Source organism: Aspergillus thermomutatus (assembly GCF_002237265.1).
Source record: "Aspergillus thermomutatus strain HMR AF 39 chromosome Unknown NODE_169, whole genome shotgun sequence".
Classification (NCBI taxonomy): domain Eukaryota; kingdom Fungi; phylum Ascomycota; class Eurotiomycetes; order Eurotiales; family Aspergillaceae; genus Aspergillus; species Aspergillus thermomutatus.
Genome location: NW_020798218.1, coordinates 1 through 66,365, shown reverse-complemented (window position 1 = coordinate 66,365; position 66,365 = coordinate 1). Strand labels below are relative to the sequence as shown.

The 66,365-nt window shown below is 50.8% G+C and overlaps 25 protein-coding genes across 25 annotated transcripts; 12 read left to right on the top strand and 13 right to left on the bottom strand.

The window, feature by feature from the left end:
* Positions 1–3,175: 3,175 nt before the first annotated feature.
* Positions 3,176–4,538, bottom strand: CDV56_106541 (uncharacterized protein; the record flags this gene model as incomplete). Its single annotated transcript, XM_026760160.1, has 2 exons — positions 3,176–4,440; positions 4,502–4,538. 2 exons carry the CDS (start codon positions 4,536–4,538, stop codon positions 3,176–3,178), a joined length of 1,302 nt encoding a protein of 433 aa, XP_026612524.1.
* Positions 4,539–10,168: 5,630 nt separating this feature from the next.
* On the top strand, positions 10,169–14,738 carry CDV56_105868 (uncharacterized protein; the record flags this gene model as incomplete). Its single annotated transcript, XM_026759487.1, has 9 exons — positions 10,169–10,252; positions 10,317–10,791; positions 10,861–11,222; positions 11,274–12,120; positions 12,189–13,018; positions 13,072–13,182; positions 14,045–14,135; positions 14,226–14,515; positions 14,586–14,738. 9 exons carry the CDS (start codon positions 10,169–10,171, stop codon positions 14,736–14,738), a joined length of 3,243 nt encoding a protein of 1,080 aa, XP_026612523.1.
* Positions 14,739–16,612: 1,874 nt separating this feature from the next.
* Positions 16,613–17,746, top strand: CDV56_105655 (TBP-associated factor 8 family protein; the record flags this gene model as incomplete). The annotated part of the gene is made up of 2 exons (XM_026759274.1): positions 16,613–16,880; positions 16,965–17,746. 2 exons carry the CDS (start codon positions 16,613–16,615, stop codon positions 17,744–17,746), a joined length of 1,050 nt encoding a protein of 349 aa, XP_026612522.1.
* A 194-nt stretch (positions 17,747–17,940) lies between these two features.
* CDV56_105605 (uncharacterized protein) lies at positions 17,941–18,319 on the bottom strand (the record flags this gene model as incomplete). The annotated part of the gene is made up of 2 exons (XM_026759224.1): positions 17,941–18,046; positions 18,102–18,319. 2 exons carry the CDS (start codon positions 18,317–18,319, stop codon positions 17,941–17,943), a joined length of 324 nt encoding a protein of 107 aa, XP_026612521.1.
* Positions 18,320–18,773: 454 nt separating this feature from the next.
* Positions 18,774–20,096, top strand: CDV56_105473 (putative Rad51 family DNA repair protein; the record flags this gene model as incomplete). Its single annotated transcript, XM_026759092.1, has 1 exon — positions 18,774–20,096. The coding sequence occupies one exon, from the start codon at positions 18,774–18,776 to the stop codon at positions 20,094–20,096; it is 1,323 nt and encodes a 440-aa protein (XP_026612520.1).
* Positions 20,097–20,209: 113 nt separating this feature from the next.
* Positions 20,210–21,419, bottom strand: CDV56_105369 (threonine/serine dehydratase; the record flags this gene model as incomplete). Its single annotated transcript, XM_026758988.1, has 2 exons — positions 20,210–21,024; positions 21,083–21,419. 2 exons carry the CDS (start codon positions 21,417–21,419, stop codon positions 20,210–20,212), a joined length of 1,152 nt encoding a protein of 383 aa, XP_026612519.1.
* Positions 21,420–21,731: 312 nt separating this feature from the next.
* On the bottom strand, positions 21,732–22,977 carry ILV2_1 (Ketol-acid reductoisomerase; the record flags this gene model as incomplete). Its single annotated transcript, XM_026758861.1, has 2 exons — positions 21,732–21,759; positions 21,815–22,977. 2 exons carry the CDS (start codon positions 22,975–22,977, stop codon positions 21,732–21,734), a joined length of 1,191 nt encoding a protein of 396 aa, XP_026612518.1.
* An 818-nt stretch (positions 22,978–23,795) lies between these two features.
* Positions 23,796–26,282, top strand: CDV56_104988 (isochorismatase family protein family; the record flags this gene model as incomplete). The annotated part of the gene is made up of 1 exon (XM_026758607.1): positions 23,796–26,282. One exon carries the CDS (start codon positions 23,796–23,798, stop codon positions 26,280–26,282), a length of 2,487 nt encoding a protein of 828 aa, XP_026612517.1.
* Positions 26,283–26,576: 294 nt separating this feature from the next.
* Positions 26,577–27,398, bottom strand: CDV56_104896 (rhamnogalacturonan acetylesterase RgaE; the record flags this gene model as incomplete). Its single annotated transcript, XM_026758515.1, has 2 exons — positions 26,577–27,217; positions 27,275–27,398. 2 exons carry the CDS (start codon positions 27,396–27,398, stop codon positions 26,577–26,579), a joined length of 765 nt encoding a protein of 254 aa, XP_026612516.1.
* Positions 27,399–28,124: 726 nt separating this feature from the next.
* CDV56_104742 (enoyl-CoA hydratase/isomerase family protein) lies at positions 28,125–29,119 on the bottom strand (the record flags this gene model as incomplete). Its single annotated transcript, XM_026758361.1, has 3 exons — positions 28,125–28,234; positions 28,298–28,926; positions 29,001–29,119. 3 exons carry the CDS (start codon positions 29,117–29,119, stop codon positions 28,125–28,127), a joined length of 858 nt encoding a protein of 285 aa, XP_026612515.1.
* An 893-nt stretch (positions 29,120–30,012) lies between these two features.
* CDV56_104579 (putative lipase/esterase family protein) lies at positions 30,013–31,182 on the top strand (the record flags this gene model as incomplete). The annotated part of the gene is made up of 3 exons (XM_026758198.1): positions 30,013–30,597; positions 30,660–31,026; positions 31,079–31,182. The coding sequence occupies 3 exons, from the start codon at positions 30,013–30,015 to the stop codon at positions 31,180–31,182; spliced, it is 1,056 nt and encodes a 351-aa protein (XP_026612514.1).
* A 484-nt stretch (positions 31,183–31,666) lies between these two features.
* Positions 31,667–32,212, bottom strand: HSP30 (Hsp20/alpha crystallin family protein; the record flags this gene model as incomplete). The annotated part of the gene is made up of 1 exon (XM_026758099.1): positions 31,667–32,212. The coding sequence occupies one exon, from the start codon at positions 32,210–32,212 to the stop codon at positions 31,667–31,669; it is 546 nt and encodes a 181-aa protein (XP_026612513.1).
* An 862-nt stretch (positions 32,213–33,074) lies between these two features.
* On the bottom strand, positions 33,075–33,407 carry tfb5 (TFIIH complex subunit TFB5; the record flags this gene model as incomplete). Its single annotated transcript, XM_026757989.1, has 3 exons — positions 33,075–33,122; positions 33,176–33,327; positions 33,389–33,407. The coding sequence occupies 3 exons, from the start codon at positions 33,405–33,407 to the stop codon at positions 33,075–33,077; spliced, it is 219 nt and encodes a 72-aa protein (XP_026612512.1).
* A 2,561-nt stretch (positions 33,408–35,968) lies between these two features.
* Positions 35,969–37,919, bottom strand: CDV56_103920 (putative MFS multidrug transporter; the record flags this gene model as incomplete). The annotated part of the gene is made up of 6 exons (XM_026757539.1): positions 35,969–36,521; positions 36,620–36,942; positions 37,000–37,155; positions 37,215–37,538; positions 37,610–37,704; positions 37,766–37,919. The coding sequence occupies 6 exons, from the start codon at positions 37,917–37,919 to the stop codon at positions 35,969–35,971; spliced, it is 1,605 nt and encodes a 534-aa protein (XP_026612511.1).
* A 2,261-nt stretch (positions 37,920–40,180) lies between these two features.
* On the bottom strand, positions 40,181–41,671 carry CDV56_103532 (histidine phosphatase family protein; the record flags this gene model as incomplete). The annotated part of the gene is made up of 3 exons (XM_026757151.1): positions 40,181–40,334; positions 40,388–41,292; positions 41,408–41,671. 3 exons carry the CDS (start codon positions 41,669–41,671, stop codon positions 40,181–40,183), a joined length of 1,323 nt encoding a protein of 440 aa, XP_026612510.1.
* Positions 41,672–43,268: 1,597 nt separating this feature from the next.
* On the top strand, positions 43,269–45,461 carry CDV56_103117 (putative copper amine oxidase; the record flags this gene model as incomplete). Its single annotated transcript, XM_026756736.1, has 4 exons — positions 43,269–43,600; positions 43,657–44,233; positions 44,296–45,266; positions 45,326–45,461. 4 exons carry the CDS (start codon positions 43,269–43,271, stop codon positions 45,459–45,461), a joined length of 2,016 nt encoding a protein of 671 aa, XP_026612509.1.
* Positions 45,462–45,896: 435 nt separating this feature from the next.
* Positions 45,897–48,312, top strand: CDV56_102778 (transcription factor domain-containing protein; the record flags this gene model as incomplete). Its single annotated transcript, XM_026756397.1, has 4 exons — positions 45,897–45,982; positions 46,038–46,190; positions 46,240–46,936; positions 46,990–48,312. 4 exons carry the CDS (start codon positions 45,897–45,899, stop codon positions 48,310–48,312), a joined length of 2,259 nt encoding a protein of 752 aa, XP_026612508.1.
* Positions 48,313–48,473: 161 nt separating this feature from the next.
* Positions 48,474–50,010, bottom strand: CDV56_102565 (putative cytochrome P450 monooxygenase; the record flags this gene model as incomplete). Its single annotated transcript, XM_026756184.1, has 5 exons — positions 48,474–48,806; positions 48,896–49,163; positions 49,212–49,316; positions 49,368–49,536; positions 49,596–50,010. 5 exons carry the CDS (start codon positions 50,008–50,010, stop codon positions 48,474–48,476), a joined length of 1,290 nt encoding a protein of 429 aa, XP_026612507.1.
* Positions 50,011–52,639: 2,629 nt separating this feature from the next.
* CDV56_102150 (GNAT family N-acetyltransferase) lies at positions 52,640–53,165 on the top strand (the record flags this gene model as incomplete). The annotated part of the gene is made up of 2 exons (XM_026755769.1): positions 52,640–52,774; positions 52,842–53,165. The coding sequence occupies 2 exons, from the start codon at positions 52,640–52,642 to the stop codon at positions 53,163–53,165; spliced, it is 459 nt and encodes a 152-aa protein (XP_026612506.1).
* Positions 53,166–55,492: 2,327 nt separating this feature from the next.
* CDV56_101657 (arabinan endo-1,5-alpha-L-arabinosidase) lies at positions 55,493–56,753 on the top strand (the record flags this gene model as incomplete). The annotated part of the gene is made up of 4 exons (XM_026755276.1): positions 55,493–55,759; positions 55,940–56,416; positions 56,466–56,551; positions 56,618–56,753. The coding sequence occupies 4 exons, from the start codon at positions 55,493–55,495 to the stop codon at positions 56,751–56,753; spliced, it is 966 nt and encodes a 321-aa protein (XP_026612505.1).
* A 2,589-nt stretch (positions 56,754–59,342) lies between these two features.
* CDV56_101102 (intradiol ring-cleavage dioxygenase) lies at positions 59,343–60,437 on the top strand (the record flags this gene model as incomplete). The annotated part of the gene is made up of 1 exon (XM_026754721.1): positions 59,343–60,437. The coding sequence occupies one exon, from the start codon at positions 59,343–59,345 to the stop codon at positions 60,435–60,437; it is 1,095 nt and encodes a 364-aa protein (XP_026612504.1).
* Positions 60,438–60,812: 375 nt separating this feature from the next.
* On the top strand, positions 60,813–62,192 carry CDV56_100834 (TDT family transporter; the record flags this gene model as incomplete). Its single annotated transcript, XM_026754453.1, has 5 exons — positions 60,813–60,901; positions 60,950–61,318; positions 61,369–61,665; positions 61,710–61,995; positions 62,043–62,192. 5 exons carry the CDS (start codon positions 60,813–60,815, stop codon positions 62,190–62,192), a joined length of 1,191 nt encoding a protein of 396 aa, XP_026612503.1.
* A 293-nt stretch (positions 62,193–62,485) lies between these two features.
* CDV56_100409 (LipA and NB-ARC domain protein) lies at positions 62,486–64,955 on the top strand (the record flags this gene model as incomplete). The annotated part of the gene is made up of 6 exons (XM_026754028.1): positions 62,486–62,488; positions 62,539–62,603; positions 62,656–62,899; positions 62,946–63,008; positions 63,062–63,373; positions 63,420–64,955. 6 exons carry the CDS (start codon positions 62,486–62,488, stop codon positions 64,953–64,955), a joined length of 2,223 nt encoding a protein of 740 aa, XP_026612502.1.
* A 55-nt stretch (positions 64,956–65,010) lies between these two features.
* CDV56_100321 (uncharacterized protein) lies at positions 65,011–65,373 on the bottom strand (the record flags this gene model as incomplete). Its single annotated transcript, XM_026753940.1, has 3 exons — positions 65,011–65,041; positions 65,095–65,209; positions 65,265–65,373. The coding sequence occupies 3 exons, from the start codon at positions 65,371–65,373 to the stop codon at positions 65,011–65,013; spliced, it is 255 nt and encodes an 84-aa protein (XP_026612501.1).
* A 370-nt stretch (positions 65,374–65,743) lies between these two features.
* On the bottom strand, positions 65,744–66,330 carry CDV56_100014 (uncharacterized protein; the record flags this gene model as incomplete). The annotated part of the gene is made up of 2 exons (XM_026753633.1): positions 65,744–65,956; positions 66,003–66,330. Coding segments are annotated over 2 exons (541 nt in total), but the record flags the coding sequence as incomplete, so codon positions are not given.
* Between the last annotated feature and the right edge of the window lie 35 nt (positions 66,331–66,365).

Below are 66,365 nucleotides of genomic sequence, written 5' to 3'. Positions count from 1 at the left end.
GCTGTGAGAGGCTTGTGTTTTGGATTCCATTTTGCCGTCTGATATTTGTTTGGTAATAGTTGATGAATAATCGTAACCCTGGAACACAAGCAACAAAAAGGGCTATCATAGCAATGATGGCTTCTGGTGACAACGCCATCTAGAAAGGAAGAGACTATAACCTTCAATGCTGTATGAATGAGTGATAAAATTATTTGCATCTTCATAGCTTAGGTATTGTGCCTTTATAATTAAGGTCGGTTTCCTGCATCTGTACCTGTATCCTGAGTTCATGTGCTCACTGCCATGCAAGACAAGGAGGGCTGTGCAGTCGAAGTACAGCAGACTATTTGTACAAAAAGCGAAGCTATCAAACGTCCCTGGATCCAACCTATTATTCAAAGCTGATCCGCCAATCCCTGCCGCCAGTCTTCAGAAAGATTCGAGAGCGAAACTCAGCGCACAGCCAATCAGACAGCAGATTGGCAATTACTCAGCTAATGCTAGACACTGCTACCTACCTAGGTAGTCACTGTCCTTGCTCACCATGTGAGGTTGCATTGCCAAGACATTTCAGACCAACCCTACATGTGGATCTTAGACCATCTTAGACTTCATCCTACGGGGTATAGTTGGCACAATGCTCCAGCTCAACAGCCCCTCAACGATCAAGCTTAACTCACTACAGCCCAATAGCATCAGATGATAGGTCTGGACTCCGGGCTGTCGACCTTATCTATTTTCACCTTAAACGCTAGCATTGCACTGTACAGAATGGTTAAAAGCTTCCACTCACATCCGAAGACTGTTCGCGACCTTTTAGATGAAGTTCAGGTGTTGACTGAAGTTTTGGGGGCACTCAGTAATATGGTCAGTGCAGCTACTGATGTTGATCTATCTGCACTTGACTTTCCTTTATTACGATGCAGCACCGCCTGCAAAGAGTTTCAGCAGGAAATTGAAAAATGTCTGCTTCAGTCTAATCATGAGAGGGAATGCCTTCGAGGCTGGGCTAGGTTCAGATATATGGGTAGCGACATCAATCATTCAGAGAATTGCTGTCTGGGGATAAGTTAACTATTAGTATTATCCTTGCTGACGCACATCTGTAAGTGACGACGCGGTTCCAGGCCTGTGGTGCAAACCCTTAGCTCCAATGCATAAATCTGTTATATATTTTCTGACAAGAATCTGGTTAGTCACCGCTAATCCTCCGTTACGGTCGAAAGCCTCAAAGTCCACGAGGGCCTAATCAAGACTGCTAAAGCCCATCTTTGGACGTACCTTGAGAGTGTTGACGAAAAGATGGAGCTGATGCTTGGGAGAATGGTGGCGCGGCCTGACTTGGATGCATATGAGCTTCAACGGCTAAAGCAAGAGCGGCTAAACAAAGAAAAACTCCAAATCTGCACCGAGTTATCTGACCACATTGATGAAATTGAGGCCAAACAAAAAGAAGATGACCATACACCTGAATCACACGGCCCAACTACTTGCCCTGACAAGCACCTGAAGGAAAATGTTAGCACTATTACTAATTACTCCACATGTGATGCTGTACAGTTTATGGTTTCCACTGGTGGGAGTATCATTAATATGGGAGCAACCGGGGCTTAGGGTGGAGAACAAGACATTTGGGAGGCCATCTCAGTGATACCAGTGTTCAACAAATATCGAGAGTTTGCTTCTGTGAATATAAATATACTGCAAAGGAAGCATTATATACCCAGACTAATGCCTCATCCACAACTAATAACAAAAACTTGAGCAAGTCTGGGTCAGAATTCAACAAACGGTATGGGCGAGTTTATATCCTATCTCCTAAACCTACGCCAGTGGCATCCACAACCTCTCTACCTTAATGGACAGTAGGCATGCACACAACGTTGTTTTTCCGCAGGCATGATCAAGAGACAGAGATGTCTGTCTGGTAGCCAATATTGCCGTCATCACACCCAGAATGCATTAAGACTTGATCCTTCAAGTAGAGAAGCTCACTCCGAAGCACTTTGACCTCTTCCTCCAATTTCTTTTTCATGCTTGATACTTCCTGGTAGCGAATCCTTATTTTTTCTGTCTCCTTCCTTTTCTTCTGACGACTCTTCCTGGCAGCTGCTCGATTGCGCCCTAGATGTTTCGTCTGCTTTGAAATTTCCGCCTGCTGCAAACTAGCTCTGTGCTCTGGCAAGCAGCATTCCGTAATGCCTATATCAGGCGGTTGGCACTCCTGGCCTTTGATGACGGAAGACACATTATGCGTCCACTCGTGAGTGTGACTGATTTGAGGTCTCTGACTGATATCAAAGGGCTGCCCGTTCTTGCTGCCATCGGACCCGGGTTGCTGGGGATTCGGGGAGCGGTGTTGGTTGAATTTTACCTCCTCAAAGCGAGGATTCATGGCGATCGGATATCAACCTGATTGCCTAATGGGAGGGATATAGGAGGCAATGAGTCGATAGAACTACAGTAATCTGTTCTCCCAATTGGAAGTAGCCCGGGAGCGAAATTATTGCCTAGAGACAGCTCGGATGGGGCAACGCACGCCGCCTCCCAGGCCACTTCAGTCTGGGAAAAATGGCAATTTAGAGACATTTTGATTTCTCAGGGTGAGCGGCTCACCCTGTCTATTGCGCACTCACCCTGCTCACCCCAGGTTGTATGACCCTCAAGCAGTGCTCATCTGTCTTAGAGAGCTATATGAGTCTTTTCTGACGTGGCAAAAGTACATACGACCATAGGGTGTGGAAAACAGGGCTTCCCGTCCGCTCAGCCGTACTTAAGCCACACGCCGGCCGGTTAGTAGTTGGGTGGGTGACCACCAGCGAATCCCGGCTGTTGTATGTTTTTGTTTCTGTCATAATCAAAATCCTCATATTCAGTTGTTTTCATTCAGATTGAGCTGAAGTCTCACTTGGCTCCTCTGCTGGGCTGGTAACAGAATTCTTAGGTGCTATAATCTTCTAATTTGTAGTCTAGATCGGATTCCTATCAACACCACATGGAATGGTTGACATTGGTAATATCACACAACAAAATCTGACAGGGATCGGACTGCAATCCAGGTTGATATCAAGGAAGCATAACGGTTCATACATACAGAGAAGTAAATATAAGAAAAGTGACTCGGCCAGTGGGAAAACACCTTATAATTGGTTCAAAGCCGCCAGAGTCGCCAGATTCATCGTTAAAGAAATGCTCATTTCACCTCATTCGCGTCCGAGAACGGGCTCTCGACTCGTGGAGGTGGTACTCGGCTGCTTCTGTTGGACCTGGATCCGTCATTTGCATCCAGGAAGACCGACGATCGCGCCTCGTTCTGAGAGGTGCTTTGGTCCTTGAAAGGACTTTGATCGACTGCAGGTGAATCTTCAATGACCGTTGGGGTGTGAGAGGATCTGGCAGGTGGAGTCTGCCCAGCGCTGTCTTTCTGGTGGGATGTCTCGTCGTCGTTCTCATCGTCCGACGAGCTGGCGTCAAAAGTGGAGGTCGTAGCATCGAATTTTGGCTTTGCGGTGCTGGTGGAGCGTGCGTCGCTTGTGCTAGACGAGCTGGACTCTGTCTGCTCCTCGATGGCTTGAACAGTGGGTGTTTTTGTGTTCTTTTTCGCGCCCGTGGCGGCCTTCACCATGACAGGCTTGGCTGTGACGGTCCGCGCGACTATCGAACTCTTAGTGTTGGCTTCTGAAAACGCCGCCTTCGCAAGCTGTGCTTTGGTAATGGTGGGAACAGCCGGTGTTTCCGGTGCGGATGAAGGCTGGTTTCCGTTATGGATGCTAACAACAGCCGCCCGAGTGCGCATGACCTGCTGGGCGGGCATCGGGCTGACGATGGCGTTGTTGCGGTAGATCGTGGTGGCCACACTGCTGCGCAAGCTGGGAGAAAAGCTGCGATGGGCCTGCGAGACATCGGACCAGGAGGAGTCGCGCAAGTCGCCTGGCATAAAGAAGTGTTGGTCCGGGGAGGCGCCAGGAAGAGGCGGGACAGGCGGCACCAGTGAGCCCGGGGTTTCGGGTGGTGATCGGTTGGTGACACCGGGGATATAGGCTATCTGAATGACATTCGATGCGCGAGTCAAGACTGTGGAAGCAATGGAGTTGGTCGATTTTCTAGACTGTCGAGCGTCTCCGAATGCGCTTCTCTTTTCCGCAGCGTCTCCACCTTGTTGATCGGATTCACTCCGCTTCTTGCGAACGAAGAACCACCAGACCAGAAATGTAACAATGGCAATGAAAGCGATCCCACCAACGACTCCTCCTGCAATAGCCCCCACATTGCTACCGCCTCCGTCTGACGAGTTGCTGGAGCTGCTGCCGGAAGTGGACGTCTGAACACACTTTGTAGTGGCGCATTGGCTACACGATTGACTGATCATCGTACATGTGTAACCCTCATCACAGACGGGACATGACGGCGCTGTTGAATCGCATGAGACGCATGTTTGGAAGTCGCGAGAGTACATGCCTAACATCATCCAGGTTAGTAAACTATCACAGAGGACGTGTCGACGGCAAAAGTCTCATACCGCGAGGGAAGAAGGGATGATCGATGGAGTGAGACATGTTGGTGAAGAGGTCAAAGATGCCGGATGGAAAGATAACAATGCAGGTTTCTGTCGTGACAAGCGAAAGGAGCCGTCGACTGGCTATATAGCAAGATACGATGAATGGAGGAAAAGAGCGACAAGCCGGTCAACGGCGTAGAGAATGTGTATATATATTTCAAAAGAGTGTGAGATGCTCAGGGGGGACGTCAAGTCGAGAGCGTTATGGTTGGGTCATAAGTATTTAGCGACGGCAGCTATGGATTGATCCGGACAGTGTAGTGTTAACAACAGTCATAGCCTTTGGGGCATCATGAACCTTGAGTAAGTAGAGACTCAATGTCGATTTCGTCCAGATCCAGGATCGCCAGACGCTTTCCTTAAAATTCTCGACTGGTTAGCAGCGCTACGGTCTTCCGGTTGGTTGACGTCGGAAGACACGCGTTGCAATTTCAGGCACCGCTGCTGCGACCGGGGATGGAAGTAGGAAGCTTGTAATAACAAAACAGATGGATCGAACAATCGAAAAGACGAGGGTATATGGAGCAAAAGAGAATCAAAGGACAATAATATGTAAAGGAAGAATGAGGAGATCTGACCGGAATGAAAAAGCAATGGGATTATGGGAGTGGTAGTAAAGAGCGGCAAGAAGATAGAAGAGGAGGGAGAAGGTGGAGAGGAGGTTGTGGTGGTGGTGGTGAGGTAGTACTGCACTATTGCTACTAGGAGGGCTTCGGGAGGAGAATCTTATGCCCACCACAGCTGATTATTAACGCCACGGTATTTTTAACCTCTGTCAGTCTCAACAGTACCTTATCAGAAAGGAGTCAGAGGCACAACAAGATTTGAATCCTCTCATCGAGGACAACCCCTTCTCGATATATATAGGGAGTATGCTTCTGCATTGACATTCTAGGTTCTATGCAGGTAGTCTGGATGCTCATGTACGACAGTAAAGAGGCACGGTGGGCATGTAGATACTCAGATAGGGCAAAGATCCAAGCCAGCAACATTAACATCGCAGCCATTTCTGCAAGGACTTTCTTTGTCTCTTCTACGCTCCTAACATGACTCTCAAAAACTGCCACCTAGAGTCAACAACTACAGTACATACACCAACCTATCAACATCGCCCTTACTTTGCATGTCCTGTTTGTGGCCATCATGCCAGCCTCTTGAACAACCAGCCATAGGGCTCACTCTATTGAGATATTCCGTCGATACTCCGTACGGATACCTGTGCAGCCGGCTGTGCCCCCTACGCTGTTAGGGCGTGGCTCGACTGCCCCTGGTCTGGACCATCTCACGTTCTTTCGCCGGGAAATTACACTTGATGACCTGGTCCAATCACAATGCACTGTGGCGTCCAGGTTCGTCCTGAGGCACGGCACGAAGAGGAGTCAATTTCAGGTACACCGGCTCCATCGCTACCGGCCTTCAATTTGATTCATCTGCCATGGCCCAGCACACTGTTTCACCAGCCTTTCCTGGGTTGAAGAGGTCCAGAATCTGTCATATGTTCAAATATTGCCCTAGTAGGGCTGTGCAGCCTGTGCTTCTCTTGACTGCTGTGATATCAGAAATTCGAAAGGCATTTCCTGAGGTAAGGTAGTACTGCTGAGTTTTGCCAAGCCATGCGTCATTATCATCCAAAGTTGTGATACCCCCAATGACCTCTTTAGATATTGTCTCGATAGACTGGCCTGTCTCTATAGACTGCAAATATAGGTAAAATGCAATAAATAATGTATGTCACCGATCTTGTCAAGCAGTAATCCATACGATTGGTTCGTTATCTGATCAGTATGTATTGACAATCCTGGTGATGTTATTCAATGTCATGTCCTCCAGCTCGATCTGGTCGATGAACTAATAGACGCCCTTCCAACATATACATTTTTTCTCTTGCAATGGCTTGGATGGGTTGTCAAACTGACCAGGGTAGGGCAATTGAGTGTCCATCTCATTCTTCCTGTTACATAGTAGGTCAACTGTGAGTTGATCAATGTGATGTCTGGCTATATATATATATCCTCAAACTGGAAGTTGCTATTCGGCAGGAGTTTACAGCCAAACAGTGCTATACCACCCTGCCCGCAACAGTAATGAGAAGGTCCAGAGCAACTAATCGGACAGTCAGTAGAAACATAAATTGAAATGATAATGTTCCTGCTCGAGTGTCTCCCAAATCCGAGGAAGGAATGGCAAGGAACAGCTGCAATCAGAAGCCTTAGCCAGCACACAAGAATGACCAAGTCTAATTTAGAACTCGAGGCAGTATGTGCATACATAAGAGCATATTTGAATTCTCTAAGGTTTCTTCAGGTCACTCCTAGAGTCACCAATTGTGTGGTTTTGATGGAAATTGTTACTCCTCACTACAGATATCATAGCTACATCATCACCGCCAACAACAGCAGCAACAGCAGCAATAGTCTACCTACCAGTCTGGTTGACAATACACTCTCCGCCAATGGGTTGATAATATTCACATCTGGTACTTTGACTACTGTCAGAGAGATACTCTCTGGCGACAGCTAAACTTTCTCAAACATTGACCGGTTGACCCATTTGAAGAAACGGACGAGTTGCAGTAAGAACAGGTTGTACAGTTGATGGTAGGTATGAAATCCACACCAGATATCTTCTATTCCTGGCACTAGACTACCATGTAGATTAGGCCATAGTATACGGAGTACTCCATGGAGATGATCCGTGGCATGGAACTCGAAAAGACCCCCTCTTCCGACATGGCAGGTCAAAATAAGCTTCGAATGTAGAATTTGATAACAGAGCCACCAGCATGAGGTATGATGCTCAAGAGATCACATTAATACACGCTGACTTAATCAGTAATATGTGGATTTGTCTTTCAGCAATCCACAGTTAATCTGTAGACGAAAGCTAAGCCCGCTGAATTCATTCAATAAAAGGAGTGCCATGCATCAAGTCAAACTTGCATTGTAGGCGACAGTGGCCTCTGAAGCACCTGCAGGCTGCAGCCTTGAACCCCTAGAAGTGGCCCTGAGAGTGTGAGTCGGTAATTTCCGTCTCCAAGATGATCAACTGAGTTGATTGTCTACCCTGTTCCTGATGTCTTTCAAACTCCTCTGAATGGATATGGTCATTGAGGCTGTGGCTTTTGACTTCAATATGCTTTCTGAATTTAAATTTCTTTCAACACTCTCTATCAAAAAAATAATATAGTTTCAAGGACTGCAGCAAATGAAGTTAACAGATTTAAAGTCTTGCATGGTGAACAAAGGTGGCTGGAGTTTTGTTGTCTGGTTCTAAAGATAGTTATGAAAAGTGGCGATTCAAGAGACTAAGACCAATTAAGCTAGCCAAGTGTGGCAATGATGATCATCTAGCCATTTCAACTGGGGCTAAGCAGTCTTTTTTATGAAGTGGCGCTGTGGCAGAAGAATACAAAATCATAAAATGTCAAGGGCAAGGAGATCCCTGAAGCATGGACTCCTATATACTCCCTAATACTGTATTATCTTAAATGAGGACGAGTCAATATCTCTGATGGGCGTAAATTCTGATCTTGAAACCATGGCTGACTGCTAAACATGACACATGTAGTAAATGAACCAATCAGTAGTGTCCCTAGTCTACAAACAACCCTCCAATTAAAGTGAGAATTGGCAAGGATCTCGAGCTACTAGTTCTGCTGTGTTTGTTTGACCAACGGCTGATGAACACAAAGGAATGAGTCTTCTCCACAAGGTTATATTTGGCTGGGGCTGGGGCTGTAGCCACTAGCCTTTTCGAGAATCTGTGGATGACCCCCGCCCCCTGAAACCTCGTATATGCTGGACGTATTAAGACTGTATTGTATTTGTATGTTTACTGTAAGTACATCGCAGAACTGTTTGACCCCTTTGCATGATACAATTCCAAATGTCAGGTATATACTATGGAAGCAAGCCAGTTGCTAAGTAGATAGGTATGAGCTAGAAAGAAACTAGAATCCACTAAAAATCGCTTGGCATTTTAACTACAGTCTGAATATCCCATTGCTAAGTGAATCAACATTCTTCTGGGTGTAATCTCCGCCCCCCTCAGTCATGCTGTGTAGAATGCCAGGATACTAGATATTTTAGTCAGCCACACTCGGCCACAAGATGCCTATGTGAGTATCCTACTAATTCTTGAGGACCATGAAGTCACACTGCTCCAGCTAATCAGCGATATTGTTCGAAGCCGTATTGTTGGATCATGGGATGTGTGACCTCGACCTTCATATCAAGCACATGTTCCTTGTGTGTGAGTATCCGTACCGGTAATTGTAATACCGAAATCCGAGTGCCATGAAAGGTGGTACCCATGTACCGGCTTGGCTTCCATGGGTGTGTTTCAGCTGGGGCATGTTTTCATAGGCCTACAGTGACAGGACTCTCCAGAACTTCCTCAGACAAGAGACCCTGGAAACCAACCATGGATGATCTTCACGCTCTGGATACCAACTTGCGGTCAAGGCAACTCAACAACAGACTCGAGTGATCATAAGGTATATATGAAAGGAAAGAAGCCAGGTCAGCTGGTTGTTTGCGATGCAGTAAGGAACTTCAAACAGTGGTATTAAAAGACAAGAACATTACAGATCTCGGCCATGTAATCACTTTACCTTACCGAACATATCATCCCGTTGAAGTATTACCTCGCTGATACTTAAGATTGTAAGGTACTCGGTACGTCGTACTTGAGCCCCAACCTCCAAATATGAAGGGGGCAACGAAAGAACTGCTCAGCATCCTCAAAATATGTTCAAGGTCCTGGAATATCATGGTCTTCTTGTAGCGATGTCTCAGTCTATCTTCCAGCCTAGGAGAATCCTATAATGTGAAAATGATACGGGATGGTTGGATCAATCCATCAGCAGCAGGTAGATATCTAGTGGTTGGTTGATAGGTACATAGTCTGGCACCTGTACGGAGTGCTCCATACCTAGGTACCCGGGCTCCCAGCTCTTTGGTAGTTGGTGTAAGAAAACCAAATACCCACCACCCAAGGCTCGGTCGCTCAGCTGTTGCTGCAGACCAAAAAAAAAAAGGCGCCAAAGCGAACTCCTACTTCCTCTTAGTTCAACTTCTTAGGTCTAACGGCTCATAGAAGGGCTGATCATATTCCTAATTTTTTTTTCCCTCTTGGTGCCTGTTGTTCATATCTTTCTTTTACTCTTCACCTTCACCACCTCCCGCTCTCCCAGCTTTGTTTGGGAAATCCGACTGATATCCCAACTGCCTCATTTGTATACATAATTGTTTGTCCGCCCTGAGGCTTGTCACCTGTCCCCTCTCTCACCCTTTGTGGTTCGTGGGCTTCAAACATCAGCCCTGGCGGCTTCATCCACGTTTCTTCCTTACTGTGTCCGCCCCTCGACCAGCCTTTCAAATAATTTTTCTTGATTGACCTTTCGTCTTTAACTTCTTGTTCATCAGTTTCATTCGACTCATTGGAGTGTTGATCGATTACATTGTCCTGTCTGATCCTTCTGAACGGCGGACTCCTTACTCCTTCTCCTGATACCCCCTTCCTGTTTATCTCCTTACGTTTTGCTTCGACTCGCGTCTGTCGGTTTTTCAAAGTCGTTCTCGCGCATACTACAGCATCTTGACAACATTTTGACAACGCATCGACACCATGGCCTACCAAGGCTCTGGTTCTCATTCGCCGCCTCACTACGAGGAAAACGGCCACCGGCTTCAGGATCTGCCCCATGGCTCGGTAAGTCTTGGATTAAGCATAGTCTGCCCTACATTCACGCGAGGCTAATGCGAAGAGTTCGTAGTACGAAGAAGAAGCGTCGAGAGGATTGCTATCCAACCAGCAAGGTCCCTTCACAGGCCCGTTTGATGACCCTCATCAGCGTGGTCTGTCTCCTACCCGACCCGTTTCTGGATACAGTTTGACCGAGACATATGCCCCCGAAGCGGCCTACCATGACCCCTATACTCAAACCGGTCCAGGCTCAGTCTACTCGGCTCAGTCTGCGGAGAATCCGGCGGCGGCTTTCGGTGTCCCTGGACGTGTCGCTTCCCCCTATGCTCGAAGTGAAACTTCGTCCACAGAGGCATGGCGCCAGCGACAAGCTCCCGGAGGCGGCCCCGGTGGCCTGCGACGTTATGCTACCAGAAAGGTCAAATTGGTTCAGGGTTCCGTCTTGAGTGTCGATTATCCTGTTCCTAGCGCCATTCAGAACGCCATCCAGGCCAAGTACAGAAACGATCTCGAGGGGGGAAGTGAGGAATTTACGCACATGCGATGTGAGTGATTTCAGACGCTATACCCGAGCTTTCTATTTCGTCCACATCGCTGACAAGCACAACTCTCAGACACTGCGGCCACCTGTGATCCCAACGAATTCACACTGCACAATGGTTACAACCTTCGACCTGCGATGTACAACAGACATACCGAATTGCTCATTGCGATCACCTATTACAACGAAGACAAGACGCTCACTTCGCGTACACTGCACGGTGTCATGCAGAACATTCGCGACATTGTGAATCTGAAGAAGTCGGAGTTTTGGAACAAGGGTGGTCCCGCATGGCAGAAGATTGTGGTCTGCCTAGTTTTCGATGGTATCGACCCATGTGACAAGGACACTTTGGATGTTCTTGCGACAATTGGTATCTACCAAGACGGCGTCATGAAGCGTGACGTCGATGGCAAAGAAACTGTGGCTCACATCGTATGTGTACTCGGATAGATTGGTATCACTGGACGTACTAACCGGTTATAGTTCGAATATACGACTCAACTGTCTGTGACTCCGAACCAGCAGCTGATCCGCCCCACAGATGACGGTCCCAGCACACTTCCTCCGGTCCAGATGATGTTCTGTCTGAAGCAGAAGAACAGCAAGAAGATCAACTCCCACAGATGGCTCTTTAATGCATTCGGTCGCATTCTCAACCCTGAGATTTGTATTCTTCTTGACGCCGGTACGAAGCCCGGTCCTAAGTCACTTTTGTCGCTTTGGGAAGCCTTCTATAACGACAAAGACTTGGGTGGTGCTTGTGGTGAGATTCACGCCATGTTGGGTAAGGGCTGGAAGAACCTGATCAACCCGCTCGTTGCCGCGCAGAACTTCGAATATAAGATCAGTAACATCCTGGACAAGCCCTTGGAGAGTTCATTTGGTTATGTCAGTGTCTTGCCCGGTGCCTTCTCAGCTTACCGATTCCGCGCAATTATGGGCCGCCCACTTGAACAGTATTTCCATGGTGATCACACTCTTTCAAAGCAACTGGGCAAGAAGGGTATCGAGGGAATGAACATTTTCAAAAAGAACATGTTCTTGGCCGAAGATCGTATTCTTTGTTTCGAGTTGGTTGCCAAAGCTGGTTCGAAATGGCACCTGACATATGTCAAGGCCTCCAAGGCTGAAACCGACGTGCCAGAAGGTGCTCCGGAATTCATTTCGCAGCGTCGTCGTTGGCTGAACGGTTCGTTCGCTGCCGGTATCTATTCGCTCATGCACTTTGGTCGGATGTACAAGAGTGGACACAACATCATCCGCATGTTCTTCCTGCACATCCAAATGTTGTACAACATCTTCTCAACGATTCTGACATGGTTTTCTTTGGGTAAGTTCATCTTCATTCCAGAGCGCACTCTACCCGCTCGGTTCTTGTTCTGACAGATGATTCAATAGCTTCTTACTGGCTTACTACCACCGTCATCATGGACTTGGTCGGCACCCCGAGCACAAGCAACGGTGGAAGTGCTTTTCCGTTCGGCAAGACTGCAACTCCCATCATCAATACTATCGTGAAATATATCTACTTGGGATTTCTACTGTTGCAGTTCATCCTCGCACTGGGTAACCGTCCAAAGGGTTCGAAGTTCTCATACCTCGCGTCTTTCGTGGTTTTCGGCATCATTCAGGTCTACGTGGTTATTGATGCGCTGTACCTGGTGGTGCGTGCGTTCACCGGAAGTGCTCCGATGGATTTCACCACAGACCAAGGTGTTGGCGAGTTCCTGAAATCGTTTTTTTCGTCCAGCGGTGCCGGTATCATTATTATCGCCCTCGCCGCTACATTCGGTCTCTACTTTGTGGCATCCTTCATGTATCTGGACCCCTGGCACATGTTCACGTCCTTCCCTGCCTACATGTGTGTCCAGTCGTCATACATCAATATTCTGAACGTATACGCTTTCAGCAATTGGCACGACGTTTCGTGGGGTACCAAGGGGTCAGACAAGGCAGACGCCCTACCCTCTGCCAAAACCACCAAGGATGACGGCAAGGAGGTTGTCATCGAGGAAATCGACAAGCCCCAGGCTGATATCGACAGTCAGTTTGAGGCAACGGTCAAGCGTGCACTGACGCCCTATGTGCCACCAGTCGAGAAGGAGGAGAAGACTTTGGAAGATTCGTACAAGAGCTTCCGAACGAGACTGGTCACGTTCTGGATCTTTAGCAACGCATTCTTGGCCGTTTGCATTACCAGTGACGGTGTGGACAAATTCGGCTTCACGGTATGTAGATGTCGGCAATCTTTGTTAAAAGAGGCGAAGCTAACATGTTGCAGAATTCTGCTACCGACCGGACGACACGTTTCTTCCAGGCTTTGCTGTGGTCCAACGCCGTTGTTGCCCTGTTCCGTTTCATCGGAGCCTCCTGGTTCCTGGCCAAGACAGGTGTGATGTGCTGCTTTGCCCGGCGGTAGAAGGGCGTTCTGTTGTAATGAGAGCGGTTAGTGGTGCTTCGCCAACGGGTCTATCGAGGGCCAAGCACCTTTCGGCACATTTTTCGTCACAATATTGTATTCTACATACGACGCTTGCTTTGCTACTTTCTTTTTCTGTTAAAGTTGGCTCTGTCACGGTTGGATCTATGTGCTTCGACAGGGCCTTATGCACTGTGATGTCTCGTAAACTCTTAGCGATTAGAAAGGAATTCGATGCATCAATAGCTCAAACGGAGCTGCCAAAGAATGTCTCTCTTTTGTGTGATTGCCTCTGGCTTGATTGTATGAGCGCTGGACACTGTCCCTGTCTACGCATTTGGGTAGTGGCGATGGCGTCAGGCCGCGTGCACGTTGCCTTCTTCGAATATGCCCCAGCGTTAGATCTATCTTTCAGTTCTATTTTCTCTTACCGTTTCCTCACTGTGACCGATTCAACCTGTCCACTTCTGGCGTGTTATTTGACATTTGATCGTAATCTACGCTCTCACTCTTCATCTTGCGCTTCTGCGGAGTGGAGATTAGCCCGTTGGTTGATTCAGTCCATCGAAGATCCCCGCAGGCCCGAACTTCAGTGACCCTCCCCATACTGCTCCCTAGTTTTTCCTCACGATCACAGCAGATCCGGTGTTATTGCTGCCGAAATATACTTTGATCCTTTTGCTCTTGATATCCAAAACTCTTGTCGAAGACTTCTAGGGGACGTGTGGCGGTGCGTTGTCCAAGATGTTGAAGATCTGGTCTATGGTACAATCCCTCTCTTGCCCGCGCGGTCCTGCGTCCACTCCTGTATGACTGACGTTGGTATTCCTTGCAGAAACAACAGCAACAGCAGGCTGAAAATGCCGAAGGAGCAGCAGGGAAGAAAAAGAAGAAGGTTACGGCCGCGCAGTTGCGCGTGCAGAGAGGTAGGCACCGTCGCTCGCCTGACGCTGGAGAGTGGCGCAACGACGCACGACAGAGGAAGCGAGGCTCGGCTGACGGGTAGCATGGACTAGATCTGCAGGAGTTGACCCTCGGAAGCACGATGAAGATGAACTTCCCTAACCCTGACGATATCCTCAACTTTACGCTTACGATCGAGCCCGACGAGGGCATGTACAAGGGTGGCGCGTTCCATTTCAACTTCACCGTTAACCAGAACTTCCCGCATGACCCGCCCAAGGTGAAGTGCACGCAGAAGATCTACCATCCGAATATCGATCTGGAGGGGAATGTCTGTCTGAATATTCTGCGGGAGGACTGGAAGCCTGTTCTGAACTTGAATGCGGTTATTGTGGGCATGCAGGTGGGTTTGCGGCAGGCTCGGTTTTCCTTGTGTGCAGTTCGTCGAGCTGACCTTTGTATTTGCTGCATAGTTCCTCTTCCTGGAGCCGAATGCCTCCGATCCTCTGAACAAGGAAGCTGCGGAAGATCTGCGGACGAACCGGGATGGCTTCAAGCGCAACGTTCGTACCGCGATGGCCGGTGGATCGGTCAAAGGCGTGCAGTACGAGCGTGTGATGCGATGAGTTGGAGTAGGCGGTTAGGTTCTGATTGCAAGGTGTTCCGGTTCAGTGGCGTCCATAATAACGACACGAGCCCAGCTTCAACGAACATCATACACGCGGCGTATATGATATGGTCAAGACCGACGAGATGCCCTCATCGATGGATATGGATATGGAGATGGGCGGCCCGCGGTGCAGGCTCATACGGATTCACGTACATAACTTGACTACTTTAGCGACTGGATAGATTTCGTCATGAAAGCAATGAACCCTTATACGATTCACGGGAACAGGGATACGCATCTTTTTCACGGATGTCTTTAAAGCATTTTGTTACATTGAATCAATTCCTTGTCGTCATTTAGGAGCGCATGGTAGTGCTTGTCCAGTCGAACCTCAATCTTGCGTCTTCGATACTATGGACAAGATTGGCGGAAGTGTCTGGCAGCTCTACGGACTGAGAGGGGCTTTCAAAAGGATACAGAGGCAGGACAAAGGAAACGGCATGTCTGGAGCTACAACAACCGTATATATACAACCAACAGGTATGACTGAGCAATTGCGAAGTAATTGAACAAATTTCTTTGTTTTCCTTTCGAGAGCCCGGCACATCGACTCGTTCAACACATCAACCAGACAAAGTGACGTAGACACCACTACCACCAAACCCCGTCGAGCACCTAGCCACTGGATATGAACACTCCTGAGCTAATATGCCTCCATGCGAATGTTAGTCGTCACGAAGTGACAAACGGCCACGGGAAACTTAAAACGGAGCGGATGCGAATGATGTCGTTCTCTATGCTGACTTCATCTGAAAGATGCATCGAAATCACGGATTATCGAGTCTATGCCTGCTGAGCAGCACGCTCCTTCTCGAGACGGGTGTAGTAGGCGTCACGGGCGCGAACGCGGGGCAGGTGGTAGCCTGCTCAATTGTAAGAAAGATATGTCCACAAAAAGAGCCTGGAGGGGTTTCCCCCTGCTTGGGAAAGATGCGATGATACGTACCGTACCACCAGAGGTAACCGAAGGTGGTGCCGAAACCTGTACGCGAATGGGTATACGGTTAGTCTTTCGGCGCTAGATGTAGTGACTCAGAAATATTGTGAAAGAAAGGCATGTCTGCCACGTAAGATGGATATGGAGATTATCCTAGGAGTCTCGGAAGCCGGTGGGACAATTCATGCTCTTCCTTGTAATTCCGATTCATTGTGCTGCTGAGCGATATGAGATTGAGACTCACCGAAAGCGGTGCTCAGGTCGAGAACGAGACCACGGCGGAGCATCTATAATCTAGCGTGTTAGCCAATACATGTTTGACCAGGTCGCTACCGAGTGATCAAAGGTAGAGGCTCGGATGTAGCGTGGGTGGGATGTAGACGTACGCCGGTGATGGGAGGAATAGCGGTGGCCATTGCGACGGATTGATGAGAGTAGTCGATTCAGGAAGAGAGGTAGATGCGATTTCAGCAAACAGGGAACCTGTTATGAGGTGGTGGGGGACAGGCGGAGGGAAAAGGAAGGAGAAGCGATCGATGATGTGAACTTGAAAGTCGAGGTGAAGCTTTCCGATCCGGCACGTAAGCGACCGATGTGAGTGGCCTGACTGGGTGCTGAGAACGGGCAGAAGGATAGCACAGGGATTCCGGCCAGACGCTCACTATTGACTCAATTATGCTTCAGAGTAAGTAAGATAGACTACATGTATATTCTGGATGTAGAATATATATCCATCTCCTTTCTTATTTGCTCCATCTTCGTTGATCACTCTGTGATTAGTGTTAATGCTTCAGGCGCAAACACGTGACCTGACGCGAAGCTCTTGCGATGTCCGAATAATAGAGACTTTCGTCACTTCTCCGTTGTGCCTATCATCATCCACCAACACCGCCATGGTGTCCTCAGAAAACTCCCTCAAGCGTTCTTCATCTACACCTTCAGAGCAGCAGGGGTCTGATACGAAGCGATTGAAGCGTCCATATCACCACCATCACCGGTTACTAAAGCCCGTTGTCCCAGCTCTTCCGGAGCCCGCGATCACTGATGACACCCACGTTGATCACTTGATGAACCGCTCTATCGGGCTATGTCTCAGAGAGTCCGGATTTGATCTCGCCGACCCGGTCGCGTTGGAAAGTTTTCGCTATGCTGCAGAGGAGTGTATGTTACCTCTTACAGAATGACTTGAATAGAGATACACAGGGGAATGTGTCGGCGGTGTTATTGACTAGGCTGCTTTGCTAGACCTTTTAAAGCTCGCATCCTTTGTGCGCCAATCGATGCTCTCGAGCCGACGCAATCAACCTATTCCCCAAGATTTCGAACTCGCGTTCAAAAGACACCACTTGCGCGTGGACGATCTGCTTCCACACTTGAAACCTTTGCCAAATGTCGAACCGGTTCCTACACTCCTGCCTAGTCCTCCACCAGAAGAGGATACTTGGATGAGTTTACCATTCCTCGGCCCTGAACTGAGCGGCGAAAGTGACCGTGTTCGAAGCGCGTATATCCCAAAGCATTTCCCGCAATTTCCCAGTAAACATACATACCGGCACACACCTGTGTTCACACAGCGGGAGCAAGACCCACGAAAAATTCGTGAGCGCGCGACTGAAGACGGGAGACATGGCGAGGAGGCATTGCGCAAACTGGCACGGGCATCATTCAAGGATAATCAACTCGGCTCGGCGGGTCGCGAAAAGCGATTGTGGGGTCGGAGGATGGAGAGCTTGGACAGCATGTTTGAGAAAACAGTCAAAGGCATCGCAAAGAAAATGCACAAAGATGTAACTGTGCCGGGCACAGCTGCAACGATGGACATTGATTTTGGAGCGGTTGCGGATATGGAGCTCAAGGCGACTCGACCGAAGGTCTCAATGAGTCTGGAGCTTCCACCAGTCATCAATTGTGAAAGGGATCTCTGGCGCCGAATGACGACACCCAGCAATCGGAAAGTGGAAGAGAAACCTGCTGGAACGAAGGATCCCACAAGTGTTTCGCGAGTGGAAAGCTGGGTGAGCACATAGTTCATTTCGCATTGCGGCGGGCGGCGTCAGGGCGTTATGATTTAGTATTGAGCGAACCAAGAAGATACCCAATGAGTACAATGCAGACAAATTATGCGATTCAGTTGATAACAACGGCAATGATAGACTCCTGGTATCCGATGCCTGTAGACTTCCAAGCCCAACTCCGCCCAAATGCAAGTACTTCTTTCGTATCAGACCTTGATGACCTCTTCTGCTGCACGTTTTCGTTTCGCCTCTTCTTCGGCTAGTCTGATGGGCTCCCACGCAGTCGTTTCGACTGTTAATCCGCCAGCACACCTTTGGAAGGGGAAAGTCAACCAGTGAAGCCAGCAAGTATGCAGGAGGAGCTTACCGTCTGAATAACCGGACAATCGGCTTGCACGTCACGACGCCTGGCTTGGGGATGCCGTCCTGAGGTGGATTACACGAGTACTGCACCATCTCCAGTAACTTGCAACTCTCCAGGTTGACTAGTCCACCCTTGCGACGTCTTTCCTGGAAGTTTCGACTGACGGTATTGACATGCTCGGGGAGGGATTCGGCGGAGAAGACAGGAACGAGGGGTGCCATTGGAGATCTCGTAGTTTGTATGGCTTTCTGTTTCAGTCGAGTAGTTAAAATAGCTAAATTATGGTAGTGATAAATGGTTTGTTCTGCTTCAATCAGACGGTGTAGGAAGAAAAGTTGATGGAAGCGGAAACCTCCGTCTTATGGCGATGCGATTGATGAGTCGGGACCGATGCGGATGTCGACTGGATGCCGGGACAACAAATTCCCAGCCCATGATCAACACTATGGTCCTCTGTAGGAATTTAACAACAATCGATAACAAAATATGATGTCAAAATATCCATGACATTCATTCAGCTCGCCTCAGTAAGGAATGGCGGCCAGCTTCGGGGAGAAATTGCTGAGGGAAGTACACACGGAACGGCTGGATGAGGTACGTTTTCTAAAATTATAACTTGATTATATCGTCATGCTTGCTGCGTATCACGCTTCGACTTGACTTTGAGGGGAATCCATGCTGATTTCACAGCTTCTACATGACTTGAGATGTCTATTTCCCAGGAGCCTTGGGGAGAGCACCTCACAGTTGGGCGTCAAAGGGTTGGATGCCCTCTTGGAGGTCTTCATGCCTTCCCTCTTTGCTGCTCAGGCTCAGACTCAACATGTGGAACGAGATACGTATCGAGAGCAGCAGAGTGAACATGAGGTACAGCACATGCAGGCGGATGTCGAGGATAACCAGAATGCTTCACCCGGAGATCGCGGGCTTCCTACGGCATCTCACACAAAGCGAATCGATCCGGTTATAGAGATCTCCAGCGCATCTTCAGCAGCCGGCAAGTCTCACTTGCTGTATTATCTCACTGCAATTGCCATCCTGCCATCGACGATCAGCGGGATCCGAGTTGATGGTCGGGCCTCGGCCGTCGTCTTTATTGATGCAGATGGCCGCTTTGACGCTGAACGACTTCGAACTGTTGCCTGTGGGCTCATAGACAGAAAGCTCAAGGCGCATTCTGGTACAGGGTCCAGAGAGACACCGGAGGGACAGATACATCCGCCACTACTTACTACTGAAGAGTTGGAATCCATTATCGTGGCCTCCCTACAACACGTCCATGTGTTTCGTCCACAGTCATCGTCTTCTTTACTCTCAACGTTGAAAAGTCTGCAGGCATACCTGCTCGACATTTCGCGTCATTACTCCTCTCACAGGCCACTGCACGCTATTCTCATCGACAGTGCCACTGCCTTCTTGTGGCAAGATAAACTACGGGACGATGTCGCCCGCACAGAGAACATTGGACGCCCTGTCGCCGAGATCGAGCACGAGCGAAATCAGAAGCGGATATTCTTTCTGTCCGATATCTATGCGGAACTAGTACTGACGTTGAAGAACCTACAGCGACATTTCGGCTGTATAGTCGCCTACACTTGTAACACATTGAACAGCAGATCGGTAACTGGCTATCAGAGCCACAGCCAGTCAACGCAACAACCCTCTGGCCCTTTCGACCTGTACAACCCTTCAAATCTAACGGCGACCAGTATGCCCTCTTTTCGTTGCCCACTGCCTGCCCCATGGGGCACTTTCGCGACGCTACGGCTTGTGGTTCGGCGAGACGCGGTGCGTCCTTTTCCGCCGATGATGACTGTCCGGGATGCTCAGCGGGATGCAATCATGCGACAGAATGTGGTTTTGGAAGGTAGATTCTTGGGCTGGGTGAATGAATGGGAACGCGAGGAATGGCCTCGGAGAATTGTGGACGGATTGAAAGAGAGAAATGGGGGCGTGTTCTCGTTTCATGTAGGCAGGGGCGGCGTTGCATTCGCCTGATACATGGCTCCTTGTGTTTGATATGAGTCTTATGTAGATATGAGTCTTATGTACGATAATGATGTATGTACATTATGTGCAAACTATATACCCTTGAATGGACGACTCCAGCATCAGCCGAATAACTTCCCAATTGCCTCAACGGTAGTGTTGCCCCCGCTGAACACAATACCCATGTCCCATCCCTCCGGACCAGCCTCCTTCTCAACAAGTCGCCTAAACTCCTCATTGAACAAGCAAACTGCGAGCCCCACGACCGCACTAGGCTCAACGACCACCTTCATGCGTTCCAAGACAAGCCGCATCGCAGCCTTGATCTGGTCCTCCGTCACGGCAAACACACCGGCAACCTTACTCCGGTCCGAGATGACCTCCCAGTTCAAGATCCCCACCGGCGTGCGCAGCCCATCGGCAATAGTAAGCGTCTTGACGGACTCCACGCGCTGACCAGACTCCAGTCCCCGGCGACAATCGTCCGCGCCTTCGAAGCTAGGCTCCGCGCCAAAGACACGCGTAGGTTTACCGGAGAAGAACGTCGCAACACCGGCGTTTAGCCCCCCGCCCCCGACGGGGGTAATCACCGCATCGAGGTGTCTCGATCCGTCCTCGGCCCCGCTGGCATGGACACTCAGATGCGGCTTATCGGAGACAAGCGCGCGGTATTGGTCTTCCATCTCCAAGGCGGTCGTGCCCTGGCCGCAGATGATATCGAAGTGATCATACGGCGGGACGAGGATCGCATCTGTCTTGGCCTGGATCTCCGCGACGACGGCTTCGCGCTCGGTGCTCGTCGAGCCGCTGAATATGACCTCTGCGCCGTGCGAGCGTGTCCCTGCTATCTTCGACGGGGTGCTGATGCTGGGCATGACGATGTAGGCGGGGACGTGGAGGGTGGAGGCTGCCAGGGCGAGGGCTTGAGCATGGTTTCCTATTCCGTTGTCAGTATGATTCTTCACCTCCAGAGTGTGACTTGGAAAAGTGCGTACCCGAGCTGTGCGTAATCACACCGCGTCTCTTGACCTCCTCCTCACCCCGCTCTGCGATGAGTCGCAGCAAAGCGTGAAACGCACCGCGGGCCTTGAAGGCGCCGATCCGCTGGTAGTTCTCGCATTTGAAGAAGAATCGGAACTTGGGTTTCGCAGGTGTTTGCCCTTCGAAGGACGTTCCGACCAATGACTCGGCTGATTGAGGGGTCGAGGCGATGGTGTTGAGCGTTTGACAGGTGAGGAGAGGGGTGTGGTGGATGTACGGCTGGATCAAGGCGTAGGCGGAGCGCACGGCATCGGGAGTCAATGATCGCGCTGTAATGGAAGGTTCGGCCATGTTGAATTTGAGATTCTGGATGTCTCAATTTCGACAACGAAAGAAGAATAACTTGAATGCTCGAGAAGTAGGAAAGATAGATACGAAAGGTGGAGCTCTTCATCGGAAACAAGGCCGAGTCGAGCCATCGGCTACCGAAATGGCGAAATGTGCGCGTCTACAGTCATTGCGATACTTCATATGAAAAATAAATGAAATGTGGTATTCTCAGTTCCCAATTAATAACTCGATGAACACATGTAAGAAAAACGAAATCAAGTCATAGTACAGTCGTAACTTTTCCCAAGCCTTCCCATTGATGCAAAATTAAAATTACTTCTGGTTCTCAGGGCGGAGGGAACTGCAAGACGATTAGCATATGGTCATCGACAGATTGTGCGATTGAAGTGACTTACCGAACGGCCTTTCCAGCGCGCCAGATCTCGAGATCACGGATGTCCTGCATCTCCTTCTCGTACTTCTCGCGGTAGTCCTTCTGGGAGTTGTATTCGAGCGAGCGCTTGGTCTCAGTGCCGTCACGCACACTGTCATAGAGATCATTGAAGAGAGGCTTCAGGGTGTCCTTGAAGCGGCTGGACCAGTCGATAGCACCACGACGAGCAGTGGTGGAGCAAGCGGCGTACATCCAGTCCATACCGTTGGCACCGATCAAAGGGTAGAGAGACTGAGTGGCCTCTTCAACGGTCTCGTTGAAGGCCTCAGAGGGGCTGTGGCCGCGCTCACGCAGAACCTCGTACTGAGCGAGGAACATACCGTGGATACCACCCATCAGGCAACCACGCTCACCGTACAGATCGGAGTAGACCTCCTTCTCAAAGGTGGTCTCGTAGAGGTAACCGGAACCAACAGCAACACCCATGGCAATGGCCTTCTCCTTGGCCTTGCCAGTGACGTCCTGGTAGACGGCAATGGAGGAGTTGATACCACGGCCCTCACGGAAGAGAGTGCGGACGGTACGGCCGGAACCCTTGGGAGCGACAAGGATGACATCAACATCCTTGGGGACGTCGACCTTGGTGAGCTCCTTGAAGACGGGAGAGAAACCGTGGGAGAAGTAGAGGGTCTTGCCCTTGGTGATCAGGGGCTTGAGAGTGGGCCAGGTCTCGCTCTGGGCAGCGTCGGAAAGCAGGTTCATGACAATGGTACCCTTCTGCACGGCCTCGGTGACGTCGAACAGGTTCTTGCCGGGAACCCAGCCATCCTGGACGGCCTCCTTCCACGAGGCACCATCCTTACGGACACCAACAATGACATTGAGGCCCTGGTCACGGAGGTTGAGACCCTGGCCGTGACCCTGGGAACCGTAACCGATCAGAGCGAGAGTGTCATTCTTGAAGTACTCCTGGAGCTTCTCACGGGGCCAATCCGCACGCTCGTAGACGGTCTCCTTGGAATCAGCGAAGGTCATGGTCTTGACACCACGGACGGGGGCGGTCGAGGCAGCCACACGGGTAGCAGCCTTAGCGAGGGCAGGCCGGGGGAGGGCGGCCGAGATGACTGTGCGAGGGGCGGCGACACGGGCCAGACGGAGGGCACGGGGAAGTCCACGGGAAGCCATTGTGATGCGTAGGATGTGAGATTAGAGGAAAAGGCTGTAGAGGAAGGAAGAGGAGGGGAGATTGGTCAAAGATTTGATGTTTGAAAGAGAATAATAATGAGAGAAGGAAAGTTTCTTGGGGGGGGGAGGACGGACGTTGAGAGACTTATAAGCTCGTTGTTAAGGACGACTGGAGCAGGTGTGGGAGGCACGTGAACGGAGTTGATGCTGAGCTCCCCGGCCGATGTCGGATATTATGCTGTATGATTGGCGCGACGGGGACACCGCCAACCCCATACAGAGAGCATCAGTGTATGACCTGTCTAGTGCTCTCGACTCTCGTTAGTCCCCAGAGGGAAATCTGTGCTCCGTTCCACGGGAGCATCCACCGAGAATATGGAGAAAATTTCAAGGTTGAGTCACAGAGTCATAGGCCCGATTTAGAAAAAGTCGGGCCATTTTGAGATAATAGGAATCGTTATTGTGATTCATACTAACCTGTTGATTATCACTCATCCTCTCCATCAGGACAATCACGTTCTTTTATGTTAATCTAGTTACATAGTGGTAGTTGCTGGATGTATTTCGTACTTTGTAGGGACTTTGGTCTCGGAGATGCCTGGTTGCCTGAGGTATCATTCTCGCATCCCCGCCGGCATCAACAACAATCTGGCTCCAAGTGGACTATTGGTGATTGTCAACTCTCGACTCCTATTGACATCCCGCATTGAGGGGCCCCAAGCAACCATCGTGTCTTATCCTGTAGCAGGCGGCTCATGTTGTCCTATCGGGATATCTTCTAAGAACATCACTTACGCTCCTCTTACCATGTGCATACAATGAGCCTCATCTCCTCATTCGGCGCTCTGCCCACCATCCAGACCCGAAAAGCCCTTTTGCTCCTCGATTTCCAAAATGATTTCATTCGTCCATCCGGTGCACTGCATGTTCCTAATACAGTTGATATCTTGGAAAATATCGCGCAACTAGTCACTGCTTTCCGTCGCGCTGGCGATGTTATCTGGGTCCGCTCCCACTATGAATCGCGTCGACCCCTCATCGATTCGGACTTCCAGGACCGTATAGTACTAGGTCGCGCGACGGATGAGCGAAGGAAAAGGTCCGACCGATTGGATTCGGAAACACCGGTCGATGAGGAAGCGTTTCTATCGAGCGAGTCTTCGCAATGTTGCCGGCCGCAGACGAACGGCGTTCAGTTCCCCGCCCCCATTTTGGCTGCTATCGATGCGGAAAACGACACATTGATGGACAAGTCGGATTACTCCGCTCTACAAGATGACGGAATGATACTCTCTCTTCGCACAAGATTTATTACGGAGCTATACCTATGCGGTTCACTCTCTAATGTCTCGGTGTATGCCACCGCCCTCGACGCTGTTCGCCACGGCTTCTCTGTAACCCTCATCGAGGATTGCCTCGGGTTCCGCGATTTCATACGCCATGAGGAAGCGATGCGCCGCATGGCCGATATATTTGGCGCCAGTGGAATTACAACGCAGGAGCTTTTCGAGGAGCTTGATTGGCAGGAGACCGACGCTATTGCTCGTCAAAGTGCCCACAGACCCGTACGAGCTGTTACTCCAGCTGGCATCGAAGGCGTAATGGATGAACTCGACGTCAAATTAACCCGTGGGCCCACGGCCAACGAGGGAACACCGGAGTCGTTGCGCAGTCGGCGACGGAGACTCGACGCTGTTTTAGCCGAGCAAGCTGACGAGGAGGAGGACGACTTGTGGGATCTGGCGAGCCTGGCCGGCTCCCGCTCCCGCTACGGACCGTCCGGCTCACCAGGAAGCTCGTCTCAGGCTCATGGTGTGGGAGAAAAGAAGGCACGTGTGCGTGTGCGTCGCACAAAACGACAAGATCAAAAGGCAGAGGCGTCTGCTCGGACAGAAGAGCGAAGGAGCGGTAAGACCAAAAAGTCGCGAGATATACGCGGTCCGGGTGATCAGATCGGCGAGGGTGACTCCCGCATCATTTATGACTTGGATCTACCTGCGGATGCCTTTGAGAGTATCCGCAGCGAGGTCGCTTGGCAGAAGATGTACCATATGTCGGGGCAAGTTCCTCGTCTTGTCGCAGTCCAAGGACAAACACTGGATGACGGATCCGTCCCTATTTACCGCCATCCCGCGGACGAATCTCCACCGTTGCACCCTTTCACGCCGACTGTGAACCAGATCCGCGTCATTGTAGAACGCATCCTCGGTCACCCGCTCAACCACGTTCTCATTCAGCTCTACCGCGATGGACAGGACAACATATCTGAGCATTCAGACAAGACGCTTGATATTGTCCGAGGTTCATTTATCTGCAATGTGAGTCTTGGTGCTCAGCGAGTGATGACACTCCGAAACAAAGTCAAAGCTGCAGACGACGACCAAAGACCCACGCAACGTATACCAATGCCACATGAGTCGCTCTTTATCCTGGGGGAGAAGACGAACATGCGCTGGCTGCATGGCGTACGGGCCGACAAGCGACAGGACGCGGAGAAATCTGCAGAAGAGCTGGCTTATGGAGGCGAACGTATATCCCTCACCTTCCGACACATTGGCACTTTCTTGGACGCAACTGGTGATGCAATCTGGGGCCAAGGAGCTGTCTCCAAAAACCAGAGTCAGGCGAATAGCGTAATCCATGGGGATCCTGTAGAGACGGAGCGGCTCATTCGCGCGTTTGGCCAGGAGAATCAGGCTACTGAGTTCGATTGGGATGCTGTGTATGGCGGAGGGTTCGATGTGGTCAACTTTGTCACCACATCGACAGCTAAGTTGGTTGAGGGCTCCGATCCTGTGTCCAATCTCCGCGTTCGGCTCGCGCTCAGTGAGAATGGTATTCGATACGATGTGACAGCTTCTTCAGGGGACGCAAACAGCGCCGAGGACAAAGCGCGGCCGGTCTTTATCGCAGCGGACGGCACTGAAGTTGCTGGGGAGTTGGATATCATGAACTATCTCGCACAACATGCGCCAGAGCTAACACGAGCGGGTGTTGAAGTATTGGGTGGTGGCAGCCAGCTTCTCGAGATCAATGATTTTTTGCAGGGCTGGCGAACGTCTCACAGCGATGGCGAACAGATTAACCCGAAATCCCTGGATCCATGGGAGAAGGCCCTAGACGGGCGGTACTATCTAGGGGGAGCAGCTCTTGGGCTCGATGACTGCTTCCTCTGGCCAGTACTCCGAGATATTGTACAGACGTGCGGACCGTTTTCGAACGACAAATATCCCAATTTGGCGCAGTACTACCGACGTGTGGAGAAGCGCGGGATTGTCAAAGTGACCCTGGAGGAACTAAAATAATCATTTCGTCTTGATTTCAAGTTAGAGATACCACACAGCGCAGCGAGCAGTTCTGACGAGCTTATGACTAGCATCTAGCGACGGCCATACTGTGGCTTTCATTTCCGGTTATACTCTGAACTTTGTTCATTTACTTATTTTGTTGCAGTTTTGCTTTTTCTTTTTTTGGATCTGTACTGCAGCACTAATATACCTTTTGAATACTTGACTGATTTGGATTCCGCATCATTTCTCATAGACATAAGGACTATCAGTACGACCACGTCATGGTCTGCAAGGCAGCAGGGGCCTCAATCACAAGCACTCGCCAGCAAAACTCGTTGTTTTCAAGACGTCCTTCAGAGCAACGCCCCTGCACACTACAGCCTTGAGGAAAGCGTTGGCAACAACTTGAGCTCCTGCAGGGCTGGTATGGGTGTGGTCATTTGGGAAATATGAGTCGACAGTCGATAGGCCCAGAGACTCAAAGATGTCGGCCACATAGGCGCCATGGTCCACATAATCCACGCCAGCTACCTGTGCAGCCAACTCGGCGTAACCGACGAAGCGCGACGGAGAATAGGAAAAGGTGCCGGTCTCCCACGGATTGTTTGGCGTTTGACTGGAGATCAGCACCTTGGCGCCCTTGGCCAGAAACAACTGCGCAGCATTCTCCAAGTACTTGGGGAAGGTGAGCACGGTTTCGGTGACACCGTTATACGTGGTAGTGCAGGTCTCGTCGCCTGTTCCCGGACAGTCTGTCCGGCCATTATCGGTGGTGGAAAGGGAGCCGCCGTCGTTGTGCCCGAACTCGATGACTACATAGTCGCCTGCCTTCAGGACGTCTGCGATGGCTTGGAAACGGCCTTCTCGGGTATAAGAGCGGGCACTGCGGCCGCCAATTGCCTGGTTCGATACTGTGGCGGAAACGGAGGAGGAGATGTACTGACCCCACCCTGTTTTGATCAGAGCGTGAGAGATGTATGTTGCAAATGGACTTCTTAGAGACTTACCGTCAGTGTTTGTGCCACTTCCGGCTCCGTTCTTGGCCATGGTCGAATCACCTGCCAGGTAGATGGTCGCACTCAAGGTGCCTGGCAGGAGGGCAAGCGATGATAGGATAGCCAAGGACTTCATTTTGAATCGAGGTTTATATCTTTGAGGACTTATTCCAAAGTAACTAATCGTACATAAAGATCTAACCGTCATGGCAGAAGCAACCAACACCCTTATATAGAGTCTCCTCCGCTGCTACACCCATACAAGCATCTACAAGCAAAAGCATACGTGGAAAAAGTCCCTGAAACAATCGGCGTATCTCTCACCGAATACCAAGACTCCTTTCCAGCCTGCATATGTGATGAAGAGTCTGACACACGTTCGGCCCAACGGAGTTTCAGGACATTGGATCGAAAACAACGGTGTCACTGGGCGCCAGATGCCTCTCCGCAACTTGGCACGGATGTGCAGAATCTTACCCCGGATTTTGACGAGATGAGGGGTTGGCTCTAATCTCTTCCTGCAGGGATGCCGGTTTATTGTGGAGGGGGACTATGCGAAATGAGGAAATTCCCCGGGACAAGGCTGAGTATGGCCTACTGTGGATTTTCCACCTGTTATTTGTGATTTGTATAGATAGTTCCAGAGGCGGATATATCCAGAGGATCAGTGGCTGCGAAATTGGTCATCTATTGGAGGATCAATGGAGATAGTTCTATCAATGTGGAATTGGGCTACTCGGATCGTATGCGTGACCCGACTCGCACTTTAGCCACGGAGTACCGGTCCGAGAATGATACAGAGTAGAGCCAGAGAGACTGACGAGTCCAGGTGGGAACATCCTTGCGAGAAATATCTAGGTAATTATAGCTTTTCAAACGTGGGAGTGCGCTTCTTCAGCCCAGATAGCAACGCGGCAGAGACATCCTTGGTCTGCAGCATTGCACTATTCCAGACAGCAGTATACCGGAGACCTGCAGTGCGTAAGCCGATGTTGCTTACCACACGTAGATGAGAGTGAGGACGAGAGCACTTACCGTCCTGCACAGAGTGATCCCTCGAGTAATTCAGGATCTCCTTCGTCCCCTGCACCGCGACCGGACTCTTTGTCGCCATCAACGCAGCCATCTCCAGCGCCCCCTGAACAGCCGCCTGCTTGCTCTCAAACACCTGATTTACGAATCCAACGCGCAGCGCTTCCTCCGCCCCAAAGATCCTCGCCGTCAGCGCCACCTCCTTCACCCACCCGAAGCTCCCCACCACCTTGGGCAACCGGCTCAACGTCCCAATATCCGCCGCAAGCCCGATATCTACCTCCTTGACGGCGAACTTGGTGCCCCGCGCGCAGACACGCACATCCGCCGCCGTGGACAGATCAACCGCCAGACCGAGCGAGAAGCCGTGCATCGCGACGACAACCGGCTTCTCGCAGCGTTCAACGGCCGTGATGCAGTCCTGGAAGGAGAGGATGTGACGGCGGAGATGGGCCGCCTTGCGCGCCGGGTCGGGCGCCTTGTCGCCGTCCTCGGACAGGAGACCCTGCGATGCGGCGGTGACGTCTAGCCCTGCGGTGAAGGCTTTCTCGCCTGCGCCGCTCAGGACGATGGCGCGGACGGAGGGGTCCTGCGAGAGACGGTCGAAGATCTGGCCCAGCTCAATCCACATTCTGCTTTCTGTTAGTTCTGTTATTCTACTAAATGGAGAATAGGTTCGAAAAGCAGATGAGCAGTAGCGACTTACGCCTCGAAGAAGGCATTCATCTTGTCGGGGCGGTTGATCTCCACGTGGGCGACATATTGGTGTTCGGCTGGAAACCGGATGATGAAGTACTTGAATGACTGGTAGTCGTTTTCTGCCATGGCGATATGATCCTGCTTAGTTCGGTTCGCAATGTCGTGAGCTTCTCTGTCCTGATGTTATATGTTATGAGTCGAAATCTGGGGTAGAAGCTCGGTGGACCTCGGTAACTTTATGACCGTCCTCAGAGGGAGCCGAGCACAGGAATCACTGATCAACAATGATGAGTTTGAAGACTTAGTAGAGCATAGCAAGACCTTTGGCAAGAGCAAAACAAAATGTATTAAATTGTAATGTTAGAAGGTAGATCGGAGATGAGTTGAAGATGCTTCTCTGCCGGTAGCTTCACGTGCCTCGGTCCGATCAGATATCATGAAACTCAACTAACTGATCTTGACGAGGTCAGCATTTTACGATTATATCACAGTTAGCATAAAACATATCTGGATAAACAATATCGAAAGGAAAGTCGGATAATAAAGCAGACTTTGAAAATAGAGGAAGGAGTGAGATGGACGCTGAAGTTTGGATCTTGCGAATGTATATTCTGCGTTACGAACCTTCACAATCCATTTCCCTCAGACAACTGGACAAGTGCATACATACTTCATGATTGCTCATTACAACCACATCCATAAAGTGATTTCTTTCAGGATGACTGCAAAATTTTATACAAGATATGAAAGTGAGCTGATAACAAAGGACCACAGCTAGCAAGCCATACGAGGCCTGCTCAGCCTTCCCACAAAGAGTGCGGATTTCAATCTTCAGCATACTCTGAATGCTTTTCAAGACTCTGATTATCAGATGTCTCTCAAACTAGTTGCTTCATTAAAGAAGACAAATGAACAAGGGTTTTGTGATGATGACTCACGTCGCATGAGTAAACAGCAGGAATACGAGCACGACCACTTCTCCCAGTTCAGTGAAATCTCTCATCAACCAAGACAACAACATGTCTTTCCTAAACAGCTGGTTTAGCCCTCTCTACGACGCCATTCTATGTCCATCATTACCATCCACCTTCCGCTGGCGACTCCTGGCTTTCCAGCCGATTGTATTGCTCACCAACACAATACAATATCTCCCCACTCTGTTCACCAAAGGCCACCGCACTGTCATTTGGATTCCTCTCAAGCGAGCGCCAGGCCACTCACTCCGCGCCATTGTCTGTCACCCAAGGACACAAAATAAGCCTGGATCGAGAGCTCTTCATCTCAACATCCACGGCGGCGGATTCCTCGGCGGACTACCAGAAGGCCAGACGTCATTCTGTCAGAAAGTCGCCAACGAGACCGGAGCGGTTGTTGTATCTACTTCCCACCGATATGCACCGCGCTACACCTTTCCAACCGCACACGAAGACGTCCAAGACGTTGCGGAGTGGTTGATCGAGAATGCCGATCGGCTTTGGGGTGCGAATCCGAGATTGATGAGCGTGAGCGGGTTCTCCTCTGGCGGGAATTTGGCATTGGGTGTTGCGCAGCGGTTGGCGCATACGGAGTTCAGCATCAAGGCGTCAGTGACGTTTTATGCACCGGTAAGTATATACCTCCTGCAACACCTTCAGCGACCGATATTAACACATGAGGTTGGCATCAGATTGATCTGCGGCTCCCACCGTGGGAGAAACCTCGGCCGGCGGGATTCCCAGAGAAAGACCCCCTGGCCTTCTTGCAGCCCCTGATGGACGCGTATGCAGGACCGGGACGGGAGAAGAATCTGACCAATCCACTACTACACCCTATCCTGGCGGATATTGAGTGCCTACCCCGGAATATGATGTTCGTGGTTCCCAAATTGGATATCCTGCTGCACGAGCAGACTGTGTTCGTAGAGAGGTTGAAAGAGGAGGCCGCGGCCATCAATCGCGGCTTGACTGATGAGCAGAGCTCGCCCGAGTCGCGATCGCACCCTTATCGCATTGAGAGCAGGTTCGACGAGGGTCAGATACATGGGTGGCTGGAGAGTATGACTTCGTATTCCTATATGCTTGACTGCAACTGACTGTGACGTGCTAGTTCCATCTATGTTCATCGACGCGAAGCTCAGAGACCAGATCTTCGACGACGCGGTGCAATTTCTGAATGACGTCTACGCTCTTCATGGACAGTGCTCGTGCTAGGGGCATGGCCTATTTGTATTCGCTGTACATATTATCTCACTACTCTCCCCTCAGCTACATCTGTACAATAGTGCGACAATTACACTCAATGCATTTACATACAACGGGCTGAATATGTTCAAAGCTGCTAAAACAGACCCAGGCAAGTGTTATCTGGCAGAGTATTAACTACTGGGTGATGTCGATCGAGTCTTTTTATTATCGATGATACTACGAGATCCTTTCAATACCCAAGACCCTATTAATTACGATAATGAGAAGATGAAGATTGAAAATGAAGATTAACCGATTATTGCATTGAGAGATAGTACATTGAGTATGCAGGAAAGGACAGACTCAAAGCGACTCCATCGAAGACACCATGCTTTGGAGAAATTGTTCGAAGAAATCAAGTAGTAACTCCACGAATGCAAACGAAAGACAAAAGGTATGCAAATTATCGTCACATCATGCTCGTATCCGAATCGTCCCAATCGTCGACCATTTACTCGATAGTAATCTTCCTGGCGCCAGTAGCAACGACCTTCTTGGGCACAACGATGGACAGAATGCCGTTCTTGAGGCTGGCCTTGACGTTGTCCTGGTCGACGGGAGTCGGGAACTGGAAGGTGCGGTGGAACTCGCCGACAGAGCGCTCGCTCACCCAGTAACGATGCTTGGCCTTGTCATCGGCCTTGCTGACTTGCTTGTCACCGGACTGCACAACCTCGGTGCTCTCCTTCTGTTTGTCAGAGGGCTCCTGGGTGGCCTGCTCGGGAGTGCCGGAGTGGTATTCGCGCTCGACGCGGCCCTTGATCACGAGGGTTTCGTTATCGGAGAACTCAATCTCAATGTCCTTCTGGGCGATGCCGGGAAGTTCGCCGTCCAGAAGGTAGGCATCTTTGGTCTCGCGGACATCAAAGCGGGGTGCAAAGGAGCGCACGGAGGAAGTCTGGCCTCTGGTCGAGCGGTGGACATCGTAGTCGTCCAGAAGGCGGAAGAGAGGGGCGAAGTCGCCAGCAGGACTGTGGAAGCTGTGGAAGAGAGACATTTTGAATGTGTGTTATGAACTTGTCAACGGATTGATATCGTGAGAAGAGGTTGTAGTTGATGTGAGCGCGTTGTTATTGTGATTCTTGTATTTTGATCTGGTGAACTAAAGCTCGAGTGGACGAGGTGTTGAAGGTCCCTATATACCCCAGAGCCATGGTTCGAGAATCTCCCATGATGCTATTCTGACGACTTCGGAACTGTTGATCGGATATTGCCTGATGTATCCCGAACCATCGAGCATTGATGACTGGAGAGAGCAGGAGAGCACTCGATGATTCGCGGAGGTTCGACGCATATCACGTGACAAAAAAGGCTCCCCACATGAGCTTCGCAAGGAGCTTCAGGGAGCTTTGGGAAGCTTCGAAACATGTACTTTGGCCAGATGCTGTCCATGGAACGTCCTAGATTCATCCAAGTTCATCTGATGAGCTGTCATACAGATTGCTCATTGCATGATTCTCCCGACACATCACGTTGTCCATCGTAGGTTCTGGCTACAACCGAAATTCGCCACCAGACCAGCATTCAAACATGCATCACACCATGACAGGGAACCGATAGAGATTATTGGCCCTATGCCACACCACAAATGCATTTCCAGCGCGTCCTATTGTGAGTTTTATGCGGCAAAAAGATTCACGGTGAAATCAATTTGTGGACAGGGCCGATTTCGGTGGAATTCTTCGATCCTTTTTTCGCAGCACTACTCGTCTCGTAGAGCATGCTCGTCGCGACCGTAAAATAACCAGGTAGTAGTTCTTGCATGACGGCGTCGAAGACGAGCCACTGTCCATAACGAGGCGTTCGAAAGTCCAGGGGACCGTATTGTTGTTTGGCAGATTGAGTGGCGTTGTTCCTCTTTACTCAGATTCTGATTCTTCGGGCTGCATGACTTTCTCATCAAGCTCCTATCCGAATATTAGCGAAACAATCGCTCTGAAGGAAGTTTTGATATCCATACCCTTCCTAGTCTTTCCTTCAAGTTTTGTAGCTGGCTTTCCTTGATGACTAGATGGCGGTCATCGTCTAGATCCTCCACAATGTAATCGTGACTTTCTTCGTCATATTTCAGTATGATGGCTTTGACGGATGGATCGCACTCGATGAGCACTCCTGTAGGTGCGGTATCGGTCAGCAACAGTCAAGCATCACAGGGTTTCAATGATCGGCGCACCTTTAATTGCACGAGGCATGATGAGTTTTTGTCTCGGTTATTGAGATGACGGACTGAGTTACGCAAATATAGGTTCCTAGGCTGTATCAAGTTGGATTAAGCAATGTGAGATCTTGCAAAGTTGAGTGTCTGTCGCAGGGTCCACAGTCGACACAGAGATGTGCCAAGACTCAGAGATACACTAAGGCACCAAGGCATCAAGGCATCAAGGCACCAATTTCCGAAGACCACTCCAGCTTCCGGCGAATTACTGGATTGGGTCTAGCTCTCCTATTTGGGTATAGTGTTTCTCCGCCGCCTGGCATCGTAAGCATCCTTTGCTCCCTGCTGGACTTCGCTGTGACCCAGCACTGCTTTCTCGCAAAATATGTCGAGGCTCTTGCGTGGGAAGCTCTCAGGCTTCTGGAAAAGGATTGCGTTTACATGCAGAGCTTCGAAACCAGTGACTATGTCGGTCAGGTCCTACGATATAGAAATCGTTACTGGAGTTGTATTGAGGAGCTGTGCCGATACCTTGGACATGACCTCGTTGGCAAGACTATAAGACCTGGCGCAACCTTGAGTTGAGGTCGAATTTGGCAGGTTACAGAGAGCGTACCCCAAGCGTTGCCTTGCGTCTTTTCTCAGCAGCATATTTCCAGCTCCTTAAGAAGCCTGCCGTGATAGCGCTTTTTATGCTTTGAGTGAAGCTCGGCCATCTCACAGTCTTCCGAATTGTGTGTTCCACCTCCTGTCTAAGGCCAATGTCCTGAGCTACTTGTTCTTCAAAAGAGCTAAGCAGTCTCTTGTCTGTTTTCGTGCTGTCCCCGTCAATCCGTTGTAATATATCACTGTACTCTTCCCGGGAAATATTCAGTTTTTTTCGGTACTGTGAGTAGAGCTTTCGACGAAAGGCGCTCGGCAAACTCCGAACAATATACCCGCGTACCAAGGGATCCATGCTTTGTTGGATTTTAGCACTCTCAGCAGTATCTATTCTGTCCAGCTGACAGCCAATGCTCGATATGTTGGGTATGTCTTTTAGCAAAGGGCGGTAGAGCCTTTGAAAGTCTTGCAGCTGGTGTTTGATCATGTTCTGAATCTTCTGTGGATCATCGCCCCCTACTGACATCCGCGGATCACCCATATATGAAATCCCCGCTATTGTGGCGTAAAGGTCTTGCTCAGTGAAAGTTTCTGGAAGTAGCAATAGCGCGACATTGATCGCTGAAGTGAGGTTTGCTTGATTTGCCTTTTGCACGCGTGGATCATCTCGTAGAATTCTGGTGGGCTTTTGCAGTCGCCCAGCGAGGTAGAGAGTATCCCACGTCAATAAATCACGACATAGCGTATCCAAGTTGACGACCCCATACTTGATGAGGGTGCCGTTTATCGTAATGAATGGGTGAAAATATACGCCGGCTCCAAATGCATCCTGACAGTGTGCCACTGCATACGACCCTAGTCCTCCGATCCCGCCATAGTGATCCCGCTGCTGTTGTAAATTGAGAGAGTGCCATTGCTGTGAGCATGAGACTCCAAATATAAAGTCTATCATTTTCTGATTGCTTCCTTGCATTTGTATAATGGCCTCAGAAGGGTCCGCATGTACCTTTGGCCCTGGAAACCTATCGACACCCTGCGGGAATACGCCAGAGCCATAGGCGAAAATATACGACATTGGGGCCCGAAAGGTGGCGACAATGTGCCTCAGTTCGTTCTCGAACGATTCATCCTGAGATGGGGACTTGGGAACAAATTCATTCAGAAACGGTCCGCTCTAACGGCTTCCACATGAGGACCCCGAAGCCTTTTCACGCGTAATCTGGTGTATACCCGTCAGGAAAGGTGTTTTCCCATGCTTGCATCGGCGCGAAAAAGTCGCAAAGGACATCGGGGTTGTAATGAAAGACTTCTCCCGCATCGTTTGAGTTGCATGCTTCAGGATTTGTGTAACAAGGAATCATGTTTAGCAATGTCTGAAATGTAGTATACAGAAAAAGACCAATAGTTCAACTGAGGGACAAGAAAAGGGTTGTCACACTTGACCACTAAGCTAAACATCTAACCAGGGAAGGATCTTGTGACGATTGTCGATTTCAAAAATCAGGGTTCTTATAATGTTTGGCAAAGCAGTGTATATGGCGGGTTACCTTGTGTCAACACTTCATGAAGACTGGAAAGATTGAGCTAAGATCCTTTACATCGCCGGCGCACAAAAACATGGGATGATGCGAACTTCAACTGATGCAACAAGGATTCTGACATGACATTTGTTCCTATTCGAAGGTAAGGTTAGCGGCAACACCGGGAGCTCTAGAAATTCCCACAGGTACCTTACCTAGGTATCTGTGTCAAGTGCTATCCAATGAATGGACAACTAATGAGTTGTACTCTACTGTCTCATTGGCTTATACTCTAAGGAATGGGTCAATCTTTGAGACAAATGTATGCGACTTGCAGTGCGGAAAGGCCACGCACAACTGTTTCATTTCCGTCGTCACCCAGAGTTACTCTGACGAGCATAAGGTACTCCGTACTGTGGAGGGCATCAAAATCCGCTGGTGGACATATGTTTTGCAAATAAATTTTTGGAAAAGTCTATTCCCGATCAAGTCTGCCCTCCAGATCATCACGGACATCTTTCTCGACCTCATGAGGTGCTGTCCAGCCTGTACATGCTTGGATGATTGCCGCTATGAGAGCTAGGACGCAGCCGCCCAGGATCAAAAGCTTGACTGCGTGCTCATAGCTTTGAATGGCCACCTTTTTCTCCAGTCCGCTCAGATTCCTCACCAACGCGGGGCTTCCCAAAAGTTTACGAACAAGGTCATCTTTCGCGGAAAGGCCGTGCTCATCAAATCCCTTCTCAAGCGCTCTCTTCAGCTCCCGCTGAAAGAAGCCGCCGCCAATGGCCGATCCGAAACTTCCAGCAGAACCACGGAACATGCCTAATAGGGAGGTCACAATGTAGTGTACGCTTGGATTGGTAAGGTGTAGCATATGAGACAATGCATAGTTCATCGAAGCGCCGATGAAAAGGCCATTAAAAAAGGTCGAGACGACGTAGGCGATGGTAGGTGAAGAAGGCGTCGACAGTATGGCCAATATAAAGTTTGTCAACGCAAAGAGCAAGAAAACTATCAGCGTTGAGCTACAAGGGAGGTCAGTCGTGGGTCCTTTCGAATAACTGGCAAAGACACCCACATGTAGTAACTACTCGTCTTGCGAATGTGGATCCATCCAACCAACAGGCCTCCAAGGCCGAACCCTGCGTTCGTTGGAACTAGGATCAACCCTGCGGAGGCGGGAGACCATTGTCGAACCGCCATCGCATACACTGGCGTGAAAAAGAGAACAGACCAGCGGGCCATCATCGAGATGAGTGCTGCTAGGCAGGTAGCCAGTACGCTTCTCGCTTTGAGCACATCAATGGGGATGATCGGCTCTGATGTAAACTTCGACTCAATAAGAAGGAAAACCGCGAAAAAGACGAAGCTCAAGATCAGAGGCGTGATTGTGACATCCGAGTTCGGCGAAGCCAGGCTGAAGAGCAGCAGAAATACCGAGGTCGTCTGGGAAAAAGTGGTTGGACCTCAGTTCTTGTCATCATAGCCTTGGGACAATCTTACCAGAGTCAATGCACCCGCATAATCGACTTTGGCTAGTTTATGCCAAGGAGAACGGGCCTCCAAACTCATTGAAGTACTCTCGTTGACGGGGACAGCGAAAAACTCGACCAACCCGAGTATCAAAGAAGCGGGTGCTTGAACCCAGAAGATCAGACGCTAGAGTCATTGAGTCAGCTCCGTATCCTTTTCAATTATCTGGATGAAAGATGACACACCCATCCGAAGACTGGCGTCAGCAATCCGGCAAGCACCGCACCACAAGAGATTCCCGTCGTCATTCCGACGTTCAGCAAGCCAATGAAGAGACCTCTTCTCTTCTTGCTTGTAAGGTCAAGTATGAGAATGAAGGAGGTGACCATAACGCCCGCACTGCCACAGCCAGATAGTGCACGTCCAAAAAGAAAGACCGGCAGGCTTCGAGAGACCGCAGTAACAAAGAGACCAAGGGATAATATCGTCACAGAGAAAAGATTATAATTACGGGCCGTGAAGATCTGGCAGAGACGTCCAGCTAAAGGAGAGACACTGGACATTGCGATCTTTATGCGAGACACTAATTAGTCCTCTGGAATGCGATGAACAGGTCTTGAAGGACCTTGAATGGACGTACCAGGTACGCTGAGTTGAACCATGTTGTTTCCGAGAAGGCGTCGAGATCTTCTGCGATATCCGATTGAGCCGTGGTCAACATTGATATGTTTGTGGCTGCAATTGCATTTGTTAGCCATTATAGTGAACGACCTCAAAATGGCAGATTTCAATTTACATTGAATAAACAGCAACAGGCCCACAGTGATAGTGATGACCGTTCCTCTGAGAAACGAAGGCCCTATCTGCGTTTCATCGTGATCCGTGGGCGGATGCTCTATCAACGGTGTGGCCTCAGAAGGCGATGCCTCTCTTTGTGGTTCAGCCACCATGATGCTTTCTGAAGGCGGGATGTTTTGGAAGCAAAGATAGGACAGCTTTCGTCCCCATGGATATTGACAATGGGGATATTGCTGTCAAAGTTGATAAAGACGTGATTCTGCCAGAAGTGGAAGCTGGCGGATAAGGCATTTATAATCAAGCCGAAGTGATAACTAATTCTCAAACAGACCCAATCATAAAGGAGCTTTGTTCATTTTCCAGGTTTCTGACATGATAAACGCATGCAAACATGGCAAAAAAAGGATCATCCAGGGGACCATAAGAACTCCATTTCAGTGTTATCTCTTGAAGCAAGTTCATTTGACGGGAGCTGTTGGTTCAGGTTCCTACAGCATCACCGTCCTGAGACACGGAGACGACTATTCAATTTGTTCATGAGCAATTCATGAGAAGTTCATGAAAATAGACAAGAAAACACTTGTAGACCATCGAGACATTTGAGATCTTGATTGGAACAAGACCTAGAGCTAGGTGCTCAGGGTGCTGTTGGGGGCTCCTGTCATCATTATTATTACTCCCATCCTTATGCAGACCGTTGAAAATCACATGATCAATCCAAGAGATGAATGGACAGCCACCGCCTGCCGTAATTGAGCAAGCTCCCCACATGACGGAAATGTGGAGCGCATGTGTTTGTTTGGATCGCCCGCAAGTTACTGAAGTTTAAGAGCTTCCCCTTCTTCGAGGATCGATGACCTATGGTGAGGCACAAGGACATGAAGATGACATTTTCTAGAAGCTGTCCCACCCCGAAAAGCGATTAGATTTCTTCTTTCGCTTATATCGTGCCGGCATGAAATTGAGGATATCGTGACCAACCACCTTCGATTGAGCCGTTTCCAGAGCTGCCATTTAGCAGACTTCCCGGATTGGAAACACGAAATTTCAATGTCTACGATCCGGTCCATGTTGGCAATTGGGGTCGATGTCCACGGCGTCGCGTCCTATTCAGATTTCCTTGCCATACAAGCTGGATGAACCGGCACATACTGGAAATGCGGATGGAAAGTCCGGTGCGAAGCCGCTATGTTTCTGTGGCTACTCCAAAATTGCTCAGAGATAATCATCCCATAACTGTGGGGCTTTTGAGTCGCAGGTGGCTTGGACGTAGGGACACAGATCTACAAACTGACAACTAAACGCTTAGTTTACGGCGATCGAAACCAGACCCTTGCTGACAAGAGCAATATTCTCCTTCCGCATGTGCTTTGTTACCTCTCAGGTCATACCCGCATGATACCGTATCTGCGTCGAGAACGTCGGGGCAAACTTGCTGATATTCGATACCTTATGGACTACGTCGAAGTCTCGAAAGCGAAAATGCTTTCTGTGACCTGGAAGAAGCACTGGAAGATCGAACACGCAGATCCAACTTCTTTCGAGATTATCGCATAATGGCAGGACACTCGCCAAAGCAAAATACGATTGGCGACTGAAGCGGTTGTCTGAGGAGAATACTAACATATTGCCACCTTAGAATGTATACGTAGCCAGGTCATCGGAGGAGCTTTTGTCGTCTTTGAATATCATCATTCTCACTCTTGATTTACAGACTTGTTCTATGATCTCATGTACAGAACCAAGATAAATACACCGTCGTCTGATTTTATGCAGGAATCTCGTATAACTTGTCCGTTGAGTTAAATTGTTCTTTTCCAATTCTTACAATCTCGAGATTGTTAAGGACCTATCAGCTGATGTAGACCCAGCCCGCCATATGACACCAATATGTACAGTGGCAGATGACAATCTCATCTGAGCAGGGAAGCACATCCCTCGATACAAACATAAATCCAGGACTTTCCGTTTCCTGACTTGAAGGAAAAGAGATACTCATCTATTCGTAGAATGAAGCCTATCCACATCACCGCGATGTTCCTCTACCTTTCTGCCGTCCAGGCAGAACACCGCATTTCTGCACGTAAGATTACCATCCTCTGGACCATCAACCGGTATTGACTGAAGTATACAGGAGAAATAAAAATGCCTCCCGCAGACGCGCAGAAAACCCCTGCCTTGGACCTAGGACAGACAGTGCTAGGGATCGACGACAACCGTACGTTGAAGCCGCCGAACAATGATTGATGCAACTGATGAATGCTAGATTGCTACCGCTGCTCGCCTCCGTGCTCGCACGCTGTTTGCTGTCATGGGGAGTTTCCGCAGTGCTGTTCGGATGGGCATTATTGTTACTGTTGCGAGGAGTGAGGGTGTAGTGTCCATGATGTATGGTTGTCTATCTGCGTCTGGTCTAATTACACATTGATATGATATCTTCCGGGATAAAAGGGCGTAGGATATCCAGCAATGTCGACAGCGGGATCCAGTCCAGCCGGCCGTGAATCGTTTCAATGGTGTGGCCGCTGTACAGGACACGGGCGAAGTATTCCGAACTCGAGGTTTTCCTACTTTCGTCAGAAACCAAACTAGATAATGGAAAAGAAGAGACGAAGCTTACCAGACCTCAAAAGCGATATTCGAGCCCATCCCCGGCCACCGCAGCGCTTTGATTCCCAACGCCCCCAGAATAGGGGCGATATCCCCATCATGCACAAAGTTATGGCTATACGACAGCCCCGAGGTGCCCTCCGCGACTGCCTCAAGCTTCCGCACTATCTCCCCGATAAACAAGCCTTCAACGAGCTGGATGTACCGCGTCGCGTTCGCGTTTCGCCGCCACCAGTAGTTATACTCCCAGTCACCGGCGCGGAAGACCTCGTCCGCCTGGGCCGCGGTCACGCACTGCGTCCGGTCCTGCACGCGGCACGGCAGCTCGTAACCGTTACACAGGCGGGCCTGGAAATTGTCGGCGAAGTGGTCGAAGGTCGAGGTCCAGGCGGACTCGTCCTGCGCGCCGAACATGGTTGCGAGACTGTCACGGAGGGACTGCGTGACTGTGAGGTGCTCGGTCCATTCTGCGGTGGATTGGATCGTGGATAGTAGGGTGTCGCGCGCGGAGCAGGGGAAGCCCCGGTCGACTGTGTCGATGGCGGAGGCTTGCTGGTGCAGGGGGATGGGCTCGTGGTAGTCTGGCCAGATGCCGCGTAGGACGGCGCCGGCGGAGCCCTGCGTCAGGGCTGAGGAGCTTGAGCGGAACCAGACCTTCTTCTGGTCTGGGGTGGAGGGGATCAGGCGTAGCTGGTCGCCGTAGACGGCTCGGAGATCACGGCCGTGCTGGTAGCCGTCGAGGAAGCCGCCCAGGGTGAGTTGGGGGTATTGGCAGGACCCATTCACGTAGGTGGTAAGAAATGGGTTGGTCGGGTCTGAGTAGGCTTGACCATAAACAGCAACTGGTGACGGGTGCTGCGAAGCTGGTGCGGCGTAAACGTGCGGATTGATGTTGTCGCAGTTGTATTCTTGATCCTAGGCGGTGTTAGCGACAGATCGGCGAAATTGAAAAAAAGTGACTTGCCTCTCCTCCAGGAAGAATGTTGTAAGGAGTTCGCCGTTGATGGCGCTGTAAATATTCAAGGTATACCAGCTGAGCCTTGATGGTATGATTTGCAACAGGGGGCGGCGGGGAGTAGGTCTCTCCGCGAGGATGAGGCATGGAGCAGTAATTGTAGGCATCATTGGTGGATGGCGAGCTAGCACTGTCAGCAGGAGCAGTGTAGATGCCGCCATAGGTGCCGTAGGAGGTGTTGGAGATGAATGTGGTGTGGTTCAGAGGCGGATAGAAGGTGTCACGGGAGGCAAGTGTTGCCGTCCCTGAGAACAAAAGTGTCAAGCCTAATGACAGCATATTGACTAGAGCTTCATAGAATGTGACAGTGTGACCATGGTCGTCACTCCATATCATCCGCATTATTTATACTTGAGCTGTCATGTTTAAAAAGATCGGAGGTCCTCTGGTAATTGCTGAGTGCTAAGTTGAAGTGGGAAACACCACACTCTGTGGATGATCTGCGTCCACTAAATATGCTGAATCTTCCACGTGCTGCAGCCAACGCCATCAATTAAGACATGCTCTCAGAGGAATGCAATCTGTTGGACGTTACTCTGGTCAAGAAATCAACTATCATTATATTCAATGTAATGTATTTGAAACGGGCATTACAAAAAATCTGCTAATTTGGGATACTAAAAGCTTGGAAACTGGACATCAGAAGGCTGTTGATATATAGTTGGGCTTTCCACCATACAAGACACCAGGAAAACACCACACAGTGAGGAGAATGAAACATTTGCTTGTATAACTAAAGGGGACCGCTCTGGTGATTTAAGGTACTTAGTTAAGCACCCTAGTACTAGAAAGCTATCCAATTATCAGGGCTGTGGCTGATGTTTAACGCGCATCTACTTAATAGGATCCTAATTCACAATGCCTATTGGTATCAGCCTGTTATTTGTCTGCATAAGACTCAACTGGCAGATATAAGGGTGTTTACTGAATTAGAAAACTAATATGACCAAGTTCCTGCTGTTCCATCTAACCACCCCAATGTTCTTGCGAAATTTCAACAATACGGATTCACTATAGGAGCTGTAGCTATATACTAACCTAATAGATATCTTGAAGTCGGGCACTTGCGCGGAAAAGGCTGGTTAGGATAATAGTGGCTGGGGAGGTTTCTAAGCATAATCTATGTCTCATGTGCATGTATTATTTGACACTTATAGAACTGCTTATCATGATTATCTTTTATCTCTTATATACCTATGAGAGGGTACTGCATCTTCTTACACGCCATATAGCTTAGCGTGTAAAAACTTAATACTCTAGAGTCATGGTTTCCTGATGGAGATCAAGGACCAGCGGGAGACATACTGTTTTGAGAAGCCCATGAGGGTGAAGCAAGGATTGGAATGTATATTCTAGCCTTCCTCATGATGTGTATAGTCTGAACAAAGCTTGTTTAGTGTGAGAGGTACGGAGTATATCTACGATAATTCATTGACAAGGTCTATTGACATATAATATGCTGGGGTACCTAAATCTAGTCCTAATCTCTATTTTAGAATTTGAGATTATCTAATGAAAGATTCATCATCTGGCAATTGACTTGATTCCACAGGTAATATCCCAACCCTGCATCTCTGTCTTATCTAACTGTTATCACCCTTTTAGCCGCTATCCATGGATCGCGTGTCAAATCCCCAAAAAGGTTAGGGCCATCCATCCCCGGCTTTCTCGACCAACCACAATAGAGAACACGGAAACCTTCCGCCATGAAAGCTATTCCGACCATTCCGAAGTTCCGACATCCCTCGCTTCCCCTCATATCCCGATCAGGCAAGAGATACGCCCAGGTGGTACAAAATGGCCTTCATTTCTTCGCTGCATCCTCAATGCTTTACCTTTCGCCCAATGTGTTTTTCCTCGCTGAATTTCTCCTGACATGGCTCCTCACCCCCTTGCTATCCTCTCCGAAGCGGAGACTAACCTTGCCCGCGATGTGGTCATCGCAGAGCACCCCAACACCGTCATTGACTTCCGGGAGATCTACCTTTTAGAACCCCCCAAGAACCAGCTGCGCGAGTTCTTGGCTCTTGAGCACGCTGGTCGTCTGAGCCCGACCACACCTCGACCCCCTCGTCTCGCTACTTGCCAATACGACGTCATTGGCGCTGACCGCATCCCTGCCTACCATGAATCCGTTGTCGATGTGGTCGCGGGAAAGCGTGTCAAGCACCACATTGTCGGAAAGCAACACCATGCTGCACTTACTCTGTGCGTTGATATTCCTATATCGGAAAGACGATCACCTGCTAATGGCGGTGTTACAGGAGCGAATTCGATACCCTCGTTGAGCGATGTTTTGCCTCTCCCTTATTCCAGAAAGCCCTAGAAGATTTTGACCTGCCGCCGGGATTTGAGGTCACAATCGAGCCATGGCCCTATGGAGGATTGGACCACACCGATGAACATCGGCGGTACTTCCAGGGTCTCTGTTTTGCTACCGACAAGAGCAAGAATAACCCGGATGCGAACTTCTACTCCTACCCTCTGCCACTAATCCCTGTGATGGATGCTCATACCCAAGAAATCATTCGAGTCGATCGTCCGGCCACCGGCGGCAAGGGAGATGGCTTGACCGAGCAGACCTTCAAGCGTGATATTATCGGACACTGCACGGCCTCCGACTATGTGCCGGAGCTTCTGCCAGAAGGCACTCGGAAGGATCTGAAGCCTCTGAACGTCGTACAGCCCGAGGGCCCTTCTTTCCGCATCACAAATGAGTCCTTGGTCGAGTGGCAGAAGTGGCGTTTCCGTGTTGGCTTTAATCCTCGTGAGGGTGCGACTATTCACGATGTCTGGTACGATGGCCGTAGCGTGATGCACCGACTGGCTATCAGCGAAATGGTAGGTTACTTTCAGAGGATTATTCAGACAGTTTGGCGGCAGTTCGACTGATCAAGATTTAGACTGTTCCTTATGCCGACCCTCGTCCTCCCTTCCACCGCAAACAGGCTTTCGACTTTGGCGATGGTGGTGGTGGTAACATGGCCAACAACCTTTCTATTGGCTGTGACTGCCTGGGCGTCATCAAATACTTTGATGCTGTCATTACAGGGCCCGACGGTCGTGCGAAAAAATTGCCCAATGCTATCTGCCTGCACGAACAGGACAACGGCATCGGCTGGAAGCACTCCAATTGGAGGACAGGCCGTGCTGTGGTCACCCGCAACCGCGAACTGGTCGTGCAGTTCATCATTACGCTGGCAAACTACGAGTACATCTTCGCCTACAAGTTTGATCAGTCTGGTGGCATTACAGTCGAGTCCCGCGCGACGGGTATTCTGAACGTCGTCAACATCGACGCGGGCAAGGTCAGCGACTATGGTAATGTAGTCAGCGGAGGTGTCTTGGCCCAGAACCATCAGCACATCTTCTGTGTCCGAATGGATCCCGCAGTCGACGGACCAAACAATTCCGTCGTGGTTGAGGAATCTCACCCAGTTCCCATGAACGAAGTCACCAACCCCCAGGGCAATTTTTACAAGGTCACTCAACAGACGCTAGAGCGGGCTTGCTACCTCGATGCCGCTCCTGAATTGAACCGTACCATCAAGATGATCAATCCCCATAAGAAGAACCCCATCAGCGGTCACCCTGTCGGTTACAAGTTCATTCCGCTGGCGACCCAGCGGTTACTGGCGGATCCCAACTCCGTCCAAGCCAAGCGCGCGCAGTTTGCGCAGCACCACGTGTGGGTGACAAAGCACCGAGATGGCGAGCTGTATGCGGGAGGTCGATACACGCTTCAGAGCCAACAGGAGGTGGAAGGAGTGGCTGACGCCGTCAAACGGGGCGAATCCGTGGTCGACACCGATGTGGTGGTCTGGAGTACTTTTGGTATCACGCACAATCCTCGTGTGGAGGATTGGCCAGTCATGTGAGTAACTCTTCATCCCTTTCAATTTTGCTATTTGTCTCGGTGCTAACAAGAAATAGGCCTGTTGAGATATTCCAATTGATGATTAAGCCGGCGGATTTCTTCACGGCAAATCCCTCTCTGGATGTGCCCTCGAGCAGGAATGTGTCATCGAGAGTCGTACAAAAGGAATGCTGTCGTGATGCTCAGTTGTAATTGGAGACTGTCGGATGAAGATTATGATTCATGATATTTGTAAGAGTGTATATTTGACCAGCAAGTATGGATATGTCCGTGGTGGATCTCTGTATATAATCGTTTCTTAATTGAAGGATCAGTCAGTTCAATTGATAAGACGAAGTTAGTTCGATAATCTCATAACTTATCAGAAGAATTGGTCCCTTGGATAACCAACGTTATCCATTCATAGGATGATGCCTCAGGCTCTTATCGATTCTTCCGCTTCAATTCCGCTGTCCGCTCGAGACGCGCGGAATTGCGGTTCTTCCACTTGCCCACCGATTCCTCCTCTACCTGATATTAGTACGACCGTCCTGCAAGTATCAGCCCATCTTGAACCATCGGAATCAATCTCTAACATCCCGATGCGGTATAAACCCTAGAGTCAGATCAGTTCGCCGCCTCCAGATCATGGACTCGGAATCCCCCAAGCGCGGTGCCGACGTTCCGGATCCGCCTCGGAGCAAGAAACGAGCCAAGTACACGCAGGTAGCATGGTGCGTCCCGCCGTGTTGAGCTCGTCGTGACATTTGTCTGACAGTAATGGCACAGCAATGAGTGCAAGCGGCGGAAACTGAAATGTAGCGGGGAGCCGGTCTGTTCGCGTTGTGCCCGTGACAACGTTGAATGCGTCTATGTTCCCAACACACATGCACTTAGTAATAGGACGATTTTGTCCCCAGAGGTGCAGGTTCACGATGAGAGGTTGGCTGCATCAGACTTATACTGAGTGAGATAAGTTGACGATTATCAGGTTCTCGAGCCGACTGATTACCGTTGACTATCAGATCGAGGCCCTGCAGCGCGAGATGCGAGCCATGTCTGCTCGCCTGAGACAGCTTGAATCAGCCTCCCCCTCAACGACAAACAATACCCCGACAGCTATCTCAACGGTGTCGTCTTCGTCAACGACCGCGGGATTCCACCGCATCATGAATCGCCCCCAGTCACCGTCTTACGTCGGTCCCACGAGTGCGGAGTTTGGCCTGACCGCGCGCCAACGGCACCCTGAGGACTTTGACAGCAGCGACGACCTCGTCTCGACGGCGGTGCAGAGCCCCGCCCCTCCGCTCGGAGACGATATTTCTCCTGACGATCCGCTGGGGTGTCTAGGTCCCGCCGAGGCGCTCCGTCTCGTCGACGTTTACGAGAATACGGTCGGGTTGATGTACCCTTGCGTCGATTTGGAAAGCGTGCGCGCGTATATTGCGGAGTACTTCCGGGATAAGGACCGGGTGGGGCCAAGCTCACCGGCTACGCTGGACCAGGAGTGGTTCTTCGCGAGGGACATCGAGGTGCTGAAGATTCTGCTGGCGACGGCATTGTTGGCCGAGTCACATGGGCGTAGTGAGAGGGCGGCATTGCTGGCGGATAGCGTGGAGGATCGGTTCGCGACGCGGCTCAAGGTCTATGAGGTGGATATGAAGGAGTTGCTCATTTTGACTTTGCTGGTATTTCCGTCATTTCTGCCTGGTGTATTCTTGAGCGGCTGCTGACGAGACAGTCCATCTTCCATTCCTACCGCGACGACGAAGTCATCTCCTGGCGGCTCATCGGCCTGGCGGTGCGAGGATCAATGCAGCTGGGCCTACACTGCCAAGAGACCTGGCAAAAGACCGGCGGCGTCTTCCCCGGCGAGCTGCAATGCGAATATGCCAGCCGGCTCTTCTGGTGCATCTACGTGCTCGATCGCAAGTGGTCCTTCGGCACGGGCCTGCCATTTGCTATCCAGGACTCAGACATGGACACCAACCTACCCGAACCGGGCACAAGCACCCCCTACCTCACTTGTATGATCAACTACGCGCGTCTGAGCACGAAGATCTGGGGCCTAGTCGTCGGCTGGCGCAATCGGCCCCGCGCCGCGACGGCTGACTACTGCTCCTACCTCGACTTCCAGGTCCAGCAATGGGTCCAGTCCATCCCCCCAGAGCTACGCTTCGACCCAACCCAGTCGCAACCCCAGTCTCAGCGCGCCGGCCGCGCCGCCATGGTCACCCCGCAACCGCAAGCCCAATCCCACACGCAAACCGACAGCATGATGATGCTCCAAGTTCTCCTCGCCCTCCAGGCAAACCAACTCCGCATCCTCGTCTACCGCCAGAACCTCCTCAGCAGCGAGAGCATCGAATCCAACGTCTCCGGCGCCTCGACCGCCGTCGAAACAGCCAAAAGCACAGTCCACATGCTCGATTTCTTCTCCCGCGTGTCGCCGCTCTACTTCCAGCGCCCGGAACCCTTCAATTACTTCCTCATCTCGGCATTGGCGGCGCTGTTCCTGGCGGTCTTGCACGCCCCCGCGCGGTTCAGCCAAGTCTGTCGGCCCGAGTTCTACGCCGCCGTCGACATGGTGCGGCGGTCGTCGACGCGCGCGCGCACCTCCCGCCGCTTGCAGAAGATCATAAAGAGCTTGAAGATGATCTGGATGAATCTCGGGGCGCAGAGGCCGAAGGAGTCAGTGCAGAAGAACGGGGCGAATCGCCGCACTCCGCTTGGACTGGATGCCACGGGGACCCCGCTGTCGATGGGAAGTCATGCCGAGTCGCCGTATACTCAGAGGCCCGTGGTGGGTCTCCCCACGCCGCAGCACCCGGCGTCTGCGTACTTGCGCTCCATGACATCTCCGACGACGGTGCTGGCGGACGAGACCAGTTGCGAGGACCTGACGAGCTTCTTCGAGATGGCGGGTGGCTTTTATTTTGATTCGAGAATGGGGAATGGGGGAGCGAGTGATGAGCCACTGGTACCTGATGCCGCGATGGAGGGGTTTGATGCCTTTCAAGCGGAGGATGAGGCGTTGACGAGGGTAATGGCTGGATTATTATAGGTTTGCTGCGAAGCATGAGCAGGCACAGGCCCAGGCTGAGGCTGAGGCACGATGCAATCAGGTATATGCCATCATATACTTTTGTTCTTCATTTCGGCTACCTTCAAGCCTATACGACAACAATCTATGTATGCTATTACTCTGATACAATCATACCGGACTCAAGCTTCGACTGGCGGTTCCAGAAGCGACATCCGCACCATGACCTCGACCGAACTCCACAAAAGACCCGACGGCACATCTCGGTCCCACTCGAAATGGGGATTGACAAACTGCATATCGAACAGGAACATGAATTTGGCGAGCGTGAGCCGAAGCTTCTGCAGCGCGATCTGCCGGCCCGGGCACGAGCGGGGGCCCGTGGAGAACGGCCGGAAGGCGCGCATTTCGTCTGGGTTTTTCGGGTCCAACCAGCGTTCGGGCTTGTAGGTGTCCGGATCATGCCAGTATCTCGGGTGGCGCTGAAGTGTGTACAGATCCGCCGAGACTAAGCACTACTCGTCGAATCCTGTCAGTGGGGGTCCGAGGAAGACGGCGCGAGAACAAGAAGAAACGCGAAAGGAGGGGAATGCATGCGACGTACTCCAGGGGGAACGTAAACACCGTCTACCACAGCGCCTGTCGAAACCCGACTGGTGAATTGCCCGTTCAGTCCGGGCCAGAGCCGCAATCCCTCGTTGATACAGGCCGTGAGGTAGGGAAGTCCTAGGAGTTGGCTGTCGGTGATGGGCTTGGAGGCTGAGAAGGTTGACCGGATCTCCTGTTGTAGAGTGCGGTAGCGCAACGGATCCCGCATGAGAGCGCATAGGATCGCTCGGGTGGTGGACTCGGATGTTTCGAACGCGGCGTAACTAGGCACCGTTAGCTTTTCTTCCATGATTGGAGTGATTCCGACTCACATCAGGCCAGTCACGTTGCTAGACATCTGCTTGGTCAAGACAGGGTACTTGTCGTTCTTGTACGGTATTCCTTGGGAAACGAACGTGTTCTTGCCTTCGGCTCGCCTGTGTCCACCTGTCAGCCGTGGTATATCATCATGGGCCCGTGAGGCGTACTGCTTCAGTGCGACAACAGATAGGTGTTTCGGGTCTAGGTATTTTGGTATCCACAGAGGGCCAAAGATATCAACGAGCACCTTGAGTCCGCGCCGGCCCAGAAGGAATGAACCCAGCGCGAAGCCGACTCCGATCAGGTGTTGGTGAGTCTTTTGGCCGAGCCAGTTGTCTGCCCAAGAACACATCTGATTAGCCCTAACAGTGATACGGGTGAACGTCACATGATACCTTTCAGCCTTTGCGGGACGGAATATCCCAGTCCCAAGTCGCCTATGAGATCCCATTCCAACTTCTCGAGGAGACTGGTGAGATTATAACACTTGGGCACGCCCGCCTTGATGTCCAACCTGGCCACGAGCTCGCCGAATCGTCTCTCGTGGTGGCCCTCAATACCGCCCGCGAGCGCGAGACGGATGGCGGGTTGGAAGACTCTCCGCAACTCTCTCTGCTCTGCTGGGCTGCTATGGCTTACAAAGGTAACGCCCGGTGGACAGAGACCTTCCGCAGTCGACTGGAATGATCCATATGTGATGAAGGAAGCGCAGTTTGTGTTGTAGATGGTGTCGTGGGCACTGAGGGAGCAGAAGGAGAGCTCACTTGGTCCGAGGCGTACGACGTCGCCTTTATCCTCGGTCAGAGTCATCCGAATTAGCGAAGGAGATGAAGGGGAAGAAAGGGAGCGCATCAACGGCTTACCATGCTTCTGGTGCTGCTCCCGTATGCCTTGGTTGAGTTTGTTCGACCAAATGACACCAATTAACCAGGACTACCTCTGTCAATTGTGACCTTGACGACGCCATATAGGACATGCTCACTGGGCATATTCTCGCCAATCGAGGCCCGGGGACCTTGGCCAAAGCATCGGAATATATATAGTACACGACATAGGCAATGCAAAGAAATGACGCCTGCAGCGAGACGACTCATTAGTCCAAGAACGTTCATTTAATGTGGGAAAGATGGGAATCTTACCGCGATCACAGCCTCCATAATGACGGAGAACGCAAATCTTATCCAGTCAGAACTGGAATCCAGTTATTGCGGAAGTTGTAGTGGAAAGCACAAATTGCTTCCTCTCTCCGTCCACGACGAAGTAAAAACGTCCAGTGGGCGATGATGGCAATATGTGCAGACCTTTTTTGATTTTATCTCTAATATCTACTGGGAATAGGAAGGAGGAAGGGATGTGGCCAAGGGGGTGTGCACGCGGCTGACTCTACATCCACAGCCAAAACGGTTGATTCATTGGATGTCATCCACACCACATTGCAGGATTGTATCATGTAACGCCACTCTTAAACGAGAACGAATACGCAGTGGCATACCACGTTGAAGCAAGGGATGGGGAACCTTATGCTTTGGGGTTATTGTGACCAGCATCGTACATGGCATGGAACGCACGGGGTATTTGCTGGAGAAAGGGTTTCATCTTGCTGCTATCTGGGAAACTCGACAGGAGGGTAGCTCTGAGGTTTGTGAGTCGTTCTTCACCTGTTTGGTTGCTGGCATGTTCTGCGAATCTGGGATCCTCATTGAAATAAAGTTGATAAGAAGTCGGGCTGGGAAGAATTTGAGACTGCAAGGGGCAGCATATGATCGTCGCCGAGGTGGACATTGTACCTGCGTCATCAAAGTTCGAACCGATCATAGGGATGGGGGAAGGAGACGAGATTGCGCATCAAGGGATAAGTCAATGAGAGGATCGACATGCATTATTGTGTCTTCAAAAGCTCATTGGATAGGTCCAACTTTGAACAGACAATAGCTGGAAACACTTGGTGAAGCCTTCAGTAAATATTGCATTTAAGTGGCTGGCTAGGCCTAAAAGCAATAAACGAAATAGTCACTGATGAACCTGGAGGACCAACTCAAAATGCTTTCATGATTTGCAATGATCTCTTTCAGCATTCGTGTCGCTGTATTTGTTGCCTGACAATGAACTCAATCAAGAAATGTGGGAGATTTCCATGTCTCTGAGCCATCGTTCGCCATCCACATTCTGTCAATGAAGTGTATCATTGCGTCACAAACTCGAAGGATCGTGCACTGATAAAAGCATGGAGCTTGGCCATGGAGGCAATTCATCGAGAGCGAGGTTGGAAATCGGACAGCATCGAGCTCGACAACATGATCCTTTCAAGGCTCTTGCACCCCATCGCGCTAAACATTATCGATAAGCCTGTCAAGGAATCAAGCAGAAGGATGAATGACAAGCGAGAAGACAACGTAGAACGGGCCAGAGAGAAGTAATTTTCTCTTAAGCTGCTGGCTTCAAATCAACCACGCCTATAGGATCTGTCACTTCGTATGACGGGCTTCCTTCTACCGAGGAGCATCCAAGTCCCTCACCTTGCACTCAAAGAATGGAAAGATGCTTATACAACAACAGGTGAGATTCCTCCTTCATTGGCATCAGCGATTCCTTTGCTCGCGACCATGTTCCTTGAATGCACTTCTCCGAGGATGGCAAAGTGATTTAAGCCCGAAGATCGCAGTACATAGTCGTGGGCTCTCCGCAATACAGGACGAGGCCAAATCTCGATAGCGGAAATGGTGCTACTAGGGCACCTTCCAGGCTCCCGTTTCCGTGCAACTCACTATTGACGATGGCGAATGGTTCGCTGTATTGAATAAGACCGGCCTGTTGACTGGAAGGCGCATCGCTGTCCCGGACCGACTGCTGACAACCGTAGTGTACACAACTTAAAGCAGACACAACTAGAGGTTAACAGGTCCTAAAGTAAATATAACTCAAAGTAGACATGCTCTTAGGTTGACATGCTCAGAAGTTGCTAAGACACATAAGATAACACCTTACAGACCATGTAAGGCCTGTATTACACTAGATAGTAATGCAATGCTAGTAGTGATTTTGCACCAGACCCACTGGGTGACTCACATAAGGTCTATCTATTTCAGCACTAAGCTTGAAAAGGCTTTAGCCTATTACATTTGGCCTCTATTTAATGATTCATGGTCATCAAAGATGAGTCAAATGCTGCCATCAGCCACTTAAGTAGCATTATGATTGAGTCATGCTCTTGTTACACCAGCCAAAAAAAATTATGATCAGCAGCCTACCACCTCCCAGAGCTGCTTTATGTTTCGTCAAGTTAGGTCCGGAGAGGCACTCCCATAAGAGGAGACCAACGCTTTGTGGCAAAATATAAGAAGTCAAGGCTGCACTACTCGTGCTTTGTTCATACTTTGAAGGGATCATTCTTCTTACTCGAGTCTCGAATTGCTTCCTCACTCAAACCCTCATCAATACCATGGAAGACACTCCCAGCATGACCACTCCCAGCAGGGACTCAACCCTCACATTCCGCGAAGTCACCGAAGAAAACTGGCGTGCGGTGGCAAACCTGAGTCCTAAAGACGGCCAGATAGGAAACCTCGCCCCCAACGTTTGGTTCTCTCTGCGAAGCCCATTACTCCGAAGACGCGTGGGTACGAGCCATCTACGCCGACGAGACGCTTGTCGGTATGCTCATGATGGCAATATGGGATCCTGATGAGGCGTACTACATTTGGCGATTCATGATTGATGGCCGGTATCAGGGTCTCGGGTACGGTCGCCGCGGCGTAGAATTCGCGATTGCACATATACGACAGCACAACCCTCAAGCAAAGCAGTTGGGGGTGATGTCAACGCCACCGGAAGGGAAGATGAGTGGAAATCCGGCGAAGAATGTGAAGCCTGAAGATTCGCCATATAAGTTTTACCAGAAACTTGGGTTCAGGGAGACTGCGCCACCAGATGAAGATGGAGAGATTATGATGTCAATAGACTTGTAGATATCAATATTCGCCAATTGCCACTGCCCATGCGTCAAATTCAGTTCTGGTTTCAAAAGACACAGTATCCGAAGATGAATTGTGGAGTTGAGACGCGGCTAGTTTCCATACACTATGTTTAGAGCTCGTTGCTGCCTCTTCCTGTTACTACTCTCTTTCCTTTTTACGGTTGCCATCTCGAGTGACATGGAATAATACTGAAAAAGCTCGCTAGTAAAATGGAATGGAGGAAATGAAGCAGTCTTATTCAGAACGATATATCGAGTCGACTTCACTTCCAAGCGTAGATGCAAGTCCAATGGCCCCAGACTGGGTGTCTCTCTCTCCTAATAAAGCACAATCCCTTTTTCTCATAGAACCTGCAAGCTGGCAAATTCCCCTCGGCCGTTCGCAGCCAGAACCCTCCATCCTCTCGTGGTAGCTTTATTTTGGCTAGCTCGAGCAGTACACCACCGAGTCCTAGACTCTGCGCGTCAGGGTGGACAAAAAGCTGATAGCCGGCCAAAGTGTTAAGAGGAGTGGAAGGGATCTTGAAATTGGGAGGTAACCTTTTCCATGATTCAAAGAAAGTTTGTGCTGTTGAAGGAAGGTATTCTGGTGATAGTGGAGTGAGGTTGAATGTTGGCATTCTTTAAACTGATAACAAATGTAAATTGAAGCCCTAGATGAAGAAACTGTGTAAATAATATTTATTAGTAACACTCATAGGAATAAGCTATTAGAATATTGAAGTCAATGTATACGTACTGTCATAGTCCAATCTAGCCACTCAACTGATCGACCAGATGCCATTTGCTAGGCGACGCTGCGATGAGAAAAATTAGACACGGAGGGGAAGGAAAGGAGGTGACCGCGGCGGCCCTATGACATCTTCGAAGAGAAATCCTCCTAAGTTTCAAGGAAAAGTTCTCACGAAGGTCGCAAATATGTGTCAGGTCTCCTGGACCATTTCAAACAAACAGGACCTAATGAGATCATGTGTGTTTTCTAGGCGAATAGGATCAGGGGTCGACACGGATATATATAAGTAAGATTTTCAAACATTCGCATTTGTATTCATAATTTGCAAACCTGTATGAATATTTGTATGAATATTGGACCCTGCTGCGTGGAAAGACCAATATGAGGTGGTGGTTTGGAACGAAGGGGCGGCTGGTGATAAGAGAGAGAGGACACAAAGCTAAATTGAACCTGTCACTACATATAGATTAGAATATCCCAAGGGAACACTTGCCAAGACGGCAAATCTCATTCTCTAGCAGTCTCGCGTGCTGAAGGCTGGCTCAGGTGAAGACAGACGGAAGAAGCATCCATGAATAAAATGAAGGACTGATATCATTGGCTAGTCCAAGTCCTACAATTCCGATTGCCTGAGATAGTGCAACTGTGAACAGCCTAGGAGGAAGGATGGGAGTTAATGGGCTGCGCATTACCGAACCACAAGTGGTCGTTCATGTTCGCGAACTGATGATTTTGAGAAGTGGGTTCAGTGATCGCATATACTCCAAATGTGGTGGCCGACTCCGTTGGCGCTCCTTCATTTTGTGCCCATCCAAAGTAGATACCTGGTAATAGGAGCATATCTCCTGTTGAATTACCGACAGCCGGGCACTCACGAGGAATGTGCGATTGGTGGATATCTTGCTGAAACAAACCGAAACAGCAACTCCTGTGGCTGGAGGACTCGGCAACTACGACTTTGGCAGCTAGCACTCAGCAAGTCACCGCACCTCGGTGTCTCGGTAAAATATGAGGCAAACATATTTAACCGATATGATGCCTTGTGAGGAACTTTGATGAGAGAGCAGGATGTAGGATCCTGGTCGTCACCCCGCATTTTCCTCCGCAACCCCGGAATTCTGTGTTCTGCAGAGTGCAACGTGGAGATGTCGGCTGATTTGCAGGGATTAGCATGCTAGAACGACACGACCAAGTGATGCATACAGACTCAACAAATCGAGATCATTGTGGATGCTGAGGCGCAGGATGGAGCATATCAAGGACAATGACCGACGTGTCTCTGCCCAGCGATTTCTGAGACGAAGCGGGGCAAAGGTGAAACTCACCATGTGCCATTAGTATAAGCCTCTACTGCCCGCTCATCTTGACGAATGCTCCAGCCTTACTGAGCCTAATGTCAATAGATCCTCCCACCGGAGCAGAAAACGGACAAATGGTTTGCACAAATAGTTCATTTGTGCTCTGTGAACCCCTTAGCCATACCATCGGTTGAGTCGTACGCATATATATATATAGCAAGTGCTGGTCTTTCGTATCATGCTTCTTTTCCTACCATCGTGAGATCAATTCGAGACCGTACAGTGGCCATGCCTTCCTCAACTTTCGTGGCTATAGCGTCCTGTCTGGTCGCCTTGGTCCATGGCTACGCAAACCCGGGGTCATGTTCTGGGGCTTGTAACGTTCATGATCCTGGCCTGATTCGAAGACAGTCCGATGGAAAGTACTTTCGATTCTCGACTGGCAATAAGATCTCCTACGCGTCGTCCTCTTCCATTCAAGGCCCATGGACTGTGCTAGGGTCCGTGTTGCCGAGCGGATCGTCGATCAATCTAGATGGAAACGACGATCTTTGGGTTAGTAAACTCTCAGTTGACTTCACATCTTTTTATACTTACTCAATGCAAACCCCCCATCTGACCTCCCCTATATTCTCTATTCTCCTTCTGTGATCCCCCAATGTGACGAAAGTCTCCCCGACAGCTTATAAGGGATTGCAGCATCCCTCCGGGTTAAGTCTGACTTGAACTGTGTAGGCACCGGATGTCTCCCTCGTCAACGGGGTCTATCATGTATATTATTCAGTCTCGACATTTGGATCCCAATCCTCTGCCATCGGTCTTGCAACATCCTCGACGATGGACCTGAATTCGTGGACCGACCATGGCTCGACGGGTATTCAATCCAGCTCTTCAAAGCCATACAATGCGATTGATGGCAACCTCTTCAACGACGGGGGAACTTACTACATGAATTTTGGCTCCTTCTGGCATGACATCTACCAGGCACCGATGAACTCGGCCGCAACCGCCGTGGCATCCTCCTCGTATAATATCGCCTATAACCCCTCTGGAACCCATGCCGTCGAGGGAGCGTTCATGTATAAGTATGGCAGTTACTACTATCTCTTTTTCTCTGCCGGAATCTGCTGCGGCTATGACACGTCCAGGCCGGCATCGGGACAAGAGTATAAGATCAAAGTCTGCCGATCCACCTCAGCGACTGGCAATTTCGTAAGTCAAAGCAGGAGACCTCGATGATGCAAAGCTGATGGTGTCTTAGGTTGACGCTAGCGGTGTCGCTTGCACGAATGGTGGCGGCACGGTTGTCCTCGAAAGTCACGGAACTGTATACGGACCTGGTGGACAGTAAGTCTCTCCTCATCCACACTTTATTCCGTCAGGAAAAGGCATCAAAGTGCTAATTCTTCACAGGGGTGTCTTCACTGACCCGAGCCTCGGCCCTATCCTTTACTACCACTATGTCGATACTACGATTGGCTATGCAGACAGCCAGAAGCTTTTTGGATGGAACCAGATTGATTTCTCCAGCGGATGGCCTGTCGTGTGAGCAAGCGGGTCTTTTCCGTTTCCTTTTCGCTTGAAGTGTAAATAGCCGGTCTTCATGGTTCAAGCTCGAAGTATCCGAAAGTCATTTATCAATCAACATGACATTCTCTCATATGTCGAATGAAAAGTGTATGCGTGGATGACCAAATGGTGCAGATTCAGATTGCTGCTCGGTAGAAAGAAATCGCTTCGAGCAGGAGCGGAGGAAAGAGGGCCTTGTACGGTCGAACTGCCTGAGGCCAACTCTCCCCCTGTCAATTTCTACTGCCAAAGCGCAGGGAAACATCAGCTAGAAGTGCTCTCACCTATTCAAGAAGCACAGAACTCCTGTTCCACAAACCCGTATACTTCACTGGCCACTAGGTAGCTGATTCTCTTCCCCCAAGCAACGGCTGGCTAAATTTACTGAGAGAAAAGCCCATCAATGCTCGATATTACTCTGAAGCAGGCCTACTTATGCCAGACCATAAGACATTAGGTTGACCGTTTGCAGACCATACCAACACAGAAGAGTCTGCCCCTCTCAAGTACAGCCATTTGAATATCCAAGCATCATCACCTCGACCGCATGCAACACATGAAATTGTGGATTGAACCTGCAGAAAGAAATTCCTAGCCATCTTAGCCCATCTTGCTATTTTGAACGGAGTCCAGGGCCGTCCTCCCATGCCATCGGCACTCCTGAGCAAGTCTAATGGAGAACCATTCTTTCTGGCTGTTCTTGAGCTACGCATATCCCCGTTTCCAGCAAACCTTCCTTCAAGTAATTGCTGCTTTTCCGATTGGAGAAACTTAGGTTGACGCTCGTAAGGTCAAATTTGGGATGAGAACGCCGTCTTCGTGCCTCGAGTCTTTTCCTTCCAAAAAGCCGATGGTCAGGTCTTTCCACCAATCTCGACTAATCGTGATATTAATTCTCTACGTTGCAAATAAAGCACTTGAGACGGATCCTGGTCACTTTATACGACCAGTCACTCAGAAAGTTTGAATACAGTAAGCTCCTATCAATGAGAACCACATTTCGGATACACGTGTACACTGGCAAGCGAGCTGCTGGATATTATCATGATGGTCGACCTGGTAATAAATCAGCGGATGAAAACTGTCTGTATACTCAGATCAACTGCACTTATTGACCCTTGTCGTCCCCACAGAAGCAAGCCGTGAGCTGAGCGAATCGTCGGATAGAATCAATGAGTGCGAGAAGAGGATGATGAAATCTCCACATTCACGGACTGAATGAAGACTTCTTGATCGGCAGTCCCACAAGTAGATCCGTATGTTTCTACAGGGACGTTGACTCCGCTGCTCAGCCGAAGCGGAAGATAGCCGGGATTACCGTTTCATCCACGGAGTTTCCGGCGAATGAGTGGATTATCATTGGCAAACGACCATGTCCGAAGATGAAGGATTATCCACACCTTGAGATGGCTTAGTATCTACCAGAATATGATTCGCCTCGAGGACCGTGGAGTCGTGTAGCGGCGCAGTGTGCACCACGCCTAGCCTTGAAAACGTCTGTGCATATGGCTGATCACATCACGCTGCGCGAGGAATGGATGAGGACGCTCGATTTGAACACCCAGCACAATGAGCGGGTTGTTATTCCTACTTGTGGCGCGTTTGGGAAAAAGACCTGGAGTAATCCTCAGCGCGAAGCGGAGGTTTTCCGAAAACAGTCATGCAGAGTATAGAGATTTGCGAGTCAATTGAGAACGCATAGGGTAACAGGAGAAGCACACTCGATGCTCAATTGGTCTGTATCCGTGTGCCTCATTACAGCGGTGCTCTTCGGGTATCATTTGATGTCATTTTCTTAGACCTGCGCTGAGTCTGCGGCCCGCATTTGACGCAACCTGCGCATTTCTCTACTTTGTCCAGGTGGTTCCAGCTAGGTCCTGCCTCGGCCACATGCGTTGTCTTGCTGAGACGGCTGGAACCTTCGCAGGTTCGCTAGGGCTCGACGCTCTATACCAGCAATGTCATCGCCAGGCACGCTTGATCGATCACCTGCTGTGAGAATAATGGCTGTACGATGATTGGATCCTTCGGCGAATGGATGCAGATCACTAAACAGACTGTCACGGCAGCAGTATCAGCTTGCAGATAACTGGCTGGACGTTAATTAAGCTACTCTATTTTCCACCAGTGCGCAGATCCTGCCGTTGTGGACATGCAGGCTAAATGAGGTATTCGTCACCCACTGACGACTCTCTGTCTTGGCACAGCGGAGTATCTCTCCAGGATACTCCTGCTGCTCTGAAGAATGAGTAGATCCCTGTATAGGCTTTTCTTGGCATTGGGAGAAGCAACGGGTACCCATTAGATAGTCCGAGGGCTTGTCATTACTCGGACGATGCTACTGCAAGCAGCCTAGCACATGGGGTGTCGAGCCGGGGTTGCGATAGCGGCCACCAGGAAGACGGCAATGTCCTCTGTCTCGTCTTGATGAGAAGTGCGAGAATAGCACTGCGATATGGCATCTGCTCGTCTATATAAAGAGGTCACAGTCTGCCCGTGGTCCACGATTCTTCACTGACAGACCATCCTCCAGATACTTTGCTAGTCATATCCTCACCCAAACCCCAAAATGCAGCTCAAGCAAGTTCTTTCTCTTTCTCTACTCGGAGCTTCCCTGGTGTCCGCTCATCCCGGCCACGAGGAGAAGCGGGCGTCGAACCAGCTGCTGGCGTTCAAGGCGCACGTCCGTCGCGGTCTTTCGCAGTGCGCTCGCTCTTTCGATGAGAGTGGTCTCACTGCGCGCGCCATTGCTCGCCGTGCGCAGCTCGCCAGCGAGTACCGGCGCCGTAAGCTAGCAGTTCGTGACACCGACGACGTGCTGAACACCTCTCACCTGTCCTCGGCCGACTACACGGCGTCGACGGATGAGACGGAGATCTTCAGCAGCACCGGCACCTGCGTCCTCAACCCCGAGGGTGAGACGGGCCCCTTCTGGGTCAGTGGCGAGCTGATCCGCTCGGACATCATCGAGGACCAGGCCGGTGTCCCCGTTCTGCTGGATATCCAGTTCGTGGATGTCAGCACCTGCCAGGCCGTCGAGGGCCTGTACATTGACACCTGGAGCTGCAACGCAACCGGCGTGTACTCTGGCGTGAGCGGCAACGGCAATGGCAACAGCGCGGACACCTCCATCCTTCAGGAGACTTTCCTGCGTGGCATCGCCAAGACCGATTCGGACGGTGTGGTGTCTTTCAACACTCTCTTCCCCGGCCACTACTCGGGCAGAACGACTCACCACCACATCATCGCCCATCGGAATGCCACCTTGCTTTCCAACAACACCCTGACCGGCGGCACAGTCCCCCACATCGGCCAGCTCTTCTGGGATCAGTCCCTCATCGACGAGGTGGAAGCTACCTCCCCCTACAGCACCAACACCGTCGCGCAGACCACCAACGCCGAGGACCGTGTCTTCTCGGACGAAACGTCTGGCACCACTTCGGATCCGGTTTTCAACTACGTTCTCCTCGGGGACAGTCTGGAGGATGGATTGCTTGGCTGGGTCACCGTGGCGGTTGATCTGACGGCAACCTACACGCCTAACTACAGCTTCGTTTACACCTCCAGCGGCAGTGAGGCTGTGTCTGGTAGTTCAGGTAGCAGTGGTAGTGGTGCTGGCAGCGGCCCCTCTGGTGGCATGGGTGGTGGACCTGGAGGATTCTAAGCGTTCTGATCTGATATAACCTAAGGGAGTACTGCTCTCTTAACAGATGCGAATTTTCGTTGTTGAGTTTGTGTTTTGACAGTTGAGAAAATGTCACTCTTTTGGCGCTAGTTTCCCTCTCTGCGGCTGAAGTCATTGTTAACTGCGTTTATGTACAGAAGTATGTGAAATACAATCACTTTCTAAAAGCGCAAGTATCTGATACTGAAAACTATCAAGATTGAGACATATTATGAGTGTTGCTAGTTGCTACCATCGGCTATAACCGCGTCGGGAAAAGGTTTGCTCTCGGCCGAGGTCAACCAGGTCAAACTCCCAACTTCAGCCATGAATCATTTAACATCATCAATATAGGCAACTACTCTCATCAACAAAATGGAACCTCGTCCCAAACCGACACCAAGTAAAAGCTTCCTCAAATATCACACCGGCTGGCGTCGCGTGGTTAGCCATTTCAGCCCATCGTGAGTCTGATGGCACCAGCATCGCAACCCATCACTGACAGGCAACAGATGGTTCTCCACAACAATGGGCACCGGCATCGTCGCCATTTTATTCTACATCATCCCATTCGGACACAGATACCTGCACTATGTATCCATCGTCTTCTTCATCCTCAACCTCGTTCTCTTCGTGGTAGTGCTCGGCATGTCCATCCTCCGGTACACGCTGTACCCCGAGATCTGGGCCGTGATGATCCAGGACCCGACGAACTCGCTCTTCCTCGCGACCTGTCCGATGGGTTTCGCGACGCTGATCGAGATGTGGGTGTTCATCTGCGTGCCGGCCTGGGGGGACTGGACGAGGGCGGTGGCATGGGTGTTGTGGATTGTCGATGCGGTGGCGGCTGCGTCGGTGACAGTGTCGTTGTCTTTTATTCTGTATTTCCAGCCACTGATCATCCCACGAAAAAAAATTCTGACGATGATAGGATCTCGCAAACGTATATTACCTCGCTGGAACGCATCACCGCGCTGCAACTTCTCCCCATCGCGGCGACGATCGTGGCTGCGGGGACCGGGGCGGAGGTTGCTGGGATCTTGCCAGATCCTCAGCATGCCATGGGCACAGTGCTCGTCTCCTATATCCTCTGGGGGATGGGGACGCCTCTCGCGATGACTATTTTGGTCATATACTACCAGCGTCTGGCGGTGCATAAACTCCCGTCCCGGGAGACGATTGTCAGTAGTTTCTTGCCGCTGGGGCCGCTGGGATTTGGGGGATTCGGGTAAGCACTTCTTCCCCTGTTTCTAACTTGATCTGACGAGATAGAATCCTGTATCTGGGGAAGGTTCTGCGCAAACTCGTCGAGACTCACAATGTTATCGACCCGATGGCGGGATCGGTCGCGTACACCATGGGAGTCTTCATCTCACTGCTCATGTGGAGTTTCGGGCTGATATGGCTTGTCTTTGCCCTTGCGACAATCTACCACACGTCCCCATTTCCGTTCAATATGGGCTGGTGGGGATTCACCTTCCCGCTGGGCGTGTATGCGGCGAACACCATCCTGCTGGGTGAGCAGCTGGATTTGATGTTTTTTAAGGTCTTTGGGACGGTAAGCATACATCGCCGTCAGAAAAAGACAATGACTGAATTAGACAGATACTCAGTGTGGCCGTCATCCTCCTGTGGCTGGTGGTAGCCGCCCGAACAGTACACGGCGCATGGCATGGGAGTCTCTTCTACGCACCCTGTCTGCAGAATCTCAAGAACAAAGAGGATCCAGCCGAAGCATCTATTCGCCAGGCATGATATAAGCGCATAGATAGTCCATAGTTATCATGATATAGACTCGCCAATTTTACTCTGATTAGGCAATCCGGTAACCTCTTTCGTCCAAAGGATGCGCCAAGCACGACACAGCCAATCCAACCCTGGTCGATACAGAAGCAATCACCAGTAGTGCTGACGAGGAAACTCCAGCCGACCCGGCGTCTCGTATCTGCGACTGCGATATCACATGGATCGCGTGCGGCTGAAGACGGGCGTATTTCATTTTCTGCCCCTCCCAGACTCACCATCATGTCACATCCTCTCAAGGCATCATGGTACGTCCCCTTCACCATACACTATACATGATATTAAGCTACGTGAACAGGAAACCGAAAACGAATTCCCCTTCCTCCAGGAGGTATATACCCCTCCATCACAACCAAAGATCGAGTACGAATCCTCCTTATCCTACGCATGAAAAAGAAGCTGACATACAGTCTAGTTTCGTGTTCGTCCACGGCCTCAACCCCCGAGGCAGAAACGACCACCCCTACGAAACATGGCGCCATCAGAACGGCACCTTCTGGCCGAGGGATTACCTGCCGCAGGATATCCCGCACGCGCGGGTGTTCGTGTACGGATACAACTCAAACGTGACGAACCCGCAGACCATGTCGACGGCGGGTGTGAAGGATCATGCGAACACGCTGTTGAATTTGCTCGATCTGGAGAGGAGTCCGCAGCTGGTATGTTTTGCTTCGTTTGACGCGGTGCGGAGGCTGACGATGGTAGAATACGCGGCCGCCGAAGATTGTGTTCATCGGGCACAGTTTGGGGGGGTTGGTGATTAAGCAGGTAGGCCACATGGCCGGAACTTGACGTGACGGGAGTGAGGTTGATATGGACAGGCCCTGCTCAATGCGCATGAAGATCCCAAGTATACGGCTATCCGGCTGGCGACCTGCGGACTCGTCTTCTTTGGGACTCCCCATCGCGGCGCCAAGGGGGTCGAAGTCGGCAAGATCGCTGCCAAGGTCGCTCGCTTCGTGTCGAAAGGACATGCGAGCAATGAGCTGCTGGATTGTCTCGAGTACAATTCCCTCTTCACACGGCAGATGTCCAGCCGTTTCAGCCACCAGCTGGAGGATTATCGGGTCGTGAGTTTCGTGGAGGGCAAGGAGGTGTTGCTTGGAGGCGCTGGACCGGCGTCTGTCAGCCATGTAGGCCTCCTCGTCCGGGTGGTGAATAAACACTAAGAAAAGGCAGTTGGTTGTTGACGAAGAGTCGGCCGTGCTGGGCCTGCCTGGCAATCGAGAAACCCGACTCAAACTCGACGCAGACCACTCGCAGATGTGCAAAGTCGGGTCGCGCGGCCCCATGTACAAACTCATCAAGGGCAACATCAAGCAGATCGTCGACCAGGTCCTCGTCGCAGAACAAGGATACATCCCGCAACCGTCGACGTCGCCCCATCCGGGCCCTCCGTTACCTCCGCGCATGCACACCAACAGCAGCTCGCCCTACCCCAACGCTGCCCCTCAGACGAACACCCCGCGCGTCGTGGGGACAATGTATGCCGCTGTCGACAGCGACCCGCGGTCCATCCAGGCCGCGGAGCACAAGAACGCTGGGCGCTGGGATCAAGCCCGGAACCTCGAGTACGCCATCTTCCAGGAACACCTGCGGACGCTGGGCCCGGACCACAACAGCACGATCGTGGCGGGCTACCATCTCGCCGAGATCGACCTGGAGGCCTCGTACCTCGCCAAAGCCACAGAATGGTGCAAGTGGGTGTCCGACCAGAGCCAGCGGACGCTGGGCCCACGACACCCGCTGACCCTGCGAGCCGAGAGCCTGATGGGCGAAATCCTCTGCGCACGAGGACGATACCAGGAATCCGAATCGGTGTGCGCCAACGTCCTCGCGCGCCAGCAGATGAGCATCGGCGACGACGACCTCGACACGCTGGAAACGCGCCGCCGCCTCAGCATGGCGTACAGCAATCTCGGCCAGGAGCAGAACGCCATGAGCATCGCCGAGAAACGCCACGAGGCCCTGCAGCGCATTCTCGGCCCGCAGCATATCCGCGTGCTGTCGTCCGCGCTCGACACCATCGAGGTGCTGATCACCGCGCGCACGTCCAACGGCGACAAGATCCTCGAGATGCGCTTCAGCGGGGAGATCGCGCAGACCACGTCGCAGACGGGCCAGATCGCGCGCGAGCTGAACGACCTGCTCGGGCCCCGCCATCCGCTGTCCATCCGCGCGCTGCGCCTGCAGGGGATCCTGGAGATGCTCGCGCAGAATTCCACCGTGGCGTCGGAGACGCTGCGGCGGGCGCTCGCCACGGCGGAGGAAACGCTGGGGCCGGACCACACCGAGTCGATGGCCCTGGTCGCCACCATCGGGATCATGTACACGCTGCACAGCGACAGGGGTAACTACATCGCGTTCGTGATGCCCGGCAGCAGCAACAACAAGCTGGAGATGGCGGCGCCGTGGCTGACGCGGTACCTGTCGTGGGCGGAGACGCGCAAGGGCAAGGACAGCGGCGACGTGCAGTCGATGCTGGACATGCTGGCGAACCTGCACTTCGCCCGGCAGCAGTATGCCGAGGCGCACAAGTACTACGACCGGCTGGTGGAGTCGTACCAGGCGGCGGGGATGCCTGTTCCGCAGCTGGTGGCCACGAATCTGCAGACGTGCCGCATGCATACCATGCTGCTTACGCAGTACTCACCCCGGGGGACGGGGTCGGCTATCGAGGGGATACTGAACTCGTTTGTGAAGAAGCGTTTCTAGCAGTTTCTTGCATCATTACATATCACCTCTATCTATGTCCATAACTATTCATGAATCAATTAGAGAACTTCTCGGGAACCTTGCGCCTGCTCATCATTAGCCACTGTAATCTACGGAGTACACAGACAGAACGACATACCCGGTAGCCTTCTCGAACTGCTCCCTCGCACCATCAGTGATCTTCTCATTCGTCGACCGCATCTTCGCGGAATCGATCTTCCCGCCGCCGAAGCGCTGTTCAACCGAGTCGAGACCTGGTACAGTTAGCACACGTCCCCCTCTGAATTCCATGACAAATGAATATCGTACCCTTATCGAGGTAATCCTCCTGCTGGCCCTGAGGCTGTGCCTGAGTCTGGTTTCCGGATGCGGAGTGGCTTCCGCCAAGCTTGGAGGCGAGACCGGAGAGTTTGTCCATTTTTTGCACTGCAGTTTATCTTTTTGATGTCTAAGATGGAAATGGAGATGTGAGGAGAAGAGAAGAGATCAGGGCGAGGTGTTACTTATATAGCTCTCTCAGTCCAGAATGGTTGGCGTCATTGTGGATTGCTTCTCTGGGTGATCTGATTGGATAGACGGGAAAGCGGGGTAGATTGAGTTTAGATAGATGATTTGGGGGGGAGATCTGGGCTTTTGATTGGCTATTTGGAAATGGTTACATCACTTGTGATGTCATTGGTGGTGCTATGCCATTAACAAATTATGTACTCCGTATAAATAGATACAATAATAGCAGTGGAACTTGTCGCTATAGCGTAGCAGCCAGGACCGTGTTGCACAAGGCTATACTAATCACGATTCTTGCCTATCCATATCCTCATCCTCTTCCCGCAAACATGAAACACCCCGGCCACTGCATACACAACCGCATTCAAGCTCGCAATCACCATAAACACAGTCAACAGGCCACTCCTCGCGATCCAGTCGTTGATGCACCACGTCCAGACCCACGCCACAGCCGACTTGAGACACGAGATGGTCACCATGAGTTCTGCGGAGAGCTACCCTGCATTAGTATACGTAACCGGAAAAGAAACGTAGGCATACCTCTTTGTGACAGTCTAATGCATAGGTCATCCCCAGCGTGGCGCCCATCTGCGCCCCTGACGAGAGAACCCCAAAGCCGACGACTGGCCCGGCCCAGTGCGTGCGCGGGTACGTCAGCCCGGAGACCAGCGCTCCGAGAAAGGTGAGGACGGCCGCGATGGCGCAGGCCGAGAGCCGCATTTCGGGCTCGCGGATGCCGTCGTTGCGGATGGTGAAGTATGTGGCGATGCGGTCGGCGATGGGGCCGCAGAGGTAGGTTCCTACCAGGGAGCCGAGGAGAGGGGAGAGGAAGATGAGGCCTTGGGCGCCGGAGGAGAAGTGGTAGGGTCTGTGCTGTTAGCTTCTGTTTGACGAGGGGAGGTG